The following is a 72,089-nucleotide window of genomic DNA, read 5'->3' as shown; positions in this document are numbered from 1 at the left end:
AAAGTAAGTCAGTCTCCACAGACTCCTGTGTTAAAATGTGCAGCTTTACAATAGAAATAAACATATTCACAGCCTGTGACAAAAACTATTTAAACTTTTGTTTCTTTTGATTTAACCTTTCATGACATCTATACAAGGTACAATATTATTATTTTAGTCTGCATTATTAGACCTAGAGCTGTTAGATGTCTCCCATGCTTCACCTCAGCTAATTAGTCATTCAACAAGAAATCTGAACCATATTTATGCAGTTGGAGCTTTTTAATGCAGTTATCTGACCATTAATATGGCTGCTGTTGATGCAAGAAGTTTGTGTTCCACTTTTGAGTTGTATTCTACTTTTTTTTATTTAGTTTGCATGTTAGTATTTTAATTTTATAAAAATAAAGTTTAATCAGTTCATCCAAACAAAAATATAAAACACAATATTACCTCTGCTTTGTTTGTTTGTCTATTGTGACATCTTAACATCGCTGTATATGATGTCTTCTAGGATGTCATCTCCTGCAGCTTTACCTCTTTCAAATGGTCCAAATTTAACAGCAAACTAACTCAATAGAAATTCTCTATTTGAACCTTTAATCAAAATAAATGGTGAAAGAAATTCTAAATTTGTAATGTGAAACAAAGTTACTTGCAGAGACTTGAAGTGTAAATACAAAACAAATTTAATAACTGCCTAGATCATTCCCTAAAACCAAACCACACAAATCCAGGTGTCAAAGTCTCACCTTCAGGTTTCCTGTGAACACATCGTCTCCGCAGCAGAACCAGTAACACCAGTAGAACCACAACACACACTGATCCAACACATGCCAAGGCAGGAAGAAGATAGGAACCAGGTGGAGGTGTGGATGTAGGTGGAGGTGTGGTGGTGTGTTTGTCTAAAATAAAGGCAAGGCAAGGCAAGTTTATTTATATAGCACAATTCAACAACAAGGTGATTCAAAGTGCTTTACAGAGACATTAAAAACAAAAACAAATAAAAAGCATGATTTAAATTTGATTAAGACAAGCAAACAAACAAACAAACAAACAAACAAAACAGTATATAAAATCAAATATCAGAACAGTAGATAAAATCAGTAGTTAAAAAGTAGGTTTTGAGCAAACACAGTCATTAAGTTGTTGTCACATTGTGAATGTTGAAAGCTGCAGAAACACAGACAGGTGAGTGTGTCACCTGTGACAGTGATCCAGCTGGATGGAGACTCTCCATGACCGCTGATGTCACACTTGTAGAGGCCTTCATCAGACCTGGAAACATGCTGGATGGTCATGTGACCTGTAGGCTGCTTCCTGATGAGGGAGCCATCTTTATAGAAAGCAGCTGGGAGGTTGGAGGGAGTGGTCTTTGTTTTACAGAGCAGAGTGACGTCATCTCCCTCCATCACAGGGAGGACAGGACTCTGCAGGATCACTGATCCACCTCAACACAGAGACAAACTACAGCATTTCATCCATTTACACACAGCTTCATCAACACTAACTCCACACACTCAGCTTACCAGTGACTGTCAGGTTAACCTTGTTACTGATGGGACCCTCTCTGGACTCACACCAGTAAACTCCACTGTCATGAGGTGCTGTTATACCAATCTTACATGAAGAACCAGCTGGTTTCCCCCACCCATCTGTTCCACACTGAGTCCTCTGTTGTTTGCTTGTGTTTCTCCTCAGAGTCCATCCAGCAGAGCTGTCGTCCTCCTCACAGCTCAGAGACACAAAGTCTCCTTTAAAGATCTGAGAGCTGCTGGGACTCACAGTCAGACGAGCTGTGAGGGTTACAATGAAAAACTGATGATCTGTTAGACTTGACAGGATGATGAAAAGTGTGTTTATTCTTCATCATTTATTTCATCAGTTTATATCAGGTTTAAACTGTGACAGAAGAAGGTTACTGACCTTGGTTTGTTGTGCAGCTCAGCAGTGAGATCAGAACTAAAGAGAAATGACACTCAGGTTGATTTGAGGTGAACATAAAGAACAACTCCAACAGCCAGCACTACCAACTGGACCTCTATGATGCCTCTAACACACCACAGTTGCTGAACACCAACTATTGGAAAATCTAATGAATATTCAGTTTCCTCTACCTCTAGTTTGGCATGCACATTTAAAAGCAGCTCTGAAAATGAGCGACATTATTTTAAGAGTAATAATTATTTATATTATTATTTATATAATAGTTTTATGTGCACTGACTATACTGTGGGTGTTACGACCCCCTCTTATATACAAAATATTCAGTGAATTTAAATGACACAGTAAAGTCATGTGTCCACTGTGCAGCTGTGTTGATATAATGAGTGAATGATTTGATCTTTTCACTGCCTGCTGTGTTTCCTCGACTCCTGAGCAAAGATAAAGAGTCAGTTCAGACCTGCAGTTGGTCCTCGTGGTGTTTTGAACTTGAATTCAGCCTGATTTGTTTTTCATGTCTTCTCCTCCATCATCAGTTATCAGGAGAGCAGACAGTCAAAGTACAAGAATTCAAACAAACACAGAGATTCTACTTACAGAGCAGACACAGCACAGATGTTTCCTTCATCGTCCTTCTCACTCATTTGAGCTTTTTTTCATTTCTCTCACTGACAGCAAGTAAAGCCCGCCTTCTTCCTCTGAGCACCAGCTTTTCTATTGGTTCAAACACAGTCATGGGTAACTAAATTCTTAAAAAAAAAAAAAAAATCAAGTTATAAACTACAAACATGTCAATTTTAACGGGATGGGCTGCCTCAGACATTCGGCACCGTAATTGTGTTATTTTTGTCAAATATTTAATTTGATGATCTGAAACATTTAAGTGTGCCAAACGGTACAAAAAAATAGGTAATCGGGGCGGGGGCAAACACACACCACTCTATAAGATCAAAGGTCACACCTAAGAAAGAAAACCATCCGTTCAACAAACAATTGTCTTGTTTTGTTTCCACCATGTTGAAGAAGTGTGAACTCACATCTAGTTCAGAGTGAAATTTTACAAGAGGAGTGTCATCACTTCAATTTATTCACAGCTTCTAAGCAGATTTCCACTCTGTCATCAGTTTTCGTCATCTCCTATTCCTGTCAGATAGTGTGTGTGTGTGTGTGTGTGTGTGTGTGTGTGTGTGTGTGTGTGTGTGTGTGTGTGTGTGTGTGTGTGTGTGTGTGTGTGTGTTTTCCTGGACTAATTCCATCTCATAAAATGTGCAAACATGTGTTCAATAGGTCAGGACATATTTCACAGCAACATAAACATTTAATAAACAAAACTAGTACCAATGTTTGCAACATTTTATTAACAATAAACAAATAAACAGAAATTTAAAAAATACACAAACAGCAATATATGAACAAGTCTTGCAATGTTTAAACTGAAGTAACAGACGTAAGAGTTTCCTAAATGGAAGGAAAAGTCAAAGCTTCACAGATCAGAGAAAGGACAGATTTCTCTTTGGTTTCATAATATCTACCACAAAGCTTACTCAGTAATAGCTGCTAAACGGATCCTGAACATTATTAGGCAGATTATTAATAGTCAGATTATGACACAGTGTTTCTGTACTTGGTTGAGTGTCTGTAACAATCTGTAACTGTGGATCTCTGCATAAATATCGGTTTGTTTGTTATGAAAGGTTTCCAATAACTTTCAGTCCAGTTTACACAGGGAATCTTGAGTGTGATCTTTAGGACACTTAACATTGACTGATGAATTATTCAACCATAAAAAAAAATAAAAAAGATCCTTACTCAAGGGATGAACCAGTTCTGTGCCTATGGATAACAGACAACTTAGGCACTTTGTTACCAGCAGCCAGTCACAAAATTGCATATTTAATTAATTTGTTTAATTAAATATATAATAATCATCAAAAAATACACACTTTGTCAGTGCATAAAATACTATTTATGCAACAACAAAGTGATTGTAAATAAGGTATTAGCTAAAAACATATCTCGTTAAGGGCTGCAGTGTGGTCGAGGTTTTGTTATGATTTGAAGTTTCATTGTAGTTAGTAGTGTTAGAGAACTTGTTAGAGGTGATGTAATTATGAAGACAGAAAAGTATCATTAGACTTTGATCCCCTGTGTAATACCATCTAGAAAGAGTCTGATTGGCAGCAGTTACATTTTTCAGCATGACAGTGATCCCAATAACATTGCTGGGGCAGTAAAATCATACCAGGACAAGAAAACATGCAGTTGGCAAGTATTAGTCATGGATTTGCTTTGATAACACCAAATATAGACTCAGCTTGTTAGAACGTTTTGGCCTAAATCCTCTATATTCACGCGTTTGCACGTTTTAATAAACATCTGCAACTAACTCCAAATTTCCAAGCAAAATATAAAAACAGTGGTGCAGATGCTGTGCAGTACCTTTCTACTACTATTGCTGCTAAGTATTATTATTTACAAAATGCCATAAGCCAATTATATTCACACACTTAGTAAAAGAGTGTAGGCTTTAACACTTTCAACATATAATATATATCATCTTGTGTTATTAACCTACTGAATTAAAAAAACAAAGCTAGAAGTTCAGTCTCAGTGATATTAAAGAATATGTTTGTTTTTATAAATCCCTGCCAGTCTCAGGCTGACAGATCAGCTGCTCCTGGTTCTCAACCTGCTTGTTTTGTGTGTGTGTTTGTTTTTTTGTTTTTTGTTTTAAATTTGGATATTGGGCAACTGAATTCCATTTTGCATTTACCGTAGCGATGCAGGCTTCTCTTACCAAACATCATTATCATCAAAAACACTAAAGACATTTCAAATATGCTGCAATTACTCAGGAGGCTACAATAAATCCTGACTCTGCGGTTTATGTTTTCTGTAGATCAAAAAACCAACAACAGCAGCAACAAGAACCACAGCAGAAACTGACAAACCGACTGCCAGTCCAACAGATCCATCCTCCTTCCCTCCATCCTCTGTTTCTCCTCCTTGTTGACCTGCAGGTGAGAAACAGGTGTGAGGTGTCAGCTGTCAGGTAGGTGATGAGTGAAGAACAGAACAGAATCCATTTCCTCTTCAAACTGCTGTCAGACATTATCTACTGCACTCTGATCACATCACTCAGACCAGCTGCTTTCTACAAAGTCTCATCAACAACATCTTTAGAAACAAACATCAACAACCAGGAAGCAGCTTCACCTCTGATCACACACACACTCAACTCTACTCACTCACCTGGAGGATCAACAACACTCAGTGTGATGATGCTGATGGGGTTATCATTTAAAATTGCTCTCTTTCTATGTTTTGTTCCTGTCTTGACACGACACTCATATGTTCCATTGTCATTAGTCGTCACATCCTTCAGAATCAAAGACACGTCTCCATCCTTCATCTGTTTGTCCTGCAGATCCACTCGGTTCTTAAAAGATGGATGCTGGTTGACTGGATCAAACTGGTCATCTCTGTAAAAAAGCACATATTCTGTCTCCAGGTCAGCTCTGCTCCACTCTACACCTAAGATGAATTTGTTGTTTGGAGCTCGACATGTTAGAGTGACGTTCTGTCCAGACTCAGCTGTGATGCTTTTCTTGTCTGAAAGAGGAAACAAGACAGAGCAGAGAGGTTAAAGTTCAAAGTGCAACTGATCCCTTCTTCAGCAGCCAGATGGAGTGAGGAGTGTATGCACATATATTAAGTTATAGTACATAATAATGGATTGCATTTATATGGTGCTTTTCAAGGCACCCAAAGCGCTTTACAATGCCACTATTCATTCACTCTCACATTCTCACACTGGTGGAGACAAGCTACAGTTGTAGCCACAGCTGCCCTGGCGCAGACTGACAGAAGCGAGGCTGCCATATCGCGCCATCGGCCCCTCTGGGGGTTACCAACCCAGCAGGCGGTACGGTAAAGTGTCTTGCCCAAGGACACAATGACCAGGACAGAGATCGAACCGGCGACCTTCTGGTTACAGATGTGCTTCCCAACCCCCTGAGCCACGGTCGCCAATAACTGCCATAAGTGCATGATATCCATAAAAAAGGAATAAAAAAATATTTTATTGATGCTAAGGTACACACGTGATCATTATGACAGTAAATGCTGTTAATATCAAACAGTACCACTGCACCCTGCCCCTAAAGAGATCTGACCTTAATCTATTATTGACACAGAAGTCAGTTACTACCATCATTACTCTATATTAACAAGATGTCTTCATACAATAAATTGTTCTGTTATTTTATTTTTATTTACCTACTTATTTTCACTGTCTAGAACTTGAGTTGTGCTTTTTTTGTTAAAGCTCCCAAATCTCATATTTTGACAACACAGGATCAAAGTTAGTTTAAATTTAAGTCAGGAACTCAGAGGGATGAAGGGATGCAATAAATGAGGAGATTACTGTGAATGACAGTAGCTGTGTTTTATATAAACACTTATACAGTGAAACGTGCTGATAATAAGTGAACATAATGTGTGAGAGAAAGCAGCCTCTCATTATAAGACACTGTGAGTCTCTGCATGCTGCCTTTATGGAGCTACAGCTGTTTGTATACACTGAACAAAAAGCTTTGTAGCTGTATACTGACTCCTGACACTACAACACATCACACTGACACACACATTTACTTCTTTGTCTCAGTGCTGGAAACAGCACTGCTGAGCAAGCGGGTAAATCCACAGACACCACCAGACCTCGTGATGCCGTCACAAACAAACAAACTGATTAAATATGAAACTAATTGTTTGGGAAGTAACATGTAAACCAGACTGATGTTTATTCCTCTTTATCTCAGAGGGAAACACCCTTTGGTTTATAAACCTCACCTGCAGAGACAAACACGACGAAAAGGACAATCAGCAAAATTGAGCAGAGCGACGCAGTTCCAGGAAACATTTCCGTGTTTTTGTTTCTGCTGATCTGACTCTTAGATTATTGTAAATGTCTGAGTTTGTTGGTATTTTCAGTGAATACCAGATCTTCAAATTAACACTTGACTACATGAGGTTACATTTAAGGTTTATACAGTGCTAAAAGTTTTGGTTTTCAGTCACTCGTTCAAATTCCACACTTCCGATGTGTCTTCAGGAAGTCGCATTAAAGTGACATTGGGTAGGTTGGACTGTCGGACGATCATAAAGTGCGTCATAAGAAAAGTGCTGAAATTTAATGTAACGATTTCTTTGAGACATAATAACTTGATGCTCTTTCACAGAGAATCAAGTTATTATGTCACTGTTTGGTTTTTAACAGTTAAATCTCTCCTGCAAACACAAAAACTGATCAGAGTAAATCAGACATTCGTCTCTTATCTACCTGTGATGATCTACTTTGTTCTAAATCTCTGAGTCTGTTGGTTATTTCAGTCAATAACAGAACATGACTTGACTGACGCTTGACTATGTGAGATTAACCCTTTCACACATACTGGTCTGATGATGTTTTAAATTAATGACATACTTTAGTTAAAACTTCACTACATGAGATTAAATTTAAGGTTTAAATAAAGCTCAAACATTTGTTTTTCAGCCACTTGTCTCGATTCCACACTTCCGATATCTCTTAAGGAAGTCGCGTTAGAGTGACGTCTGTTACGCTGCGTTGTAGGATGACCATGAATAAGTGCGTCATAACCAAAGCAGTGAAATTTAAAGCAGGTCTGAGTGTTCAACAGGTTCAGTTCTTGAATGATCTCCACAGAACAACACAAATATAACCTCTCTCATCATCAATCATCAGCTACATTTTAAAGACCATCATCAGCCAAAGGACTTCAAAATGACGTCACTGTATAAAATGTATATTGTACTATGGAGGAGGCAGCATTTAGCTGGAGCCTCCATAAAACAACAGCTGATCTGGAGAACTTTGTCCACCACCTGCAGCTGATGCAGCACTTCAGGTAGATCACATGACTGTAATCAGATTACAGTGGAGTAACTGAGTAAACTTCCTCTTTTTTCTTTTTTATATTGTGTCAGATATAGTCTGACAGCTTTTGGTTCTTCAGATGATAAAACACATTGAATTCATTTGATATGATGTGTTTTCACAGATGAAACCAGCCAACAGTAAATCAGATGCTTCACACTAACTCCACATGACATTCATCTGTAACCAGTAAAGTGAAGCTTTAATCCTGGTTCAGATTAACATTAACAGTCTGTTAATCGACTGAAGCTCACAGACTTCAGTCAAACTGTCAGATTATCTAAAAGACTGAAAGACGTCATTTTAAACACTTACTGTTGTTCTGAAGGATCTCTGAAACCCTCAAACACTCTTCTGATCATCAGGATGAAAAATTAAAATTATCCACTGAAAGATAAAAAAACAAAAAGTCTGAGTTCAGCATCAGCTTTTTCAGTATGTAAAAAGTGACACACTGAAGATTTATTCCACTTAATATAAAAAAAAAGTTTTTAAAAAAGTTAAGAAATCAAACAATAAAATGTAACAAGTTTAAAGTCTGTGTATAAAGTGACCTCTCTACCACAGAGTCACAGATCAAACTAACCCACACATCCGTGTGTCATCCTGTTTGGTACAACACACCCTTCACCTGTGTGACATCAGTGCACATAGCAACAGCTTAGCAACCACATTCCTATCTTCTCCAAATCTAAGTACACACATGTGACAAACAGCTACCACATATACAAAGAAACAGAGAAGTAATAAAGAAGTGAAGTGTTGCAATAAATCAGGTAGATGTGCAGAGACAACTTCCCACTCCACTCAGTTCATGACATTCGATCAGCTCAGTCTAATGAATAAAAGTAAAAGGTCGTGATTTCCTCTGCAAGATGTTTAGGAGCAAAACAAATGAGGACAAATTATTGTTAATATTACACAAACTAAATACAAACAAATGTTACGACATATAATTTCAGGTAATTCCTTAAATGAAAAGATAGAAAGCAGAAGTCAAAAATCAAGCTGATTGTTTACTCAAACTACAAAACAAGAAATACTTTATAAATGAATCTCTAACAAAAGCTTCTTAAAACACACAGTGTTTATATCTGATACTGTTTTTACCTTCATCTGTACAACGTTTCTGTCAGAGTCATTAATTACTGACATTCTCCCGCCTGACTAACTCAGAATCATCTTAGTTCTTGTACAAAAATGTAACCAATCCATGCATTTCTTTAAAAAAAGAAAAGAAAATAGAAGATTTTGTGGCTGTGGTTATTAATTTAATCATTTAATTAATCCTCTGATCTTCTCTGCATTAGAGAAAGAAAGGTGTGTGTGTGTGTGTGTGTGTGTGTGTGTGTGTGTGTGTGTGTCAGTGTCAGCATCCTGGTCAAACTTGTTGAGCAGTGTGTGTTTGTAGTTGGTACAGATTGACCCTGTGAATCAATGACATGACCTGTGGTGTGTACAGTAAAGTACATTTATTAACACTAAAAACAAACCTGACTTTTGTCTCCTTGTTGTTATGTGTTTATGAAATCTCTGACTGTGAAGTGATTTCATATCAAAGCTTCTTATTAGAGCTAACATAGCTGTGGTCAGCTCAGCCTGTTTAACTAATCCAAACAGTTTGAAACATTATAAAACAATTGCATGAGCACGGTACTTGTATTATTGTCATGTGATTTAGGACTGAGATCCAGCATCAATCATTTACCAGTATGTGTGTCATTAAAAGCACAAGTAACACTCATCAGTAACTAACTACATTTAATCTAGTGAAATTCACTAAAGTTCAACTGGTTTTTTTACTTTTTTTTTTTCATGTTAATTTATATTGTGGTGTGTTGGGGGAGCAGCTAGTTCTCTCCCATCATGTGCTGCTGTTTAGATGTTCTTGTTTGATTGTTTATGGTTACATTACTTTTAACTGTTATCTTGAATGTTGTGTTTACTGCGGTTCAAAGTCACTGACAGTTATTGTTTTATAGAATGAATGCAGTACCATAAGTGAGTTCTGTTATGCTGTTATTGACGCTCGAAGCACAGTGTAACATCAGCAGGTACGTAATAAAAAATCTCTTTCTGTTTGTGTTGAATCAGCAAACTCAAACTTTTTGTGGAGCGTTTTTGTTAAAATTTCCTTCAATGCTGCAATATTTTGTTAACTATAAAAACTTCACACTGTGGAAACTAAAAACGCGAAGACCTCAAATATGGGGATTTTATGATTTACAGGATGAAACTAAATGATTAAATGATGGACCTTAAATAACATCAGCAGCTACAGTCAACTTTATGTCAGATTTTTTTTAGGAAAAATCAAGACAAACAGATTTCATACCTCCAACCCCTCGGAGTGTAGCGGTCGCTTCTTTCCCTGTTTATTCCACTAAGTCGCTTACAGAGACAGAAATACGACTTTAAAGACAACAGGACACATGATGAAAAAACAAAAGATAAATGGGGAGGAACAAAGTTTGACCGAGAGGAACAATTGAATATTCGCTTCCTTTGTCTGGCCTGGTCGTGAGTGAAAAAAAAGAACAGAAACTGTTTGTGGTCATCAAACAATCAATGAACAGGGAAACAGGAACAGTGTTGGATTTTAACACTTGTACTGACGGCTGTGAGACGCTGTGACGCTGCAGGTTCAGCAGCACCCTCTGGTGGACGATCGGCGCTGCATGTGACCATAGAGACTAATTAAATAATGAATACATGAACATTTGTCCAGCAGTTTTCATAATTCCAGTGACTTTAGAAATAATCTTATATTTCTTTCTTTTTTCCCCTTACCAATCTGTGGTGACCACCATTGTTGCAAGTGTAATTGTTGTTTTCCATCCACCCATTATCTACAGTTACCCTTATCACAGTCGCTGCTGAGTGACAGCTTTCCTTTTCTTGTGAATATAACTGATGTCTATCATCACCATCTTAAATATTTCTGATCAGTCAGTGCAAATCTGCTGTGTAGTTTTTGTGTACTCGTGTTTCTGTCATCAGTCAATCAGCCTATTTCTGTTGCTTTTTTAGGATTATTTTGATTAGAGATGGCACGATACCACTTTTTTATGTCCGATACCGATACCGATATCATAAATTTGGATATCTGCCGATACCGATATTAATCCGATATAGTGCGTTTTTTAATCAATAAAACTGTTTTTTAATATCTTGCTGCATTTTGTATAAGTTCATACTCAAGTTTAAATAAACAACAACACTAAAGCTATTCTGTTATACCTGTATGTAAAAAATACACTGCACCCAAAATATTTCATAGTTCAGCAACACTGATCAATCTAATAAACTTAAACCTACTCCATCCTTCCTATTCTGGTATTTTAAAGAGTATTTAGCAGAAATATTAAGCAACCTAACTAATAGGGTTGCAAACTCCCAGCAAAGAAAAAAAAAGGGAACCACCCCCCACCCTCCACCTCATGATGCTTAATCAACGTAATCAACTTTAATTTGATGCAGTGTGAAAAAAAATGCACAGAAATAAATTATTTTTCAAGAATAATTAAATAGATTCAACATCTTTCTTCTACAGAATTGCAGACTGCACAGATGGTATCTTCCCAAAGGAAAAAGTACTATAGCTTACTAGGGTATATTAGACTTAACAGTTACTATATACAGTAATGGACTTCTATACATTTTACATCAGATTAAAACTTTGGGTGTAAGATTCAGGTAATTATTTATTAAAAGCTGGACATTTTAAATGAGAATAAGAAAGAAAAGTATGTCTTTGTGCCCCCCTTTTCCCTGTTAATGCCCTATCGGCCCCCCTGGCTAAACTTTGCTAGATCCGCCCCTGCACAGTTACCAGCCGTCAGCTACATAGAAAAGGATCCTGGTGTAGAAAGTAATATTAAATAAATTCTAACGACAGCTTATCAAGGTTAAACGTGCTGCTGTTGTTCAGCCGCTGGTTTCCTCTTTCTGGTGCAAAGTGGGCCAAAAACAAAGAAGAGAGACGGACTCCTGACAGAAAAGCCGATCAGCTGATCATTAAGCAGTTTCATGAAGTAGCGGCAGGAGAGGGAGAGAGAGAGAGAGGCAGATGCTCCATATATCGGTTGTTAAGCTTAACGTAGGGACGCTTTACAAACATTCAGAGATGAACTTACACACTTGCTTTACTTCTCTCTGGGATAACTTCCTCGGAGATGAAATGCTGGATTGCTAGCCAGGCTACAAATACACACAGCCGCTATATCACGTGAGCACACTGCTCCGACCTGCTACGGTTATGAGCCGAGTTACGCGGTGTCGCAAGTTTTGTGAGGTGCTTTTTTGATATTTAATGGATCGGATTACATTTTTTATTTCTCACCGATATCCGATCCAGCAATTTACGTCAGTATCGGACCGATACCGATACCTAATATCGGATCGGTCCATCTCTAATTTTGATTATTGTTTTTGTATCATTGTTATGATTGGATAAATATTAGAGTTTTCAATTTAATTTACCACAGATAAAAACACCCATAACAACTTTATATCTAACGGAAGATATCATTTATTTAGATTTTTTTTTAAACTTGAATGCAGCTTTAAGAAACTATTACAAGTAATAAGAAACTATAGACCTAACAATGAGACAACACTGTCATCATGAGGTTAAACTGGAACATTGCTCTCAATAATTAAACCGTCAATGGCAATCCAACCACCAAAAAGCCAGTTGAGGGAATTTGAAGTCATTTCCAGCTTGTTGTGATGAACACACTCTGGTCCACCATGGCCAGTACTTTTAACACTTTATTTATTATCTATATCTTAAAAACAGCAACAAAAACAGAGTGAAAAAACACATGACATGACCATCAGAACCAACAACCACACAGTTGTAAAACTGTGTAGCTTCCTCTAATAACCTACATCTCTGCCCCTAATGCCACACATCCCTTGTGTGGATGTAGAAGTTAAAGAATTGTAGGAGGAAGTGTTTTTTTTCCCTCAGGGAATACATATCTGATTTGTGACCTCGAATTGCAAAGTATTCCAACACACTGGAGTCACAAACACTGTCTTCCACATATCTTTTCAAATCAGCTGTTATTCATCAGGAGAGATGGGCAGTACGCTGCCACGGTAAAGTGAGATTCACAGAGAAACTCCCAGATTCTTCCACTGACGTGACCAGTGGCGGTCCTAGCCTGTTTGCCGCCCTGGGCGAACACTCCCTCTGACATGTGCTCTATTTGGAAGCAGCAGGCCCCCCTGCCCCTTTCGACGGGTTATGTGTGAGACTTTAAATCATCAGACTGTAAATTATAAATTTTAAATTGTTAGTGATCCCTTTACCCCGAGTCCTAAAGTGTATATTTATTTTCTTACTCTTCTTATATTTGTTGTTTGTTTTCTTGCACTGCTGTAACTGGAGCCTCGTCGTCTCGAGTCTCTATATACTGGACTGTATGTAGCAGAGATGACAATAAAGTTTACTTTGACTTCAGCAGCGAGCAGGCGCACCGAGGGCTCTCCGCTCACTTTTCGCGTATAGAATTTTGAAAAAACATCGGTGCAACTTATAAGTCTGTATCATAATGTCTGGTGTTTTCGTGTTTGTTGTTTTGTTTTTATATTGTTTTATTTTGCAAGTTGGTTATTAGACGCTGCTCCAGCCAGCCAGAGAATCCCCCACTGCCCCGCCCTTTCCTCCCTGTGCCGCAAGCAGCAGGCGCACCTCACAAACAGAGGGCGCCCTTACTCCCAGCAAATGGGCGATAGAAAACTAACCGGTGCCTATGCCATTCCCAATATGGGCTGGCATTTATTTATTTATTTTTTTCCAATGCCCGTGATGCCGCCAGGCACCACGATGCCGCCCCGGGCAACCGCCCGTGTTGTCCGTATCAAAAAACGCTACTGGACGTGACCTCTGCGGCACACCTGCACCAGAGCAAACCTCCGCCTGCCCCACTCCTGCTAAACACTTGAAAATAGAGCAACAGGACCACCGAGTCTTTGATTTTATTTATTTTCTGCTGTGTTTTACTTGCATCTAATTGAAAGAGTGAGTTTAAACACAAAAAAACCTATTTTATTTTATGTGCAGGAATGTGCAGAAAATAGGTTTAAATGTTCTTCCAGTCAGAGAATGTTGCAATAATTTAATTTTTGCTTGATACATAAAGTTAAAAGATTAAAACTAATAAAAATAGTTTTAAATAGAGACTTTTCCATTTGATTACATTTAATATGATGGATTACACAGAAACAGAATTGGGCTGAAAGATCTATCGCTTTATTACCTATTCAGGTTGGAAATCATGTTTTAAAAAGTAACTAAGAAACTAAATACTTTTGAAAATAAGTAATCAGTAAAGTAACAGGATTACTTTTGGGGGGAAGTAATCAGTAATTAGTTACTGATTACTTTTTTTAAGTCACTTGACCAACACTGTTCATCAGCCATGTTTTCTGTTACACATTGCTGATGTTATGGGAAATTTTAGTTAACCTTCACATTTTGGATTTAGGTGGTTAGAACCTCACTATATGATTTTATTTTATTTTATTTTTTTTTGTATAACCTTTGCATGCTTAGATGAAATATGTGAATATGTCAGAATGACCTTGTGAAAAACTCCTTAGCTAGGCCTAACAATGTTTCACTGTTATCTGCTGTTTTGCTCAGAAGCATGAAACATAGGAGGGCCGGTGTTGACCTGGGAAAAGATAGTGGGAGTCTTCTTTGTCCAGCAACAGCCCAGGTTGGACAAAGAACTGTTGAGTTTGTACGATGATATAAAAGGGGCGCTGTGACACCCCAAGGTTAGAACACTCATTACTACGAACCTGGGGTGTTTTGATGTGTGTGTGTGTCCGTTCTCCTGCATGCAGTAATAAATAACTTGACCACCACTCTTTCCGTGTTGCAGACTTTATTATATAAAATTTCCAAGACACTGATATACATCTCTGTGCCATTAGTCAGTAGACTGGTTTTAAATCAGCTCTAAAGAATTTCACTTTCATCCTTGTTGATCCAGGATAGCAACACTACCACCATGAGTTCAAACTGGAAAATTACAATTAGAACTGTGCAGAGACACCCTGATGACTGACTGGATCATTATTATTCAAATTTTATATAATATTAACCTCATCCTAAAAGATGTTTTTATGCATGTTGTTGTTGCTTTTTCATTTATTTGATTCAGTGTCTAAAATGTAACTATCAGACAACACTGCACCATGAGATGCCAGTGTTGTCTCAGACTGCAACATTACAACTGAAGCTGTGCAGACACACTGATGACCAACTGGAACACTATGATTCTCATATTAAATTAAATCCATCCCCTCGCATGGTTTATATATGGCCACTAGAGGGAGATGGTTTACTTTATATATTAACATGGATACAAGCAAATAATCAGTGCTTCCATAGTGTATTAAAAAAAATGTAATAATATAACTTTTTTGTTGTGTTATACTGAATTTAGAAATCATAAATCATTTAGTTTCTGCTGATGCCAATAAACTGCACCCAACTCTTACCAAAAACTGCTTTGTTTTTGGTAAGAGTTGGGTGCATTTGATCAATGATTTGGCTGCAAAATGCAAAACAATAAAAAATTCTAAGAGGTTAAGAAAAAACATAAAAGATACAAAAATATATATTTTTTATCCTTTTGTGGATGTCCTCTGGTCTGAGATGCTGGGGGGACCAGTTAGAGACCAGCAGATGTACGTCAGTGGTTGGACTGGTGGACTACTTCAGTGAAGAGTAGACGATGTCTGGCTGTGGTTTAAAGTCTGAACACAAACACACAGTTCAAACAACAGGAAACATGATTACAAGCTTTGTAGTTCAGTCAAGACCTCCAATCTCCACCTCTCTGCATCACACACAGTCCCAGTTCAGACTGACAAACTGTTGGATGTCAGAGGTTTGAGGACACTCAACAAAACCACAAATGAGTGAGTTACACCAGTAAAGTTAGTGAATTGAAGAAAAACATGATTTGTTTTACTTATCAGCAAAGTAGAGCTAGAAAAATGACCAATATATGTTTTTAAGCTTAAAAGCTGTTGCATGTGCTGTATATGCATTCCAGATTTGACATAAAAATTCAAACTGGAAAATTGAAAATTCTGACTTCACCTGGAATACACTGATGTGGTTTGGTTAGCTTAACTTGATGTTGATTGTTGGAAACAGGGTGAGTAGCTAACTTGTCTGTGTCCAACAGTAAAGATCCAACCCAATATCATGGCAAATAGTGTAATAGACACGCCGACCCACTGTGTCTATTTCACGCTTTGCCTCTACAAAACATAAAATGGGCACACAAGCAGACGTTGCATTAACAGCAAGGGGGAGATAAAACATTTAAAGGCCAAGGAGCTTGGAAAGAAAAGCGTCTGGACTTCTTTAGGTTGCTTGCAGATGTTTCACCTCTCATACGAGAAGCTTCTTCAGTTCTTTACAAGCTCCTTAGACTACGATGACCTGGATGACTGAGAACCTTCACAAACATTTAAAGGCCAGAAATCAGTAGTGAAGAAATAATGTATAAAGTACATTTCAGGGTACATAATCATCCCTCTGCTGTTACTGCATAGTTGTCTTTTTTGAAATGGACACAGGGGACCAGCATGTCTATTACATATTTTGCTTTAATACTGGGCTGAAGAGCAGCTGTACCTGGGCCTCCTTGTTCTGATGGTTGTTTGTCCATAACTGACGTCTTCAGTTCTCACTGCTGAGTAGACCACAGCTGAATAAATGTCTGCAGAGTAAACTATAGAAATCACTGCAGGTACAACAGTTCAGATGTTATTACACAGGAGCTAAAGAAGGCTAAAACATATTTATAATTTGAAATGTTGCATCAAAAAGACAGAAAATAATGATTTTTAGCTCATAAGGACCAGAAAATTTGTCCTGCACATGAGCCTCTGTGAGTTCTCAGTGGATCTCAGTTCTTATTAGTTTGCACAAAAATGCATTACTTTACAATAATCACAACTTTAATGATGTTCTGTGTTTTCGAGTTTTTTCATCTTAACACCTCTGCTGAGAAACACTGAGTGACCACAAAGAACTAGAGGCTGTTTCTGAGAAAGATGCAGGTGGACGACCACAAAGCTGACACTTTTTCCACTGCAGACTGACACTCTTCACCACAGAGCACAAAGCAAAGCAACACGTTCTCACAACATGAACACTGTTATTAGACTAACCAGTAAACATCTCGGTGAGAACATTCACAGAGACAATAAACTATAAACTAACGTATATTAAAACTCAGACAGCAAACACATGTGTGTCCAGTCAGAGCTGCTTTGAACACCTACAGCTCAGTTACAACACTGATAATGTTTTGTGGGCCTGAAAGTCACAACACACACGAGTCTGAGCCGACACCATCAGTTAAAGTCAAACTGGGCCTAAAGGAAAACTGCAGATGTGTCACATTTGAACCAAATATACATTTCATATATGAAGCAATCATAACTGTTGCATATGTAAGTGATACTTCTGCGACATAGAGGTGAAATATGTCACATGTTCATCAGAACATTAAACAAACCTCATATTCAGTGGTGATGACCCCACCATAATGAAAAAAATCTACCTGTTCTTCGTGTGACTGGCTGTTGTGAGTGATTTGATATTTTGATGGCATTGTGTACTGTGATGTCATCGTCTCCAGCTTCTTCTTGATCTGCTGAACGATAATATAAATTTAGTGACTAAAACAGAGATTATATTTAAGAAATTTGTTACTGTGATCATAATCAATTTGAACTTGAGTCTACTAAACAAACTCAGACATGAAAGATCAGGAAGTCTGAGTCTCACCTTCAGGTTTCCTGTGAACACATCGTCTCACCAGCAGAACCAGTAACACCAGTAGAACCACAACACAGACTGATCCAACACATGACAATACAGAGAGAACAGCAGGAGAGAGTGATGGAGGAGGTGTGGATGTAGGTGGAGGTGTGGTGGTGTGTTTGTCTAAAATAAAGCAAACACAGTCATTAAGTTGTCGTCACATTGTGAATGTTGAAAGCTGCAGAAACACAGACAGGTGAGTGTGTCACCTGTGACAGTGATCCAGCTGGATGGAGACTCTCCATGACCGCTGATGTCACACTTGTAGAGGCCTTCATCAGACCTGGAAACATGCTGGATGGTCATGTGACCTGTAGGCTGCTTCCTGATGAGGGAGCCATCTTTATAGAAAGCAGCTGGGAGGTTGGAGGGAGTGGTCTTTGTTTTACAGAGCAGAGTGACGTCATCTCCCTCCATCACAGGGAGGACAGGACTCTGCAGGATCACTGATCCACCTCAACACAGAGACAAACTACAGCATTTCATCCATTTACACACAGCTTCATCAACACTAACTCCACACACTCAGCTTACCAGTGACTGTCAGGTTAACCATGTTACTGATGGGACCCTCTCTGGACTCACACCAGTAAACTCCACTGTCATGAGGTGCTGTTATACCAATCTTACATGAAGAACCAGCTGGTTTTCCCCACCCATCTCTTCCACATTGAGTCCTCTGTTGTTTGCTTGTGTTTCTCCTCAGAGTCCATCCAGCAGAGCTGTCGTCCTCCTCACAGCTCAGAGACACAAAGTCTCCTTTAAAGATCTGAGAGCTGCTGGGACTCACAGTCAGACGAGCTGTGAGGGTTAAAATGAAAAACTGATGATCTGCAAGACTTGACACAATTATGAAAAGTGTGTTTGTTCTTCATCAGTTTATATGAGATTTAACCTCCTAGGACCTGTGATGTCCACATATGTGGACATCACATTTTGGGATGTCTAGACCAAAATACAAAATTTTACTCTACAAGGACCTGATATTCACTTACGAGAACATTAAACTGACACTGTTCTATCAAAATTTGAAACAAATGTCCTTATATGTGGATCTTATTTTTGTCAGAGACAAAAATCAGGTTAAAAAAAAAATCTGGAAATTCTTTGTTTTTACATTCATCAGGTCCCGAACAATCCAAATAGCAAAGAGAATTTAAAAATGCATGCCATATAAGAGTTGGGTCTGTGACAGAAGAAGGTTACTGACCTTGGTTTGTTGTGCAGCTCAGCAGTGAGATCAGAACTAAAGAGAAATGACACTCAGGTTGATTTGAGGTGAACATAAAGAACAACTCCAACAGCCAGCACTACCAACTGGACCTCTATGATGCCTCTAACACACCACAGTTGCTGAACAGCAACTATTGGAAAATCTAATGAATATTCAGTTTTCTCTATCTCTGGTTTGGCATGCACATTTAAAAAGCAGCTCTGAAAATGAGCGACATTATTTTAAGAGTAATAATTATTTATATTATTATTTATATAATAGTTTTATGTGCACTGACTATACTGTGGGTGTTACGACCCCCTCTTATATACAAAATAATCTGTGAATTTAAATGACACAGTAAAGTCATGTGTCCACTGTGCAGCTGTGTTGATATAATGAGTGAATGATTTGATCTTTTCACTGCCTGCTGTGTTTCCTCGACTCCTGAGCAAAGATAAAGAGTCAGTTCAGACCTGCAGTTGGTCCTCGTGGTGTTTTGAACTTGAATTCAGCCTGATTTGTTTTTCATGTCTTCTCCTCCATCATCAGTTATCAGGAGAGCAGACAGTCAAAGTACAAGAATTCAAACAAACACAGAGATTCTACTTACAGAGCAGACACAGCACAGATGTTTCCTTCATCGTCCTTCTCACTCATTTCAGCTTTTTTTCATTTCTCTCACTGACACCAAGTAAAGCCCGCCCTCTTCCTCTGAGCACCAGCTTTTAAATCAGCATAACGACAGAGGTGAGAACTGCTTCCTTTCCATGTAGTGGACGTCCCCCTCAGTGAGAGAGGCAGATATGAGCTGAAACACAGGAATCAAACCAGGGACGCTGCTGTTATGGAGCTGAACTGGAACCATTCAGACACTGAGGCCCTCTGAACACATTTTAATTACAGCTGTGCAGAGACACACTGATGACTGACTGGAACACTATGATTCACATTTTACATTAACACCATCCTCACACATGTTTATATATGGCCACTAGAGGGAGATGTTGGACTTTAAACACTAACATGGATACAAGTAGATCATCAGTGATGATTCCACAGCTTTTTAGAGAATTAATATGTTGGGCATTTGCATTTAATTTAACTGTGGATAAAAATTCTCTTCACTTACATATGTTCTTAAGACGATGATAAAACTGTGTAGAGTGACAAAGAGTGTGTTGACATACTCAGTTATTCCAGAGTACTGTGAATATATTTAATAATCACATTCAGCAGAAAAAGTTCTTTCAGCTTACAGTCTGTACTCTGCTGATCAACACAACACCTGCAAAGTAACCTGTGATCACAATATATTTGTCAGTAACACATTACTTTACTAAATCTAATAATCACATTACAGTTACAATTCTGTTATAATTTGTGTTACAAAGGTTGCTTAGGTTTCTCTACGCAAGTCAGAAACATCAGACAAACAAACACACTTGTGTCTTTATGTGCTTTGGTTGCAATCAGCTGATTTCAGTTGTTGTGCTGAATAAGCAACATAGTGCAGCAGTCTGGACGTCACTTTTATTTTTATTCCATAAAAGTATCCGATGGTGAGGTAAAAAATGCTTCTAGGACTGAAACAACTGCATTATGCTGCAAACACAACTTCAGCTCTTTGCAAGCACCTTCACAGACAGCATGCTAACGCTGGAGCAGGCAGGGATCAAACCACCAACCTTGTGATTAGTAGATGACCTGTTCTAGTAGATGATCGGGGCGGGGGGCTGGGTGGAAAAGTTGGCTGTCGTGGTCTGGGATGCTTGGCCTCTCTGCTGCTGCAGGACCAAGGGCAGTCTGCTTGACTCCACCCCAGGGAAAAACTGTAACATCTCCCAGGTCTAGGGGCGGATTGCTCCTCTGGGGACGAAGGTACCTGGACCTGGGCTATAGAGGATGTTTGGGGAGTTTGAGTGTGTGCACAGTGTCCAGTTCTGTTTGTCTCCACGTTGCGTGAGTGCCGAGTATTCGTATATGTGTGCATGAGGGTGGGAATGCATGTTTGTGTCTTTGTGTGCCTGTTTGTCTATGTGTCAGGTCGGGTCTTAGACTCCACCTGTCTGGGAACATCTCAGGGCCCCCCGTGTGTGCGGGCCTATGTCCCCTGACCACACTCACTGCCGGTGGCTGGTGCCCTCAATCGTTGGTGCATTGGTGGTTCTTGGTGTCCGGGGGATGTGCGCACAGGTATGTACCTGTGAGTGAGGGTTTTGTGTTTTCCATAATTTGTAAAATTATTTTTAAGCAGCTAAAAGTGTCAACTTTTAGTATGTTCTGTTCTTTTCTAATCAGACAAATAAGGCCACGATTCTCTGAAAACAGTATTTCTTATACCTCAGCAGTATAATGCATCATCAACAATGTCATACATTCACAATAATCAGCAGTCTAATGTAATAAAAATCAGTTTAATAAATGTAATAGTTATCACCTTTTCCTAAGTCAGGAGAATAATGCAAACTAAAACTACATAATGATTTCACAATCTTTAATTAGAGGTATAACGTGGCATAAGATAATATAATAATCTCACACAACAAACTACATTTTTACATAAACTAATCACCCTGTCTTTGACACCCGCTTAATCTCTGAGTTTACAGTATACTATAATTTGATCCACGATGCAATATACCATTTAGAAAGAATTTGACTGATGTTAAATTCATTACTCAGGATAACAATGATGCAAAACAAACTGCATTTGCAGTAAATCTAAACCATATCCATCGGCCTCCCCAGAGCCCAGAGCGCAACATTAATTAAGGAGTGTGGGATCATCTTAACAGAGAACAGAACAAAAGGCAGAAAAATCGAAAGAAGAGCTTTGAATATCCTGGAGAACTATTCCTGTAGACTATGGCTACGTTCACACTGCAGGCGAAAGCGCATCAAATCTGATTTTTCTGACCCTATGCGACCCATATCCGATCTTGGTATGACAGTGTGAACGGCACAAATCCGATATTTTCAAATCTGATCTGGGTCACTTTCATATGTGGTACTGAATCCGATACATATCCGATGTTTTAGAAAGCGACTGCTGTGTGAACGGTCAAGTCGCATTAAATCCGTCTTTTACGTCACTGACACAAGACATCACTAACGCTTCCTGGCCATCCAGTGTAGATGTTAGTGAAACTGTTGGGAAGACAACGTTGGAGAAATGTAAACATTTTATTTGTACTGTATAATCTGCAGATTCTGACAGAAATCTGCAACTATCCTTTGAAGCACCGCTCCTCTAAAACAGCAATAAGGATCATTATTAGGTTATCTACATTATTATGTAAATAACAAAATAACTTAAAGCAAAAATTGGGAAACGTAAAGTCCAAAGTCTTTATATTAAGGGCCATCAGTCAAACAAACAGAGCTTATTAGAACTGTACAAACTCTGGTTTCACCTTATCTGCTGTATTTCCATGTATGCTTGTTTCAATATATTGCTGCAACTTCTAATTTCCACAGCAAAATCTAAAGAAATAAAACTTGGTTTAAGATGTAAGAGTGTAATCTTACTACTAACAATTATTATTATTATCATGTATAGTTTTACAAAAACCTGCTCAAAGGTAAAAAACTTACATGTAAAAATGTTGTAAAATGTTGAACTTAATCTAATAGGCATTTTATCATTTATCATCATTTTATCTCATTAAACTAGAGAATACAATGAATGTTTATCCTTGCAGGATGTCATCAGAGTCTAAACCCACAGATTTTAAAGTGTGTTATTTTTTTAAATGTTGCAAGTCTCAGGCTGAAAGATCAGCAGCTCCTGGTTCTCAACCTCTTTGGTTTTTAAATTGGATATTTGGCAGTTGAACTCCATTTTGCATTTTACCGTAGTGATACTTCTCTTACATCATCACCGAAAACACTCAAAGACATTTCAAATATGCTGCAATTACTCAGGAGGCTCGTATGGATCCTGATTCTGCTGTTTATGTTTTCTGTACATCAAAAATCCAACAACAGTAGCAACAAGAACCACAGCAGAAACTGACAGACCAACGATCAGGCCAACAGATCCTCTTGTGTGACCTGCAGGTGAGAAACAGGTGTGAGGTGTCAGCTGTCAGGTAGGTGATGAGTGAAGAACAGAACAGAATCCATTTCCTCTTCAAACTGCTGTCAGACATTATCTACTGCACTCTGATCACATCACTCAGACCAGCTGCTTTCTACAAAGTCTCATCAACAACATCTTTAGAAACAAACATCAACAACCAGGAAGCAGCTTCACCTCTGATCACACACACACTCAACTCTACTCACTCACCTGGAGGATCAACATGAAGGTAGATGATGCTGATCAGCTTCATAGGTTGTCTGACTCCCTCAACAATACGACATCTGTAAATTCCAGCGTCATTAATCGTCACATTCTTCAGAATCAAAGACACGTCTCCATCCTTCATCTGTCTGTCCTGCAGATCCACCCGGTTCTTAAAAGATGGATGCTGGTCATCTGGAACAAACTGATCATCCCGGTACAAAAGAACATATTCATCTTTCAGGTCAGCTCTGCTCCACTTTACAACTCTGATTGTTTTGTTGTTTGGAGCTTGACATGTCAGTGTGACGTTCTGTCCAGACTCAGCTGTGATGTTTTTCTGATCTGAAAGTGGAAACAACACAGAGCAGAGAGGTTAAAGGTCAAAGTACAACTGTTCACTTCTACAGCAGCCAATCAGAGTGATGATGTAAACAAGACTGAAAGCACTAAGCTCTCATGTACCTTATTACTGTGTTGTCAGTGTGGCCTGTTACAGCAGTAAATGTGCAGTTTTATTTACTCTTTTGTCTCACTAATCATTTACTTAATTAATTAACATTTTTAATAATGCTTGTTTTTACTAAACTGCATTGTTTATACGCTACATCTGATGGCAGTAACTGGATCAGTGAGTGTGACCTGTTACCCATGGGAGGATAAACAGGAGACACATGAGCTCAGTGAAAAAACAGGAGAAAATAAAAGTTTGTGGAAAATATTTTAAAAGACTTCAGACGGTTAAAGCAATGCTGTCTGTAACATTATCTACAGTAAATAATGAGCTCGTTATGAATAGAATGATCTGTCTTGTTAAAACATTTATACAGTGAAACGTGCTGATAATAAGTGACCATAATGTGTGAGAGAAAGCAGCCTCTCATTATAAGACACTGAGTCTCTGCATGCTGCCTTTATGGAGCTACAGCTGTTTGTATACACTGAACAAAAAGCTTTGTATTTGTATACAGGGCTGGGTGTAATGAAATGTTCTTAGGGTGGCAAAATCAAAGCCATTTCTTTGCACATGCAGCTTTTATAATGTGTAACATGCCTTAAAATGTAGCCAAGGATTCTGATTTTTTATACAACTATTTAAAACTCAGGGGCTGATCTACAGAGGTGGCATGGAGTGGTCTCTTGCTCCCCCTTAATTGACAACACTGTCATATACAAAACTATGGTGGCACTCGGGGTGGCAAGAGATCATTTTACTGTGGCACATGCCACCTCAGTAGAGCTGTCCCTGGCTGTATACTGACTCCTGACACTACAACACATCACACTGACACACACATTACACTTCTTTGTCTCAGTGCTGGAAACTACACCGCTGACCAACCGGGTAAATCCACAGAGATCACAAGACCTCGTGATGCCATCACACAAACAGACAATATGATTGTCTGATTCAATATAAAACATGTAAACCAGACTGAAGTTTATTCCTCTTTATCTCAGAGGGAAACACTGTTTGGTTTATAAACCTCACCTGCAGAGACAAACACGAAGACACCGACAAACAGCAAAGTCGAGCAGAGTGACGCAGTTACAGCAGACATTTCCGTGTTTTTGTTTCTGCTGATCTGACTCTTAGATTGTTCTAAAGGTCTGAGTCTGTTGGTATTTTCAGTTAATAACAAAACTAGAGTTTTAAAACTGACCACATGAGGTTAACTTTGAGGTTCAAATAAAGCTGAAACCTTAGTTTTTCAGCCACAGGTTCAAACGCCACACTTTCGATGTCTCTCTTAAGGAAGTCGCATTAGAGTGACGTCTGTTACGCTGCGCTGTACGATGACCATGAATGAGTGCGTCATAACTAAAGCGGTGAAATCGAAAGCAGGTCTGAGTGTTTACAGCTACATACTAAAGACCATCATCAGCCAAAGGACTTCAAAATGAATAAAAATGTATATTGTACTATGGAGGAGGCAGCATTTAGTTGTAGCCTCCATAAAACCACAGCTGATCTGGAGAACTTTGTCCACCACCTGCAGCTGCTGCAGCACTTCCTGCAAATCACATTAATGTAATCAGAGTAGAGGAGAGTAACTGAGTACATTTGCTCTTCATGATTGTGGTAATTTTCTTCTTTATATCTTTTGGTTCTTCAGATGATAAAACACATTGAATATGATGTGTTTTCACAGATGAAACCAGCCAACAGTAAATCAGATGCTTCACACTAACTCCACATGACATTCATCTGTAACCAGTAAAGTGAAGCTTTAATCCTGGTTCAGATGGATTAACATGAACAGTCTGTTAATGTTAATCCACTGAAGCTCACATACTTCAGTCAACCCATCAGATTATTATTATTATCTAAAAGACTGAAAGACGCCATTTTAAACACTTACTGTTGTTCTGATGAATCTCTGAAACCCTCAAACAAAAAATCTAATCAAAATTTAAAATGTAACAATTTAACAGTCTGCACATAAACTGACGTCAGCCACAGATCAACTCACACATCCATGTGATACAGCACACCCTTCACCTGTGTGTCACATCTCCACCTCTAAGTACACACACTTGACAGTTACCACACATACAAAGTAATAAAGAAGTGACAGTAACAGGTAGTAAACTTGTTTCAATTAAACAGGTAGATGTGCAAAGACAACTTCCCACTCCACTCAGTTTATGAAATTAGATCAGCTCAGTCTTGGTCGTTGTGTCCTTGGGCAAGACACGTCACACTTCAATGGCACAATATGGCAGCCTCGCTTCTGTCAGTCTGCCCCCCAGCTGTGGCTACAACTGTGTGAATGTGAGAGTTAATGAATAGTGGAATTGTGAAGCGCTATATAAATGCAATCCATTATTATAAACCTGATCTAAGGTATTATTCCAAATTATACCTCAAATTTAAGGATAAATCAGGCTGATCTTGTACTCAAGACACAAAAAAGAAAATAGTAATGAATAGAAATGAATCTCTATATAAAGCTTCTTAAAACACACTCGCACAGAGCTGCTCTACAGAAAGTCTCTGAGCTCCTCCCACCTGAACCCTTCAAAATCAGCTGATTTTTTTTGTATAATCACTTATTTATTAGCTGGGACCACATCCTCATTTAAGGTTTGACAGCATTTCTAGTAGATAATGACAGATGGACTGAATATGAACTGAGGCTGGAGTTTAGGGAAGGCCTCAGAGGAGACTGGCTGCAGCTCCCAAGTCTGGTAGAAGTAAAGTGAAGCTTTAATCCTGGTTCAGATGGATCTGTGAATCCACTGAAGGTCACAGACTTCATTCAACCTGTTGGTTTTACCTAAAGACTGAAAGATGTCATTTTAAACACTTACTGTTGTTCTGAAGGATCTCTGAAACCCTCAAACACTCTTCTGATCATCAGGATGGAAAAATTGAAATTATCCATGGAAAGATTTATTTTTTGAAAAGGTAAAGTTAAAGGAAAATAGCAAAATAAACAATAATAACAATTACTATTATTTAAAAATTAAAAATATAAAATACAGCAAGTTGAAAGCTCAAAGTCTGTGGTTAAAGTGACCTCCTTAGCAAACAGCCACAGATCAAACTAACCCGTACATCCGTGTGTCATCCTGTTTGACACAATACACCCATCACCTGTGTGACACCAACATCTCCACCTCTAAGTAAACATATGTGAGGAAATGTTGCCACATATACAAAGTAACAGGAAGAGAACTTGTTTCAGTTAAACAGGTAAATGTGCAGAGACGACTTCCCAACACTCTGTTTATGAATTTAGATCAGCTCAGTCTAATGAATACAAGTAAAAGGTTTTGATTTTCTCTGTAACATGTTTGGACACAAATAAAACAAGAACTTGAAATTGCAGGTAAAACTACACAAACTATATATAAATGGTAAATAGCCTGTATTTATATAGCGCTTTTCTAGTCCCTAAGGACCCCGAAGCACTTTACATATCCAGTCATCCACCCATTCACACACTGGTGATGGCAAGCTACAAACCTGGTTTGCCTCTTACTTGTAGTTATTTTTATTTAATTTAATAACTGTACAGTACTCTCTGTATATAGTAACCATTGTCCTTAATGTAAATATGTAAGAAAAATTGTGTATGTTTCTGTTCTGTGTCCTGTGTACTGTTTGTTTGTTTTTGGCTGCTGTTACAACCAAATTTCCCCTTGTGGGACAATTAAAGGATTCTTCTATTCTATTGTAGCCACAGCCACCCTGGGGCGCACTGACAGAGGCGACGCTGCCGGACACTGGCGCCACCGGGCCCTCTGACCACCACCAGTAGGCAACGGGTGAAGTGTCTTGCCCAAGGACACAACGACCGAGACTGTCCAAGCCGGGGCTCGAACCGGCAATCTTCCGATTACAAGGCAAACTCCCCAGTATGTAATGTAGCTCTGAGATGCAACAGACACTGTTAAGCAGTTTGACTTTTCTTTGTTTTTAAATGAAACACAATCTCACCAGTAACGAAAATATTTACTCAAGTAAAAAAGTAAAACTGAACAAACTGTGTACAAACTAAATATGGAAAATAAATGATTAACTAATGGACAGAAAATTAATTAGCAGCTACCTTCGTATTTAAGTCCATTATTTTTTAGAAAAAACAAAGCAATAGATTTCATACCTCGAGCTTCTTTGAATGTGAACGTTTACTTCTCTCCCTGTGTATTCGTCCACTAAGATCCTATCAGGGAAAGAGACATGATGTGAAAGACACACATGATGAATCAGCAGCAGACAGAGATGTTCCTCTCGGTTTGACTGAGAGGAACCATTACATGTTCACTTCCCTTCTTTGTGCTGGAAGTGAGCTATCATATCATGTTTGTGGTCATCAAACAGTCAGTAAACAATAAAACAGAATGTTTGTGGGATTCAGTGGATTTTCACACACTTGTAGTGAAGACTGTAGAAAGAAGTCACTATGAGGATGTTGCAGCACCCCCTCCTGGATGCTAGAAGTTGCGCATGACTGTTCGTAATCATACATGTAAACATCGATAACCATTTAACAGCAAATATCATTCACACAGATCTTTTATTCAGGTTGGTGTTGAGATTTAAACTTCTCAAACACATGTTGTTTCTAAGATGCGATCATTAAAGGACACAGGCATAGTGAGATGTTACTGCCACTATGAGGTGAAACTGGGGAATTTCAGTGGAGAATTCTCATGCAAACTAAGTAGGGAACAAATCTTGACATTGAAACACAAAACACAATTTAAATAACAATTGAAAGCTGAGAGAAAAAATATTTCCTGTAACACCACACAGCTGACTGATATTATGACAAATTATTCAATCTCAATTTGTTTTAGTGATGTTGAGCAGCTTTTAAAAACATGCTACAGCTCATCTTTTTTCTTTTTCTTGTCTGTCCCATTTGGTTCTTTAGCCGTCAGAATTGTTGTCTGAAGACCAACAAGGATACCAAATGGATTTATTTTGCCAAATGGATCATCATGGCATTGCCGTATTGGTCCATTTGAACTACCTTTGTTGTTATTATTTATTTTATTTTATTTTCAGTTGTTACAGACAGGACAGACATGACTGGGGGATAGGAAAGGGAGAAAGAAAGATGAAGGAAAAGAAAAACAGAAGGGAAAAGGGACAGTGAGAAAGGGCACTTAAAAGAGAAAGAAGAGAGAAAAAATCTCCTGGATCATCTGTTGAGAGAAAAAGAAGGGAAAACAAGCAAAAAAAAAGAAAACAGAGCAACATACTAAACACAACACCATCACGTTAATCTAGCTAAGTGTATACAGCAGTAAATACGAAATGTTGAATGTTGTTGTGTAGCAAGCAGGACCAACAGCGCATAATGTGCTTGGAAATAGCAGCCAATAAAGGTGTAGTTTATGTCTATGAACAGTGAACACCCGTGTGCACACCTGTGTGGATCAGCGCGCTTGTATTCAAAAGGTTTCCCCATGTAACGGTCTGCTAGAGGGTGTGGAGGGCCATAGCCCCGTCCCCCAGGACATGAAGCAGGCATGGAGGAGATCCAGGCTCCAGACATCCAGAGGCCCCAGAGTGCGAGAGCCCAAGGAGTACCACCGGAGGAGCATCCGTGCCACCTTCCTGGGAAGAGCTGAGGAGAGCCCCAGATGAGGGGTCACCCAGTAGCCACAGAGCAGAAGCCAGAGGGGGCTGCACTGGCGTGCCCGCCGGCTCTGCCGGCAGCCAGCTGTGCCAGAGTGAACCAAGCCGCAGGCCCAGAGGCCGGAGGATGATCAACACGAAGCTTGAAGCTCACAGCTTGTTTTTTCCATCTTGCACACTCAGTCTTTTCTACAAGAAAGGAAAAAATATTTCCTGTAACACCACACAGCTGACTGATATTATGACAAATTATTCAATCTCAATTTGTTTTAGTGATGTTGAGCAGCTTTTAAAAACATGCTACAGCTCATCTTAACTGCCGTGTGAATCTCTACATGACTTTTCAAACCTGCTGGCAAAAAGCACACACATCTCCAAAATGGGCCGCGTGCTTTCTGTCATACACGTAGCTGATATACTTTGTGTACCATTAGTCAGCTGGTTTTGTATCAGCTCCACAGAATTACACTTTTTGGCTAAAAACGGTGAAACTGTAATATGTTGGAAAAATTCATTGCATTTATTTATTTTTTAACTGTGTGGTGTGGAGAGAAAAACAGATGTTTGACTTTAAATATGGGCCACCTTAAATAATCTCTTTTTACCTCCCCAACAGCACCTTTTGCATTGACAGGCCATGTAAAACCAGAGTTATTATTAAAAAAAAATAGATCATGTTTAGGGTGGAGGTAATGGTGGAAACTGGCTGTTTCTAAGAACAGTAAAAAAAACAAAAAAACAAAAACCTCCAAGCCATGATGTCCATTTGTGACACTCAAATGAACGTCTTCTAACTTCTAGTTTCTGAAGACAACATGTGAGCAAAATGCACCCTGAATTCTACCCCGTGTTGGTTTGATGTTTAACTAGAGTATTTTTAGAAGTTAAACTGGTGTCATTTATAAAGCAGCTGCTGGGCTGGAACACCCAGTTTTACCAGTAGGTGGAAGCAGATTTGACATGTGTTAAATTGTCGTTTCAAGCTTGAAAGCAGCTTAACTCAAAAGGTGGGACTCTGTGCTGGTTCACAAGATATGAATCTGTCATATGTTCATGTGTTTGTAGTTTATCAGACACTGACACTCAGCTCTCTGTTTTCATTTCAAACTACTGGATTTGACACATTGAATGAAAGATAATAAATAAAATATAACAATTTTACATGAATGTTGCTGGTCTGTTTCTAGGTGAGCTCACCCTACACACACTCAGCACAAAAACAGTTCTGCGCCATTTATATTCACTGAATTTTGCTTCTGTTGTGGTTTGATGCTCATTCTTTGTTTTCTGCAGTATTAGGTATGTTTCAGTTAGCCACCACCAAACCAGAAGAAGTCAGGTTTTCCATCTGCACCTCAGTGAAACCAACAGAACCACACGAGAAAAAGAAATGAAAACAAAACTGTATTAATCTGGCATAACCATGGCAGGAAAAGTCAGTAAGATTTGTGTTTTTAATTTATTTATTTTTCAAATCAATTTTATTTATACAGCACTTTTAAAAACAACAACTGTACAACAGAATAATCAGATAAAATTTTAAAGAAAAGTAAAACCAAGGATAAGAAAATAATAAGAATGAAATAATGACAGACTAAAACCGACTTAAAAGCCAAGGAGTAAAAATGGGTCTTTAGACGAGTTTTAAAAGTATCCAGTGTTGGAGCGGTCCTGATATGTAAAGGCGGTTTATTCCACAGTTTCAGAGCAGTCACAGCAAAAGCCCGATCTCCTCTGTGTTTTAACCTGGACCTGGGGACAGCTAGAAGCATTTGGTCCGCAAACCTCAAAGATCTCACCAGAGTATCCCAGTTTAGAAGATCAGAAAGATATATAGGGGCTAGTCCATGCAATGTTTTAAAAACCAGCGTCAAGATCTTAAAATCAATTCAGAAATGTAGCCAGTGTAGCGAGGCGAGTATAGGGGATATGTGCTCTCGTTTGCACGTCAGTCAGAAGACTTGCCATAGCGTTTGCTTTTTTTAAATAATATGAGTCTAAATAAGTGAGAAAAACAATCAAAGTATGTTAAAAAATATTTTGAACATGTGGATGTCCTCTGGTCTGAGGTGTTGGGATGACCAGTTAGAGACCAGCAGCTGGACGTCAGTGGTTGGACTGGTGGACTACTTCAGTGAAGAGTAGACGACGTCTGGCTCTGGTTTAAAGTCTGAACACAAACACACACAGTTCAAACAACAGGAAACATGATTACAAGCTTTGTAGTTCAATCAAGGCTTTAATCTCCACCTCTCTGTGTCACACAGTTCAGGCTTTACTGGGAACCAGCTCAGATACAACTTACAGAGCTTCTGTGTCGCCCACACTGTAGCTGCATCTTAAAATATACAAAATGTCAAACCTGGAACCCACAGAGCTGAAACATTTGCATCAACTATATTCAGCGACACTAAAAGTCAAATATTTTGCTGTTTTCTAGCTTCTCACAGAAAAAACATAAAACCAGGAACTGTAAAATATTGATTCTGTTCATTACTGGGTGGAGATTTCATAAACTAGGATTTGTTTGCTGGATACATATTTAGATGCTGTCGTGTGATTTTGCTGCAAGATTTAGCCACATTTCATACTCAGAAAAAACAGCCTGTGACAGGCGATATCTTTCAAAGGTATACCTCACCTCTTCAACTGACAACTGGGAGAAGATCCCACGTGACAAAACTAAATAAGCAGCTAAGAAAATGGACATGTTCATGAGTCTAGCAAAACATTTACGAAAAACATTTTACTAATTAGTAAGAATGTTTTCCTCTGCTGGCAAATAAGCAGTACTCTCTCTCTCTCTCTCTCTCTCTCTGTGTGTCTATGTGACACGGTCACTGGGTGAGAGAGCAGTGAGGTTTCAGAGAGTAAAGGTGAGCAGTAGTGCACAGTGGTTGCGTAGCAGTGAACTGAGGCGTGGGTGTGTAAATTTTGACCCAGTAAATTGTAAACAGAAAAAAAAACTCTTTTAAAATTGAACTTTGTGGTACACCACAGGTACTGTGAGCTGCATATGATAGACAGTATCTATGGTGACCAAAAGAGCTTCTACTGAGTCAAAAGCTGCAGATAGATTTAAAAGAACATGCAGACACAGCAGCATCAGCAGATTTATTGCAGCCAGTTAGTGTGTGCTAAATTGTCATAATGTGGAACTGCAGTAGTTAGTATTGCATAGTGCATGGGGCTTGCTGCAGCCAATGCTCTGAAGGAAGCATATGGATTGAGAACCATTGTTATTGGTTTGTTTGGCTATAATTTATGCCACAACTGAATGGGAAACTGTCTGCTTCCACTCTACAGGACAGGATAATAGATACACAATCTCCATATTTAACATGAAACACTTCTGCTTATTTTCAGAGAAGCTTTGCAAAACTCAAAGTTAAATATAAGGAACATCAATCTCCCTCTGTTTGGAGGTCCATGCACAATCTTGCTTCATGGGGTAAATATGATCATGAGAAAAGATGGTGGATCAGATTCACACCTATGGGCAATTTAGATAGACCAATTAACCTATCCCCACAACTGCATGTCTTGGGAGGAAGCCGGAGTACCCCGGGAGAACCCACGCAAACACGGGGAGAACATGCAAACTCCACACAGAAAGACCCCGGCCTGATGGTGGAATTGAACTCTTGCTGTGCGGCAACAGTGCTAACCACTGTGCCACCGTGCTGCCCGGCTGAATTACCTCCTCAACATTTCTTGAAGTTCTCCAGAGGCCTGGTAATGATATCTAAAACCTGCAGGACACCGGCCCTAGAGGCCTGGAGTTGGCCACCCCTTTAGTACTAAATCAAGTTTTAATTGGGGTCTAATACTTATTCCCTCAATGATATCAATTTATAACTTTAATTAATGTGTCTTTTATTTATTTATTTGGTTAATATTCTGTCTTTCTCCATTAAAATTAAAACATAAAAACATTTCTTTGAAAATAAGCAAAATTACAAATTTAACAGAGAATGAAATAAATATTTAGAATGTTATTGACCCTTCACCTCTAAGTGTATAAACTCCCCTTACCCCAGTCTTTATACTTATTTATTTTCTTGCTCTAGCTGTATCTTTTGTTGTTGTTCTTTTGCACTGAATGTAACTGGAACCTTGTTGTCTCGTCTCTCTATATACTGTACTGTGAATAGCAGAGATGACAATAAAGTTTGACTTTATGTACGTTCTTTTTTATACTTTAAATCAATATTGCATTTTGATGATAAAAGTGTTTGATGTCCTAAGCTTGAGAAACGATGTGGTTAGCTTAGCTTAGCATGCGGACCAGTAACACTTGTCTCTGTCCAAAGTTGAACATAAAGAGCAGCTGTACCTCTTTTCCTCTTTGGTGTAACAGCTATTTGTCCATAACTGATTTCTTCAGTTCTCACTGCTGAGTAGATTACAGCTGGATCACGCTCTGAAGGAAAAACACACACAAATTATACTTTAATTCCAACATTATTTTTTTATTTTAATTATGAAGAGATTAAGTTATATCTTCTGCAACTAGCAGCAGGTTTTCACAGTTTTTTTCTTCTTTACACCTCTGCTGAGAAACAAGAATTAATTGCATTGGACTTGTAGGTGTTTGAGTAAAGACGAAGGTGAACGACCACAGAGATTACACCTTCGTATCAGTGCAGTCTGACACACTTCACCACAGAGCACCAAACAAACAAGTTCTCACAGCATGAACACTCACATGGACAAACCAGAACACACAGTGGTGAGAAGACCCTTCAGCATTACGCTACAATCAACAACAGGAAATAACAGCTGTGGTTAAAGATGCAGAACTTGTTTCATTGCATTAAAGGACATTTGGTCTCTTTAGTCTCTTTCTTCAGACATTTTATTAATATAATTCCAACAACATTTTCACCCTGCTAACAACTTATGTTTGTGCCTAAGCAAGACAGCAGACACATCTGGGCATTTTGCTCACATGTTGAGTTATGGCACGGCCAAAAGTTACAACCAACCTCACTTCTGATTGAGTTAAGGTGGACCAGCGTGAACGCCATTAAGTTAAAACCAAATGCGGCACTAAGAAAACAGTCTTATATAATCTTATGGCATTGGCATATATGAAATGAAAGCTGCAGAGAGCCATGTCAGCTGTGCTTCCTAGTCTTGACTTTGGATAGAGATGGGTTGGGTGCTTTAGTCAAGTTTTTTTTGTTTGCTGTATTGTATAAACTCTGTTTCTTTACTTTTGTCAGACCAGCACAGCAATAAAAACACAACATTTTAAAGTGTTTCTGACAAGAAAAACATAATACTGAATGACTTGTTTACATGTGAAAACTAGCTTTCCTGCCCATGAATCCTGTCAATGGAAAATTGAACTTTTTCATGTGAATGAAGTCTTCTTTTGCAGTGTACATATATTCTTATTCCCCATTCATTCATCAGGGTGTGAATACCCAAAATACATTGTTTACATTTTAGTTTGAAATCACAGGGTGCTTTAAATTCCATGAAGTAACTGGAATTAATTGGAAATGTTAACTTGTACAATGATGAATCACATCAGCTGCCCAGACACATATTTTCGCAATATCACTGATTTATTTAAAGCTTCCTCATACTTTGATGGTAACAACACTCGACTTTGTTTTTTGTTTGTTTGTTTATTAGAGCTACTGGCCATTACTGCATTAGCATTTTCGTGTTAGCCTACAGCTTAACTTAAAGCCTCAACTTCTGTCCAAGAAGAGAATCATGATGGAGACAAAGAAGAGCAGCTTACCTCTCGGCTTTGATCTGTTTTTCTTCTCTTTGATGATGATTTGTTCATAACTGACGTCTTCAGTTCTCACTGCTGAGTAGACACATTAGTTGGATCAGTCTCTACACAGTAAAACACACACAGGACATCAGTGCAGGCAGAAAAAAGCTTTCAAGCAACACAAATTAAAAATCAAAATTACGTTTACAACCTCACTGCTCATCGATAGAATGGCTGTATGTGGCCTTAATGTGAGGCCATAAAAACTAAAACAATTAACAATTTAAGTAATTTAACTTCCAATTATTAATAGCTTCTTGTTCTGTTTTTAAATTCAACACCTAAATATCACACCATCTAAGGTGACGTGACACCTTTTTGTTCAACTTGTTTTTTTAATCTCATACAGGATGCTGGACTGCAGAGCTGTTAGCTTCAGTTAACCACAGACCACAAGTACACAATCCACCACACAGAACAGCAGTAGCACATATTTTTTTACACTTCTGACCACCTCTCACATGCGTCATGAAGTTCTCATTCCTTATATAATTTAATAATTATTTTCATGTTATTTATTGCCCTTGATTGGCTGTACCCCCTAGATGTTTTGTGGAGATGTTTTTTGGGATGCTGCATCTCTGCAGTTCACCTCATAGACCCCTGCTGTTTGAGTGTTTCACTGCATGTGTACCTGTCTCATTCTTAATTTTTGTGTGGTTTTTTTTTTTTTTATCATGCTGTTAGATGCCTCCTAAAGGCTTCTGCCAAAGAGCTTAAGCATGATAACAAGGTTTTTAAATCATTTAAATAGGCAGTTATAAGAGAATTTAGGGTCATGGATTTCAGCTGTTCACAGGTAGTTGACTATAGTTCCCTTTTCTGTCCACTCTCTCCAAGTCCATATTTGTTTACCATTGGTTTGTGTCTAGTGTGTAGGTTTGTGTCCAGTTCATAGGTTTTAGTATCAGTTTCCAGTTTTATTTGATAATCTTTTGTCTCATGTGTGCCGTTAGATTCTGTTCACCTGTGTCTCAATTTGTTCCCAGGTGCTTCCTCTGTGTCCTGATTTTCCTGCCTTCTATTTATTTTATGTTATGGTGATTCTTTTGTATCTCCCAGTGTCTCCTAGGCACATTGAGTTTTAATTACTTTGTTCTTTTGACTTTCCCATTTGCGTTTTGCCAACTCAGCAGTTCAACAAAAGGCTCGCCTGTTGCTCAACTCCCCTTGACTTTCTGTGTTTGCATTTTTGGTCCTTGTTCACCATACTCTAACACAAGCAGGTTGAACCACTCAGCAGAAATGTGTTACATTAAGTTATTTTGAATTTGCTTTCTAAATGAATACAGGGAGACATAACTTTACTGCATGTACAAAATCTCCATTTCAGGACTTAAAAATAGGTCTATTTTGTAAATATACTATACTAAAGTGGAGTCAAATTACATGATATCACACCCTCAATTCCAGAAGAATAAAAAGCAGAAATGCCAAGACTGTAATCCATCAAATGTCCCCTTGAGACTGGCTGCAAAAGTAAGTCAGTCTCCACAGAGTACGCAGACTTTATTTCTATTGTAGTCTCTGCAGACTACAATAGAAATAAATATTTTTTGTCACAGCTTGTGACAAAAAATATTTTAACTTTTTGTTTCTTTTGATTTACCCTTTCAAGACATCTATAGAAGGTATAATATTATTATTTTAGTCTGAATCATTAGAACTATAGCTGTTAGATGTCTCCTGTGCTTTACCTTAGATAATTAGTCATTCAACAAGAAATCTGAACCATATTCATACAGTTGGAGCTTTTTAATGCAGTTAGCTGACCTTTAATATGGCTGCTGTTGATATCAGGAGTTTGTGTTCCAGTTTTAAGTGGAATTCTACTTTTTAAAATTTTGTTTGCAGGCTAGTATTTAATTTTATAAAGACACAGTTTGATCAGTTCATCTAAACAAAAAACAAACAAACAAACACTATATTGCCTCTGCTTTGTTTATCTGTTGCTGTTTATCTGTTGTTGTGACATCTTAACATTGCTGTATATGATGTCATCTATTATGTTATCTCCTGCAGCTTTACCTCTTTCAAATGATCCAAATTTAACAGCAAAACAACTCAATACTAATTCTCTATTTGAACCTCTAATCAAAATAAACGGTGAAAGAAATTCTAAATTTGTAATGTGCAGAGACTTGAAGTGTAAATAAAAAACAAATTTAATAACTGCCTAGATCACTCCCTACAGCCAAACCACACATGCAAAATCCAGATGTCAAAGTCTCACCTTCAGGTTTCCTGTGAACACATCGTCTCACCAGCAGAACCAGTAACACCAGTAGAACCACAACACAGACTGATCCAACACATGACAACGCAGGAAGAAGATAGGAACCAGGAGGAGGTGTGGATGTAGGTGGAGGTGTGGTGGTGTGTTTGTCTAAAATAAAGCAAACACAGTCATTAAGTTGTCGTCACATTGTGAATGTTGAAAGCTGCAGAAACACAGACAGGTGAGTGTGTCACCTGTGACAGTGATCCAGCTGGATGGAGACTCTCCATGACCGCTGATGTCACACTTGTAGAGGCCTTCATCAGACCTGGAAACATGCTGGATGGTCATGTGACCTGTAGGCTGCTTCCTGATGAGGGAGCCATCTTTATAGAAAGCAGCTGGGAGGTTGGAGGGAGTGGTCTTTGTTTTACAGAGCAGAGTGACGTCATCTCCCTCCATCACAGGGAGGACAGGACTCTGCAGGATCACTGATCCACCTCAACACAGAGACAAACTACAGCATTTCATCCATTTACACACAGCTTCATCAACACTAACTCCACACACTCAGCTTACCAGTGACTGTCAGGTTAACCATGTTACTGATGGGACCCTCTCTGGACTCACACCAGTAAACTCCACTGTCATGAGTTGCCATTACAGTGATGTTACAGGAAGAACCAGCTATTCTTCCCCAACCGTCTGTTCCACACTGAGTCCTCTGTTGTTTGCTTGTGTTTCTCCTCAGAGTCCATCCAGCAGAGCTGTCGTCCTCCTCACAGCTCAGAGACACAAAGTCTCCTTCAAAGAACTGAGAGCTGCTGGGACTCACAGTCAGACGAGCTGTGAGGGTTACAATGAAAAAACTGATGATCTGTTAAACCATGAACCCAATCAGGTCATATCATTGAGCGTTTATCAGGTTTAAACTGTGACAGAAGAAGGTTACTGACCTTGGTTTGTTGTGCAGCTCAGCAGTGAGATCAGAACTAAAGAGAAATGACACTCAGGTTGATTTGAGGTGAACATGAAGAACAACTCCACATGAACAGCACTCTTTTATACTTCTGCACATTTTCAGTTAGATGCCAGCACCGTGTTTCAATAAAGTTTGAATAAAAGCTTGAACAATGTGTAAACCTTAAAAGCTGCAATTTATCAATTCCAGGGTGTGTACAGCTCGTCAGTCTAGTGAAGACTATCATTCACACCCATTTTAGCCATTTTAGAATCACCAGTTAACCAAACATGTCGAGGAAACCTACACAGTATTGTGGTTCCTGTGTCATTGACAAGGTATTTTGAGTTTTGTGTTTGTCGTGTTATATTATTTTGTTTTAATTTGCACTGACTATACTGTGATTTTATGGAAAATATCCACTGCATTTAAATAACACAGTAAATTCATTTGTCCAGCTGTGTTGATATAATGAGTGAATGATTTGATCTTTTCACTGCCTGCTGTGTTTCCTCGACTCCTGAGCAAAGATAAAGAGTCAGTTCAGACCTGCAGTTGGTCCTCGTGGTGTTTGAACTTGAATTCAGCCTGATTTGTTTTTCATGTCTTCTCCTCCATCATCAGTTATCAGGAGAGCAGACAGTCAAAGTACAAGAATTCAAACAAACACAGAGATTCTACTTACAGAGCAGACACAGCACAGATGTTTCCTTCATCGTCCTTCTCACTCATTTCAGCTTTTTTTCATTTCTGTCGCTGACACCAAGTAAAGCCCGCCCTCTTCCTCTGAGCACCAGCTTTCTATTGGTTCAAACACAGAGGTGGGGGACTAAATTCTTTAAAAAAATCAAGTTATAAACTACAAACATGTTAATTTTAACGCGATGAGCTGCCTCAGACATTCGGCACCGTAATTGTGTTATTTTTGTCAAATATTTAATTTGATGATCTGAAACATTTAAGTATGAAAACTGGTACAAAAAAATAGGTTATTAGGAAAGGGGGGCAAACACTCACACCACTCTATAAGATCAAAGGTCACACCTAAGAAAAGAAAACCATCCGTTCAACAAACAATTGTCTTGTTTTGTTTCCACCATGTTGAAGTGTGAACTCACATCTAGTTCAGAGTGAAATTTTACAAGAGCAGTGTCATCACTTCAATTTATTCACAGCTTCTAAGCACTCTGTCATCATCTCGTATTCCTGTCAGATCGTGTGTGTTCCTGTCTAGCTATCTTTGTGAGGACCGAAATCTGCATTCTACTATACTTGTGAGAACCAACAATCACTTGTGAGGACACACTCGCGATCCTCGCAAATTTGAAGGCCTTTTTGAGGCTCAAAATTGAGGTTTTTTTAGTCAGTGTTTCAATTATGTTATGGTTAGGTATAAAGAAAGTTTGATTTAGTTCTCTTTTGTTAAAGAGTTTGGTGCAGAGTCTGCTGGATCATCCATACTCTCTTTTAAAGCTCCCGATCAACTTTTTTCTGCTCCTCTTCTCCTTCCCTCAACGGTCCTCTTTGGTATATACTGTAGACGTCCCCTCAAATTGACTGGTCCTTGTATTAAATTACACTGTAGATATTCAGCTTATGAGTTAACGGGAAGAGTGGTGTGTATATATAAAAAATATAATAAAAAAATTCCTAATGGTTATGGTTAGGCATTCGTTTTGAATGGTTAGGGTTAGGGTAAGGGACTAGGGAAACCATTATGTCATTGAAGGTCCTCACTAAGATAGCTGAACGGGCGTGTGTGTGTGAGTTCAACAGGTCAGAACATATTTCACAGCAGGATAAACAATCAATAAACAATAAAACTAGCACCAATGTTTGCAACGTTTTATTAAAAATAAACAAATAAACAGATATAAAAATAAATAAATAAACAGCAATAGATGAACAAGTCTTGCAATATTTAAACAGAAGTTACAGACTTCAAAGTCTCCTAAATGGAAGGAAACGTCAAAGCTTCACAGATCAGAGAGGACAGATCTCCCTCTGTAGCTACTTGGAAAAAAAAGCTTACCCACTAATAGCTGCTAAACGGATCCTGAACATTTTTAGGCAGATTATTAATAGTCAGATTATGACACAGTGTTTCTGTACTTGGTTGAGTGTCTGTAATTATCTGTAACTGTGGATCTCTGCAAAAATATTGTTTGTTTGTTATGAAAGGTTTCCAATAACTTTCAGTCCAGTCCAGTTTACACAGGGAATCGTGTTTGTGTTCATTAGGACACTTAACATTGACTGATGAAATATTCAACTATAAAAAAATAATATAAAAAAAACAATCCTTACTCAAGGGATGAACCAGTTCTGTGCCTACAGGCAAATTAGGCACTTTGTTACCAGCAGCCAGTCCCAAAATTGCATATGTAACCAATTTCTTTAATTAAATATATAATAATTATCAATAATGACACACTTTGTCAACGCATAAAATACTATTTATGCAACAACAATGTGATTGTGAATAAGGTGTCAGCTAAAAACATATCTCGTTAAGGGCTGCAGTCGAGGCTTTGTCATGGTTTGAAGTTGCATTTCAGTGGTGTTGGAGAACTTGTTAGAGCTGATGTAGATATGAACACAGAAAAGTATCAATGGATTTTGATCCCCTGTGTAATAGCATCTAGAAAGAGTCTGATGGGCAGCAGATACATTTTTCAGCATGACAGTGATCCCAAAACATTGCCAGTGCAGTCAAATCATACCAGGACAAGAAAACATGCAGTTGAAAAGTATTAGTCAAGGATTTGCTTTGATGACACCAAATATAGACTCTCAGCTTGTTAGAACGTTTTGGCCTAAACCCTCTATATTATATAACCAAATGTTTGTACGTTTTAATAAAAGTCTACAACTAACTCCAAATTTCCAAGCAAAATATAAAAACAGTGGTGGAGATGCTGTGCAGTACTTTTCTACTACTATTACTGCTAAGTATTATTATTTACAAAATACCGAAGGCCAAATATATTCACACACTTAGTTAAACAGTGTAGGCTTTGACACTTTAAACATATGATATATATCATCTTATGTTATTGACCTACTGAATAAAAAAACAAAACAAACAAAGTCATCACTTACAGTTCAGTCTAAGTGATATTAAAGAATATGTTTGTTTTTTAAAATCCCTACCAGGGACCCTACCTCTCAGGCTGACAGATCAGCAGGTCCTGGTTCTCAACCTGCAATTTTTTATAAAAAAAATTGGATATTGGGCAGTTTTACTCCATTTTACCATAGTGATGCTTCTCTTACCAAACATCATCATAAAAACTAAGGACATTTCAAATTTCTGCAATTACTCAGGAGGCTGGTATAAATCCTGAGTCTGCTGTTGTTTCTGTTTTCTGTAGATCAAAAGACTAACAGCAGCAACAAGAAGCACAGCAGAAACTGACAGACCAATGATCAGTCCAACAGATCCAGCCTCCTTCCCTCCATCCTCCTTCCCTCCTGCCTCTGTGTCTCCTCCTGTCTGACCTGCAGGTGAGAAACAGGTGTGAGGTGTCAGCTGTCAGGTAGGTGATGAGTGAAGAACAGAACAGAATCCATTTCCTCTTCAAACTGCTGTCAGACATTATCTACTGCACTCTGATCACATCACTCAGACCAGCTGCTTTCTACAAAGTCTCATCAACAACATCTTTAGAAACAAACATCAACAAGCAGGAAGCAGCTTCACCTCTGATCACACACACACTCAACTCTACTCACTCACCTGGAGGATCAACAACACTCAGGTAGATGATGCTGATGGGGTCACCATCCTGATTTGCTCTTTTCCTTATGTTTGTTCCTCTCATGAAGACACGACACTCATATGTTCCATTATCATTAGTCGTCACATTTTTCAGAATCAAAGACACGTCTCCATCCTTCATCTGTCTGTCCTGCAGATCCACCCGGTTCTTAAAAGATGGATGCTGGTTGACTGGATCAAATTGTTCATCTCTATAAAAAAGCACATATTCATCTTCCAGGTCAGCTCTGTTCCACTCTACACCTAAAATGATGTTGTTACTTGGAGCTCGACATGGCAGAGTGACATTCTGTCCAGACTCAGCTGTGATGATTTTTTGTTCTGAAAGAGGAAAAAAAACAGAGCAGAGAGGTTAAAGGTCAAAGTGCAACTGCTCACTTCTTCAGCAGCCAGGTGGAGTGATGAGTGTATGCACATATATTAAATTATAGTACATCCATGCACAATATACATAAAAAAAATCTTTTGTTGATGCTAAAGTACACACATGATCATTATGACAGTAAATGCTGTTAATATCACACAGTACCACTGCACCCCTAAAGAGATCTGACCTTAATGTATTCCTACTGACACAAAAGTCAGTTACAACCTTCATCACTCTATATTAACAAGATTTCGTCATACAATTAATTGTTCTGTTATTTTATTTACAGAATAAATAAAATATTTACACCACCTGCAGCACTTCCTGTAAATAACATGACTGTAATCAGAGTACAGTGGAGTAACTGAGTACACTTCCTCTTTTTTCTTTTTTATATTGTGTCAGATAAAGTCTGACAGCTTTTGGTTCTTCAGATGATAAAACACATTGAAATAATTTCATATGATGTGATTTCACAGATGAAACCAGCCAACAGTAAATCAGATGCTTCACACTAACTCCACATGACATTCATCTGTAACCAGTAAAGTGAAGCTTTAATCCTGGTTCAGATGGATTAACATGAACAATCTGTTAATCCACTGAAGCTCACAGACTTCAGTCAACCTGTCAGATTACGTAAAAGACTGAAAGACGTCATTTTAAACACTTACTGTTGTTCTGAAGGATCTCTGAAACCCTCAAACATTCTTCTGATCATCAGGATGTAAAAATTAAAATTACACTAATCCCTCTATATTAACAAGATTTCATCATACAATTAATTGTTCTGTTATTTTATTTCTCACTGCCTAGAATTTGAGTTGTGCTTTTTTTTTTTTTTTGCTGAAGCTCCCAAATCTCATATTTTGACAAAACAGGGTCAAAGTTAGTTTAATTTTAGGTCGGAAACTCAGAGGGTTGAAGGGATGCAATAAATGAGGAGATTACTGTGGATGACAGTAGCTGTGTTATATAAACATTTATACAGTGAAACATGTGCTGATAATAAGTGACCATAATGTGAGAGAAAGCAGCCTCTCATTATAAGACACTGAGTCTCTGCATGCTGCCTTTATGGAGCTACAGCTGTTTGTATACACTGAACAAAAAGCTTTGTAGCTGTATACTGACTCCTGACACTACAACACATCACACTGACACACACATTACACTTCTTTGTCTCTGTGCTGGAAACAGCACCGCTGACCAAGCGGCTAAATCCACAGACACCACCAGACCTCGTGATGCCGTCATAAACAAACAGACAATATGATTGTCTGATTCAATATGAAACTACATGTTTGGGAAGTAACATGTAAACCAGACTGATGTTTATTCCTCTTTATCTCAGAGGGAAACACCGTTTGGTTTATAAACCTCACCTGCAGAGACAAACACGAAGACACCGACAATCAGCAAAGTCGAGCAGAGCGACGCAGTTACAGCAGACATTTCCGTGTTTTTGTTTCTGCTGATCTGACTCTTCGTTTGTTCTAAAAGTCTGAGTCTGTTGATATTTTCAGTTAATAACAAAACTAGAGTTTTAAAACTGCTTACATGAGGTTAACTTTGAGGTTCAAATAAAGCTGAAACATTAGCTTTTCAGCCACTCGTTCAAACGCCACACTTTCGATCTCTCGTAAGGAAGTCGCGTTAGAGTGTCGTCTGTTGGACGCGCTGTAGGATGACCATGAATAAGTGCGTCATGACTAAAGCAGTGAAATTTAAAGCAGGTCTGAGTGTTTAACAGGTTCAGTTCTTGAATGATCTCCACAGAACAACACAATCATAACCTCATCATCAATCATCAGCTACATACTAAAGACCATCACCAGCCAAAGGACTTCAAAATGACGTCACTGTATAAAAATGTATATTGTACTATGGAGGAGGCAGCATTTAGCTGTAGCCTCCATAAAACCACAGCTGATCTGGAGAACTTTGTCCACCACCTGCAGCTGATGCAGCACTTCATCTAAATCACATGACTGTAATCAGAGTACAGTGGAGTAACTGAGTACACTTCCTCTTTTTTCTTTTTTATTTTGTGTCAGATAAAGTCTGACATCTTTTGGTTCCTCAAATGATAAAACTCATGAAATTCATTTCATATGATGTGTTTTCACAGATGAAACCAGCCAACAGTAAATCAGATGCTTCACACTAACTCCACATGACATTCATCTGTAACCAGTAAAGTGAAGCTTTAATCCTGGTTCAGATGGATTAACATGAACAATCTGTTAATCCACTGAAGCTCACAGACTTCAGTCAACCTGTCAGATTATCTAAAAGACTGAAAGACGTCATTTTAAACACTTACTGTTGTTCTGAAGGATCTCTGTAACCCTCAAACACTCTTCTCATCATCAGGATGGAAAAATTAAAATTATCCACTGAAAGATAAAAAACCCCAAAAAGTCCGGGTTCAGTATCAGCTTTTTCAGTATGTAAAAAGGGACACACTGAAGATTTATTCCACTTAATTAAAAAAAACAAGTTAAAAAAAAAAGTTAAGAAATCAAACAATAAAATGTAACAAGTTTAAAGTCTGTGTATAAAGTGACCTCTCTACCACAGAGTCACAGATCAAACTAACCCACACATCCGTGTGTCATCCTGTTTGGTACAACACACCCTTCACCTGTGTGACATCAGTGCACATAGCAACACCTTAGCAACCACATTCCTATCTTCTCCAAATCTAAGTACACACATGTGACAAACAGCTACCACGTATACAAGAAACAGTGAAGTAATAAAGAAGTGAAGTGTTGCAATAAATCAGGTAGATGTGCAGAGACAACTTCCCACTCCACTCAGTTCATGACATTAGATCAGCTCAGTCTAATGTATAAAAGTAAAAGGTTGTGATTTCCTCTAAAAGGTGTTTAGGAGCAAAACAAATGATATTACTCAAACTAAATATAAACAAATGTTACAACATATAATTTCAGATGATTCCTTAAATGAAAAGATAAAAAGCAGAAGTCAAAAATCAAGCTGATTGTTTACTCAAACTACAAAACTAGAAATACTTTATAGATGAATCTCTAACAAAGCTTCTTAAAACACACAGTGTCTATATCTGTATATACTGTTCTACCTTCATCTGTACAACGTTTCTGTCTGAGTCATTAATCACTGACATTGTCCCGCCTGACTTCCTCAGAATCATCTTAGTGTTTGTACAAAAATGTAACCAATCCATGCATTTCTTTAAAAAAGAAAAGAAAAGAGAAGATTTTGTAGCTGGGGTGATTAATTTAATTATTTAATCAATGCTCCGATTTTATCTACATCAGAGAAAGAAAGCGGTGTGTGTGTGTGTGTGTGTGTGTGTGTGTGTGTGTGTGTGTGTGTGTGTGTGTCAGTGTCAACATCCTGGTCAAACTGGTTGAGTAGTGTGTGTTTGTCATTGGCACAGACTGACCCTGTGAATCAATGACATGACCTGTGGTGTGTACAGTAAAGTACATTTATTAACACTAGAAACAAACCTGACTTTTGTCTCCTTGTTGTTTGGTGTTCATGAAATGTGTGACTATGAAGTGATTTCATGTCAAAGTGTTTTATTAGAGCTAACATAGCTGTGGTCAGCTCAGCCTGTTTAACTAATCCAAACAGTTTGAAACATTATAAAACAATTGCATGAGCACGGTACTTGTATTATTGTCATGTGATTTAGGACTGAGATCCAGCATCAATCATTTACCAGTATGCGTTTCATTAAAAGCAAAAGTAACACTCATCAGTAACTAACTACATTTACTCTAGTGAAATTCAGTAAAGTTCAACTGTTTTTTTTTTACTGTTTTTTTTTACTGTTTTTTTTTCACGTTAATTTATATTGTGGTGTGTTGGGGGAGCAGCTAGTTCTCTCCCATCATGTGCTGCTGTTTAAATGTTCTTGTTTGATTGTTTATGGTTACATTACTTTTAACTGTTATCTTGAATGTTGTGTTTATACTGCGGTTCAAAGTCACTGACAGTTATTGTTTTATAGAATGAATGCAGTACCATAAGTGAGTTCTGTTGTGCTGTTATTGACGCTCGAAGCACAGTTGAGCATCAGCAGGTACGTAATAAAAAAATCTCTTCCTGTTTGTGTTGAATCAGCAAGCTTAATCTTTCTGTGGAGCTTCTTTGTTAAGATTTCTCTCCATGCTGCAATGTTTGTTAACTATAAAAATTTCAAACTGTGGAAACTAAAAACACAAAGACCTGAAATATGGGGATCTTATGCTTTATAGGATAAAACTAAATGATTAAATCTTGAACCCTAAATAACATCAGCAACTACCGTCAACTTTATGTCAGATTTATAGAGAAAAAACAGATTTCATACCTCCAACCCCTCAGAGTGTAGCGGTCGCTTCTTTTCCTGTTTATTCCACTAAGTCGATTACAGAGACAGAAATACGATTTTAAAGACAACAGGACACATGATGAAAAAACAAAAGATTAATGGGGAGGAACAAAGTCTGACTGAGAGGAACAATTAAATATTCACTTCCTTTGTCTGGCCTGGTGGTGAGTGAATAAAAGAAAAGAAACTGTTCGTGGTCATCAAACTATCGATAAACAGGGAAACAGGAACAGTTTTGGTTTTTAACACTTGACGGCTGACGGCTGTGAGAAGCTGTGACGCTGCAGGTTCAGCAGCACCCTCTGGTGGACGATCGGCGCTGCATGTGACCATAGAGACAAATTAAATAATGAATACATGAACATTTGTCCAGCAGTTTTCATAATTCCAGTGACTTTAGAAATAATCTTTTATTTCCTTCTTTTTTTCCTGACCAATCTGTGGTGACATCATTGTTGCAAGTGTAATTGTTGTTTTCCGTCCATCCATTCTCTATGGTTACACTTATCACAGTCGCTGCTGTGCTGAGTGATAGCTTTCCTTTTCAAACCACTGGGTTTAAATCTGGGACTCTCCACCATCCATCCATCCATTCGCTTCCGCTTATCCTTTTCAGGGTCGCGGGGGGCGCTGGAGCCTATCCCAGCAGTCATTGGGCGAGAGGCAGGGTACACCCTGGACAGGTCGCCAGTCTGTCGCAGGGCCAACACACAGGGACAGACAACCATTCGCACTCACATTCACTCGCACATTTACACCTAGTGGCAATTTGGAATATCCAATTAACCTATCCCCACAAACTGCATGTCTTTGGACGGTGGGAGGAAGCCAGAGTTCCCGGAGGGAACCCACGCAAACACGGGGACAACATGCCTTCATTACTTCCAGGCTGGACTACTGTAATTCATTATTATCAGGATGTCCTAAAAACTCGCTGAAAACCCTTCAGCTAATCCAAAATGCTGCAGCAAGAGTCCTGACAGGGACTAGGAAGAGAGAGCATATTTCTCCTGTTTTGGCTTCCCTTCATTGGCTTCCTGTTAAATCCAGAATTGAATTCAAAATCCTGCTCCTCACATACAAGGTCTTAAATAATCAGGCGCCATCTTATCTTAATCTCCAAAAGTTGAATCTGTTCATCTGGACGTAGCGTTTTGTGGGAGAAACGTTTCGTCACTCATCCAAGTGACTTCTTCAGTCTCAGCTGACTGCAGGTTTCCCCAAACCTTATAAACAGTACATTTGCATAATGACTGAAACCAGCCCACTGAAGATCTTATCTTAATGACCTTGTAGTACCATATCACCCTATTAGAGCACTTCGCTCTCGCTCTGCAGGCCTACTTGCTGTCCCTAGAGTATTTAAAAGTAGAATGGGAGGGAGAGCCTTCAGTTTTCAGGCCCCTCTTCTGTGGAACCAGCTTCCAGTTTGGATTCGGGAGACAGACACTATCTCTACTTTCAAGATTAGGCTTAAAACTTTCCTTTTTGCTAAAGCATATAGTTAGGGCTGGACCAGGTGACCCTGAATCCTCCCTTAGTTATGCTGCAATAGACGTAGGCTGCCGGGGATTCCCATGATGCATTGAGTTTTTCCTTTCCAGTCACCTTTCTCACTCACTATGTGTTAATAGACCTCTCTGCATCGAATCATATCTGTTATTAATCTCTGTCTCTCTTCCACAACATGTCTTTATCCTGTTTTCCTTCTCTCACCCCAACCGGTCGCAGCAGATGGCCGCCCCTCCCTGAGCCTGGTTCTGCCAGAGGTTTCTTCCTGTTAAAAGGGAGTTTTTCCTTCCCACTGTCGCCAAAGTGCTTGCTCATAGGGGGTCATATGATATGATTGTTGGGTTTTTCTCTGTATTTATTATTGTGCGATCTACTGTACAATATAAAGCGCCTTGAGGCGGTTTTTGTTGTGATTTGGCGCTATATAAATAAAATTGAATTGAATGCAAACTCCACACAGAAAGACCCTGGCCTGATGGTGGAATTGAACTCATGACCTTCTTGCTGTGCGGCAACAGTGCTAACCACCATGCCACCGTGCTGCCGACTCTCTGCCATTTGACCTTAAAACTGAAGAAGCTTCTCGGATGAGAGGTGAAACGTCTTCAAGCAACTTAAAGAAGTCCAGACGCTTTTCTTTCCAAACTCTTAAGACAACGATGATCTGGATGACTGAGAACCTTCACAGACATCTTTTCTTTTCTTGTGAATATAACTTATGTCTATCATCACCATATTAAATATTTCTGTTCAGTCAGTGCAAATCTACTGTGTTATTTTTGTGCACTCATTGTGTTTCTGTCATCAGTCAATCAGCCTATTTCTGTTGCTTTTTTAGGATTATTTAGATTATTTAAATTACTGTTTTTGTATCATTGTTATGATTGGATAGATATTAGAGTTTTCAATTTCATTTACCACAGATAAAAACATCCATAATAACTTTATATCTAACTCTATCTAAGAAACGATAGACCTAACAATAAGACAACACTGTCATCATGAGGGTAAACTGGAACATTGCTCTCAATAATTAAACCATCAGTGGCAATCCAACCACCAAAAAGCCAATTGAGGGAATTTGAAGTCATTTCCAACTCTGGTCCGCCATGGCCAGAACTTTTAACACTTTATTTATTATCTATATCTTAAAAGCAGCAACAAAAACAGAGTGAAAAAAACACATGACATGACCATCAGAACAACCCCCCCCAAGGAATATCTGATCTCTGACCTCGAATTGCAAAGTATTCCAAAACACTGGAGTCACAAACACTGTCTTCCACATATATTTTCAAATCAGCTGTTATTCATCAGGAGAGATGGGCAGTACACAGCCACTGTAAAGAGAAATTCACAGAGAAACTCGCGGATTCTTCCACTGAAATGACCTCTGCGGCACACCTGCTGGATTGACACACCTGACACACCAGGGCAAACCTCCGCCTGCCCCACACCTGCTAAACACGTGAAAATAGAGCAACAGGACCACCGAGTCTTTGATTTTATTTATTTTCTGCTGTGTTTTATTTGCATCTATTTGAAAGAGAGAGTGTAAACTAAAAATAAAATAAAATATTTTATTTTATGTGCTGGAATGTGCAAAAATAAGTTTAAATGTTCTTTTGTCATGATCCTGGGTCATTTTGACCCAGTGTTCTTAGTTTTCCTGTGGTTTTATATTTTGTTCTTTGTGTTCATAGGATTGTTTGGTTTGGTATTTGGATTCCCCCCGTGTCCGTGCTTGTATTGTGGTGTTTGTTCTGGTACCATGTTCCATCCTTTGTGTTCTGTACTCTCCTCATCCCCTCGTGTATTCCTTCTTGTTCTCTGCCTCTCTCTGTGCTCCTCTCTGTGTACTCTGTGTTGTGTTTAAGGTCCACATCTTAGTGTCTGTATTTTCAGTTTCGTGTCCTCCCCGCTCTGTCATAGGTGATTGTCCTCAGCTGTGTTCTCCGTGTGTTCCCACTTCCCTCATTAAACCTCTGTGTATTTATGTGCCTGTCTTCTCAATTCAGTGTCGCTTCGTCAATGTCTCCTCCCGAACCTGTGTGCCTCCCTGTGTTCCCTCGGTCCTCAGTTTAGTTCTCCCAGTTTAGTTTTGTTACTTTGTCAGTCCTGCAATAAAGCAGCATTTTTGAGTTCCACTTCAGTCTCTGTGAGTTTTGCATTTGTGTCTCACTACAGCTGAGGTGAGGAAAACTCTACGCAGAGTCAACCCACGTAAAGCTGCTGGTCCAGACAACATCCCAGGCAGAGTGCTCAGAGAATGTGCTGAACAGCTGGCAGATGTTCTCACCGACATCTTCAACATCTCTCTGAGCAGTGCCGTCGTTCCCACGTGCTTCAAGGCCACCACCATCGTCCCCGTGCCCAAGAAGTCTTCTGTGTCCTGTCTCAATGACTACCGTCCTGTTGCACTTACACCCACCATCATGAAGTGCTTCGAGCGGCTCATCATGAGACACATCAAGACCCTGCTGCCCCCCTCACTGGACCCACTGCAATTTGCATACCGCCATAACCGCTCAACGGATGACGCCATCTCCACTGCACTCCATCTTGCCCTCACACACTTGGACAAGAAGGACACACATGTTCGAATGCTGTACATAGATTTCAGCTCAGCATTCAACACGATCATCCCCCAACAACTGATCGGAAAGCTGAGCCTGTTAGGCCTGAACACCTCCCTCTGCAACTGGATCCTGGACTTTCTGACCGGAAGGCCTCAGTCAGTACGGATCGGAAACTGCACCTCCAGCACCACCACACTGAGCACTGGGGCCCCACAAGGCTGTGTGCTCAGTCCTCTGCTGTTCACACTGCTGACTCATGACTGTGTAGCAACACACAGTTCAAATCACATCATTAAGTTCGCTGATGACACGACCGTGGTGGGTCTCATTAGCAAGAACGACGAGTCAGCGTACAGAGAGGAAGTGCAGAGGCTAACGGACTGGTGTAAAGACAACAACCTGTCTCTGAATGTTGACAAGACAAAAGAGATGGTTGTTGACTTTAGGAGGACACGAGGCGACCCCTCACCGCTGAGCATCAACGGCTCCTCTGTGGAGATCGTCGACAGCACCAAATTCCTGGGCGTTCACCTGGAGAAAGACCTCGGATGGTCCCTCAACACCAGCTTCCTGCACAAGAAAGCCCAACAGCGTCTCTTCTTCCTGAGAAGACTGAGAAAGGCCCAACTTCCACCACCGATCCTGACCACCTTCTATAGAGGCACTATTGAGAGCATTCTGAGCAGCTGTATCACTGCCTGGTTTGGGAACTGTGCCATATCGGACCGCAAGACCCTACAGCGGATAGTGGGAACAGCAGAGAAGATCATCGGAGTCTCTCTCCCCTCTATTAAGGACATCTACACCACACGCTGCATCCGCAAAGCCACCAGCATTGTGGTTGATTGAACACACCCCTCTCACACACTCTTCACACTCCTGCCATCTGGAAAAAGGTACCAAAGCATTAGGGCACACACATCCAGACTGTGCAACAGCTTCTTCCCACAAGCCATCCGTCTCCTCAACAAAAAGGAACTGGACTGATAAACACACACACACACACACACACACACACACACACACACACACACACACACACACTCTATCACTCAGCTCAACTCAACTACCTCAAAGCATTGAGACTGGACTTGCACATCAATCTGAAAATGCTCTTTTTTGCACAATAATTTTTATGTTTACTGTTCCTGCACTACCTACATACCAAGTATGTTTACGGTTTCTAAAAACATCTTTGCACTACTTACCTAGTTAGAATAGTTAGTTTTAGTTAGATAGTTAGTTTTTGTTAATTTATGTTGTAATTTATGCTAGGTCAGTCTGCCCTGTCTCGAGCTAGCTAGTTTAGTAATTTTCTGTTAATTTATGTTGTAAATTTATGTTGCATGTAGCACCTTGGCCCTGGAGGAACGCTGTTTCACCTCACTGTGTACAACTGTATATAGCTGAAGTGACAATAAAAGCCAACTTGAACTTGAACTTGAACTTGAACTTGATTTGGGTCCTCATCTGCCTCCACACAGCGTGTTCCTGATATCTTCCAGTCAGAGAATTTTGCATATAATTTAATTTTTGCTTGATGCATGAAGTTAAAAGATTAAAACTAATAAAAATAGTTTTAAATAGATACTTTTCCATTTGATTACATTTTGTATGATGGATTATGCAGAAACAGTAGAATTGGGCTGAAAGATCTATCACTTTATTACCTATTCAGGTTGTAAATCGTGTTTTAAAAAGTAACTAAGTAACTAAATACTTTTGAAAATAAGTTATCGGTAAAGTAACAGTATTACTTTTGGGGGGAAGTAATCAGTAATTAGTTACTGATTACTTTTTTTAAGTCACTTGACCAACACTGTTCATCAGCCATCTTTTCTGTTACACATAGCTGATGTTATGGGACATTTTAGTTAACCCTCACATTTTGGATGTAGGTGGTTAGAACCTCAATATATGATTTTTTTTGTATTACCTTTGCATGCTTAGATGAAATATGTGTATATGTCAGAATGACCTTGTGAAAAACTCCTTAGCTAGGCCTAACGACGTTATCTGCTGTTTTGCTCAGAAAGATGAAACATAGTGTTTAGCCTAATTGTTGAATGTTGTCATTGTGTTCCTTAAATCTGTAAGGTCTTAGTAAGGTCTATAGCAGGGGTGCCCAATCCCGGTCCTCGAGAGCTACCGTCCTGCAGCTTTTAGATGCATCCTTGTTCCCACACACCTGAATCAAATGAATGGCTTGTTATCAGGCCTTTGCCAAACATGATGGCATGCTGAAGAGGTCATCAAACCATTTGATTCAGCTGTGTTGGAGTAGGGATGCATCTAAAAGCTGCAGGACGGTAGCTCTCGAGGACCGGGATTGGGCACCCCTGGTCTATAGGATCAAGACATTGCTTTGTCTCTGACCACCTCTCCATCCACTGTGTGCTGGGGGTGGTTTTCAATCAATAAATCAATCAATCAATCAAAATGTATTTATATAACACACTTTAAAGACCGAAGTACACCAACGTGCTTTCCAGTAAAACCATGATACAAATAAAATCAAATATAAATTACAGATATAAAATATAAAATAATTACGTCATCTAAATGCAAAACCAGATATAAATTACCCTAATTAGCCTTGAATGCCAGGTTAAACAAGTACGTTTTTAGACGTGATTTAAAAGATTGAATAGAATCTGATGCACAAATGTGAAAAGGAAGAATATTCCATACCCTGGATGCAGCAACAGCAAAGGTGTGGCCTCCTCTGGTCTTCAGCCGGGACCTAGGTTGCACTAAGAGCAGTTGGCCCAATGATGTAAGAGCTCTCTTAGGCCTATATAGACAGAGGAGATCGGCTAAGTAATCAGGTGCCATATTATTTAGGATTTTATAAGTAAACAATAAAATTTTAAAATCAATTCGATATTTAATAGGAAGCCAATGTAAGTTGGCCAGAACAGGGGTGATAGAATCATACTTAGTGCCAGTTAAGAGACGTGCTGCAGCATTTTGGACCAACTGCAATCGCTAAAGGAGGGAAGATTGGAGGCCCAAGTAGAGAAAATTACAATAATCTAGTCTTGAAGTGATGAAAGCAGGAAAGAGTTTCTCCAGGTCTTTGCGCAGTATATAATAGTTTAGCCTTAGAAATTAGGCATTGTTGGTGAAAGCTGGTTTTTACCACAGAAGAAACCTGTTTATCTAGTTTGAATGAACTATCCATGAAAACTATCCTAGCAGCATGAGTGAGGTGATTAGCAACAGGCCCGAGTGTACCAGTCAGTTGTCTCAGAGGCATATTTCTATCAAAAACAATAATTTCTGTCTTCTTTTCATTTAAAGTAAGAGAATTAACCAGTCTTTGACATCCCTCAGACAATCAAACAGAGGATGTAGGGAAGCTGAAACACCCCCATTTAAGTAGAGGTAGATTTGAATATCATCAGCATAGCAGTGAAAAGAGACATTATGTTTTTTTCAAAAATGGAGCCCAAGGGCAGCATGTACAGAGACACACAGGACCCATACCGAGCCCTACTGAGCATTGTATTTAGTGCATCCTTAATGATACGAGAAGGAATAATGTCATGCAAAGAATTTGAGCTTTTCAGGTTATTAATTATTTCCTTTAAAGTCGAGAACGACACAGGTTCAAACTGTTGAAAAACAGTTGAACATTCGGGAACTGGAGCTTGATTTACTACAAGAGAATGTGGGGCCCTTAACACTGAGAATTTATCTATTAAATGATTTAGAAGTTTTTTGCAGAGGGCCGGGGAGGCATCCATCGAAACATCAGAGCAAGGATTAACCACTGAGTTAAAGATTTTAAACAGAACTCGAGGATTGTGACTATTAGTTGCAATGATGTTCGACAAAAAAGAAGTTTTTGCCATTTTGGCAGCCTTCTGAAATTTAGACTGGCTCATATGCAGAATGTCAAGGGACACCTGAAGTTGATGTTTTTTCATCTCCTCTCAGCTCAACGACATTCACGCCTAAGAGCGAGGGTGGATTCATTTAGCCAGAGTTGGCGAGAGGTTTACGGCGTTTAGTCTTTACTGGAGCCACAGTTTCCAAAATAGAAGAGCATGTAGAAATAAAAGAGTTGACTACGCCATCAACCGAGAGAGGTGCATTACTAATGTCATCATAACAGACAGAGTTAGCAAAGGCCGCAGAGAAATGGGCAACAGTCTCAGAATTAATCAGACGTGATAGGCACAGTGGACCCTCAGAGTTCAGTTCCTTGTTGCATAACTGAACATCAGTTATCACAGACACATCCCTTGTGAAGATTCTGTTTGATGTTGCTTCCTGCTTTTATGACCCTTTTGGTGAGCACACACACACACACACACACACACATTCTCACAGGCATGCACAACAAGTTCAACACACAAGTTCTTGCACATGTATACAGGTGCTTACACACACACCAATAGTGCCTTGTCTTTGTAACCAAGAGGGGTCTTACGAGAGGAGGTGCTTTTGCTGTGATGTGTATTGTAACAGTTTGTCAATAGAAAGGCTAAGAGGACTGCTGCTCTTTGAAGGATTTCAGTTTGGAGTCAGGTGTTCTGTTATGTCTTGTGTTTTTCATGATGAATAAGTCTCTAAACTAGCGGGGTATGTGGAAACACAGACCCAACATTTATTAAGGGCCGGTGCTGACCTGGGAAAAGATAGTGGGATTCTTCTTTGTTCAGCAACAGCCCAGGTTGGACAAAGAACTGTTGAGTTTGTACGATGTTATAAAAGGGGCGCTGTGATGCCCCAAGGTTAGAACGCTCATTACTGCGAACCTGGGATGTTTTGTTATGTTTGTCCGTTCTCCTGCATGCAGCAATAATTAAATTGACCACAACTTTTTCTGTGTTGCAGACTTTATTACAGAAAACTTCCATTACACTGATAGACATCTCTGTGTCATTAGTCAGTTGACTGGTTTTAAATCAGCTCTAAAGAATTTTACTTTCAATCGTGTTGATCCAGGATAACAACACTGCCATCATGAGTTCAAACTGGAAAATTACAATTAGAACTGTGCAGAGACACCCTGATGACTGACTGGATCATTATTATTCAATTTTTATATCCTATTAACATCATTCTAAAAGGTGTTTTTATGCATTTTGTTGTTGCTTTTTCATTTATTTGATTCAGTGTCTAAAATTTAACTATCAGACAACACTGCACCATGAGATGCCAGTGTTGTCTCAGACTGCAACATTACAACTGAAGCTGTGCAGACACACTGATGACCAACTGGAACACTATGATTCACATATTAAATTAAATCCATCCCCTCGCATGGTTTATATATGGCCACTAGAGGGAGATGGTTTACTTTATATATTAACATGGATACAAGCAGATAATCAGTACTTCCATGGTGTATTAAAAAAATAATAAAACTTTTTTGTTGCGTTATACTGAATTTGAAGTGATGGCAATAAACTGCACTCTTACCACAAACAAAGCAGTTTTTGGTAAGAGTTGGATGCATTGATTGATTTTGATGATTTTGCTGCAAAATGCAAAACAATAAAAAAATGTTTTATCATTTTGTGGATCTCCTTTGGTCTGAGGTGCTGGGGGATCAGTTAGAGACCAGCAGCTGGACGTCAGTGGTTGGACTGGTGGACTACTTCAGTGAAGAGTAGACGACGTCTGGCTCTGGTTTAAAGTCTGAACACAAACACACACAGTTCAAACAACAGGAAACATGATTACACAAGTTTTGGACGTCTTGATTGAACTCAAATCTCCACCTCTTTGCGACTGACAAACTGTTGGATGTCAGAGGTTTGAGGAAAAAAAAAAAAGCCTCAACAACAAATGAGTTAGTGAATTAAAGGAAAACATAATTTGTTTTCCTTATTAGCAAAGTAGAGCTAGAAAAATAATCAATACATGTTTTTAAAAGCTGCTGCATGTGCTGTATACATGTTCAAAATTTGATATAAAAATTTAAACTGGAAACTTGCAACTTCTGACTTCAGCTGGAATACACTGATGTGGTTTGGTTGATGATGACGGTTGGAAACAGGGTGAGTAGCTAACTTGTCTGTGTCCAACATTAAAGATCCAACCTGATATCATGGCAAAGTGTGTAATAGACACTGCGACCCACTGTGTCTATTTCACGCTTTGCCTCTCCAAAACATAAAATGGGCACGCAAGCAGACGTTGCATTACCAGCGAGGGCGAGATAAAATATTTAAAGGCCAGAAATCAGTAGCGAACAAATAATGTATAAACTACATTTCAGGGTATTTAGTTGCATAGTTGTCTATTTGAAAAGGACAAGCATGTCTATTACATATTTTGCCGTAATACTGGGCTGAAGAGCAGCTGTACCTGGGCCTCCTTGTTCTGATGGTTGTTTGTCCATAACTGACGTCTTCAGTTCTCACTGCTGAGTAGACCACAGCTGAATAAATGTCTGCAGAGTAAACTATTGAAATCACTGCAGGTACAACAGTTTAGATGTTATTATACAGGAGCTAAAGATGGCTGAAATTTTTTTTATAATTTGTAATCTTGCATCAAAAAGACAGAAAATAATGATTTTTAGCTCATGAAGACCAGAAAATTTGTCCTGCACATGAGCCTCTGTGAGTTCTCAGTGGATTTTAGTTCTTATTAGTTTGCACAAAAATGCATTACTTTACAATAATGACAACTTTAATGATGTTCTGTGTTTTCGAGTTTTTTCATCTTAACACCTCTGCTGAGAAACACTGAGTGACCACAAAGAACTGGAGGCTGTTTCTGAGAAAGATGCAGGTGGACGACCACAAAGCTGACACTTGTTCCACTGCAGACTGACACTCTTCACCACAGAGCACAAAGCAACATGTTCTCACAACATGAACACTGTTGTAAGACTAACCATTAATGCCTCGGTGAGAACATTCACAGAGGCAATAAACTATAAACAAATGTGTATTAAAACTCAGACAGCAAACACAGTCAGAGCTGCTTTGAACACCTAAAGCTCACTTACAACACTGATAATGTTTTGTAGGCCAGAAAGTCAGAACACACACGAGTCTGAGCCGACACCATCAGTTAAAGTCAAACTGGGCCTAAAGGAAAACTGCAGTTGTGTCACATTTGAACCAAATATACATTTCATATATGAAGCAATCATAACTGTTGCATATGTAAGTGATAATTCTGCGACATAGAGGTGAAATATGTCACATGTTCATCAGAAGATTAAACAAACCAACTCTCCCATTGGTTTATATGATGAACACAGTAATGCAACATGAACAGCACTGACCTCTAGGTTCACTATGACACTATGACAACAGTGAGATGACGCTTATGAAGAGCCAGAGTCACATGTTTCCTGTTTCAGCTGTTGACTGGCTGTTTGGGAGCAGAGTTTATTTGCTTACTAGGTGCATTTTACTAACAGACCTTTGACCTCACATTCAGTGGTGATGACGCCAGGCAACCAGAAAAAGAAAACAACATTACCTCTTCTTGGTTTGATTGGCTGTTGTGGATGATTTGATATTTTGATGGTACTGTGTATGATCTCATCTTCTCCATCTTCTTCTTGCAAAAGATAGAAAATGGAGAATAACATATATTAAATATCTAAACAGATAGATGTTTAAGAACGTTGTTACTGAGATCATGATGAATGTGAACTTTATTCTACTAAACAAACTCAGACATGAAAGATCAGGAAGTCTGAGTCTCACCTTCAGGTTTCCTGTGAACACATCGTCTCCCCAGCAGGACCAGTAACACCAGTAGAACCACAACACAGACTGATCCAACACATGACAACACAGAGAGAACAGGTGGAGGTGTGGATGTAGGTGGAGGTGTGGTGGTGTGTTTGTCTAAAATAAAGCAAACACAGTCATTAAGTTGTCGTCACATTGTGAATGTTGAAAGCTGCAGAAACACAGACAGGTGAGTGTGTCACCTGTGACAGTGATCCAGCTGGATGGAGACTCTCCATGACCGCTGATGTCACACTTGTAGAGGCCTTCATCAGACCTGGAAACATGCTGGATGGTCATGTGACCTGTAGGCTGCTTCCTGATGAGGGAGCCATCTTTATAGAAAGCAGCTGGGAGGTTGGAGGGAGTGGTCTTTGTTTTACAGAGCAGAGTGACGTCATCTCCCTCCATCACAGGGAGGACAGGACTCTGCAGGATCACTGATCCACCTCAACACAGAGACAAACTACAGCATTTCATCCATTTACACACAGCTTCATCAACACTAACTCCACACACTCAGCTTACCAGTGAGGACGGTCAGGTTAACCATGTTACTGATGGGACCCTCTCTGGACTCACACCAGTAAACTCCACTGTCATGAGGTTTTGTTATACTGATGTTACAGGAAGAACCAACTACCTCTCCCCACCCATCTCCACACTGAGTCCTCTGTCGTTTGCTTGTGTTTCTCCTCAGAGTCCATCCAGCAGAGCTGTCGTCCTCCTCACAGCTCAGAGACACAAAGTCTCCTTTAAAGAACTGCGAGCTGCTGGGACTCACAGTCAGACCAGCTGTGAGGGTTAAATGAAAAACTGATGATCTGTTAGACTTTTGTCAGAACAATGGCATAATTATTACCTCATTTTTTCAGTTTTATATGAGATGAGATAGCCTTTATTTGTCAGTTGCAGTTGCCTGCAACCGAGATGACAGACCTTGCCGACCGTACATACAATACACAAACATCACATTGGGGAGACAGGTCAGGCCAGGTAGCAAGGGGAAAAAACATTGAAATGTGTAACACAAAATGATAATACAGGAATGCACAGATATTAACACACCATAGCACAATAAATACAGACAAGCAACATGGGAGAATATTCAAGTGTGTACAGCTGATCTGGGACCGCTGCAATCTTCGATTGCGCCTCCAACTCCGGTGTCCACATCGGATGGGAGGTAAGCATTGGAGGAGGCGTTGGATCTGGGTAGGGAGGGTGATGGATGAGTGAATGCTTAACAGTTTATATGTATGTGTGTGCGTGTCCATAGTTCAGCTGAGACAGTGTCCTTCGCCCTGCCAGGCTTAGTAAAAAGTCTTCCAGCCAACCCAGGTGGCCTTGCATAGAATGGGAAGAACAGTTTAATCACAGTCGTTATCAGGGTGTTGTTGTTCAGCTCCAGCCTTTAGCCCACACCTGGCACCAAAGGGATATCCGTATTATGATTTTTCTTTTGCAAACAACTCATGAGAATTTCAAAGCTGTTCTTTAACACTCCGACACTGGTCTCTCAATCTCCCGTTCGAGAGCCGTGAGCTTCTCCATGATGTTATCAAACTTGCGCTCTGTGATGTTGTCATTCTTGTGCTCAAAGAGCCGATTCTGAGACTTCACGACCGCAGTGAGCTGCTCCAAGATGTGATCCAACTTTTGCTCAGAGGTGTTATCCTGAGTATTCACAGCAGCCATAAGCTTCTCCAAGATCTTAACCATGCTGCACTCAATGAGCCCATTTTGAGAAACTCACGCCTCGTCCCATCGTTTCAATTCCAGCGGGCAGCCTTGGGGGGGTTTGAACAGCTGGTTCCGCTCTCTTAATTCTCCAATAAGCCAGGGCCAAGCCAGCTCCGATCAGCAAGAACCCTGTTATGATGGTTCAGAATAGGTAGATATCTTCAGCGTCCTCGATCAACATTCCCGCCAGGCACACAATCCTCCAGTTCTGCCACCCGTCCATCCTTTGGCCCAAGCAAATCTCTTCTCCTTGTTGCTTTTCCTTCACAGTAGTTTGAGCAGCTATTTTGCCATAAAAGGCTTGATTCCAAAAGTCTCCTCTGAACAGTTCAGATGAGATGATGAGATGTGATAGCCTTTAGCCTTCAGTTACCATGATTCCAAATAGGTAGATGTCTTCAATAGTCCTCAATAGACTGCTAGACACACGACATGCCACTTCTGCCACCCATCCATCGTGTATCCGGCAGAGAAAGTCCCTCCAGGGCACTCGGGCTATCCCGAGCCCAGACTTCTCGTTGAGAAAAGGGTGTCAATAGCATTCAGAGACCAGTTGATCAAATCCACAATTCTCTTTTAGGTTTTAGAAAACAGACTGTGAGAGAGTGTTCGAGGGAAAACTAATACAAAAAACACGAGACTAGACAAGGACATAAGAGATAAGCAGGGAAGATAAGGGAGAAGAGAGGAGAAAAAGTGTGACCACCTCCTCCGAGAGCCAAAGAAGAAAATATGTGTGTGAAAATATGTGAGATCCATTGTGAAACATGAACCCAATCAGGTCATATCAGTGAGCATTAATCAGGTTTAAACTGTGACAGAAGAAGGTTACTGACCTTGGTTTGTTGTGCAGCTCAGCAGTGAGATCAGAACTAAAGAGAAATGAGACTCAGGTTGATTTGAGGTGAACATAAAGAACAACTCCACACAAACACCTGACAACAATAACAGTGTTTATTGAAATCTTTTGGTTAACTAAACATGTCCCGTTTCGAACAGACCAATGAACATCATTGTTGTACCTGACATATGAACATAATGGTGGTTTATAATATTTTAAGTGCACTGCTTATACTGTGACTATGTACAAACACTCAGTAAAGTCATGTGTCTGCTGTCGAGCTGTGTTCATATAAGGAGTGAATTACAAGTGAATTTAAGTGAAGTACAAGAATTCAAACAAACACAGAGATTCTACTTACAGAGCAGACACAGCACAGATGTTTCCTTCATCCTCATCGTCACTCATTTGAGCTTTTTTTCATTTCTCTCACTGACACCAAATAAAGCCCGCCCTCTTCCTCTGAGCACCAGCTTTTAAATCAGTATAATGACAGAGGTGAGAACTGCTTCCTTTCCATGTAGTTACGTCCCCCTCAGTGAGAGAGGCAGATATGAGCTGAAACACAGGAATCAAACCAGGGACGCTGCTGTTATGGAGCTGAACTGGAACCATTCAGACACTGAGGCCCTCTGAACACATTTTAATTACAGCTGTGCAGAGACACACTGATGACTGACTGGAACACTATGATTCACATTTTACATTAACACCATCCTCACACATGGTTCATATATGACCACTAGAGGGAGATGTTGGACTTTAAACACTAACATAGATACAAGCCGATCATCAGTGATGCTTCCACAGCTTTTTAGAGAATTAATATGTTGGGCATTTGCATTTAATTTAACTGTGGATAAAAAATTCTCTTCACTTACATATGTTCTTAAGACGATGATAAATTTGTGTAGAGTGACAAAGAGTGTGCTGACATACTCAGTTATTCCAGAGTACTGTGAATATATTTAATAATCACATTCAGCAGAAAAAGTACTTTCAGCTTACAGTCTGTACTCTGCTGATCAACACAACACCTGCAAAGTAACCTGTGATCACAATATATTTGTCAATAACATATTACTAAATCTAATAATCACATTACAGTTACAATTCTGTCATAATTTGTGTTACAAAGGTTCCTTAGGTTTCTCTAAGCAAGTCAGAAACACCAAACAAACAAGCACGCTTGTGTCTTTATGTGCTTTGGTTGCAATCAGCTGATTTCAGTTGCTGTGCTGAATAAGCAACATAGTGCAGCAGTCTGGACGTCACTTTTATTTTTATTCCATAAAAGTATCCGATGGTGAGGTAAAAAATGCTTCCAGGACTGAAACAACTGCATTGTGCTGCAAACGCAACTTCAGCTCTTTGCAAGAACCTGCACAGACAACATGCTAACGCTAAGCTAGCCAAGAACCCAGAGTGACATTAAAGCTAAGTGAATGATGACCCCAGCCCAGCAGCCAGACCCTGAACTTCAGCAGGTAACAGAAGCAGTGATGAGCAGTCAGGCTGTAACCTGACTTCTACCTGTTTATATGTTTCTGCTTTAAGTTCTGCATTAATGTTGAACTTCTGAGTAATGACCAACTCTAGTAAATGGTTCTTATATAGTGTTTTCTACTTAGCATTCCAGACTGCTTTATACAACTTTGTCGTGTCCAAATTCATGGCCTGCATCCTCCTGAGGCCGCATTTGTAGACCGATTACGTCACAGCGACGTGCCGAAACCTGTCCAAATTCGTAGACTCCTCCGAATGCAGCCGACAAATGCGTCCTCCTTTTCCCCGAATTTGAAGGATGGGTCGGGTGTGTCCTTCGTGGCCCACCATATCCCAGAATTCATAGCCCGGCCAAACTCCAGTTTCCAACAATGGCGGCCGCTACTAAGTTTTAAAATTACTCATACTAATCTTTCTGGGTCACAAAATAAACTTTCAACATATTTTCAGGTGAGAAAGTAGCTGTGTAAACATCAAATATCTGCTCGGTTTATCAAGATATCGCATATTTGGAAAAGTGCTTCGACGTTTTTGGAGACGTCTGCTACCCACCAGCTTGATAGCGAGCCGGGGGCTCGAGGGTCACTGAAGCCGCTGAGAACAGCACAACTCCCGGGACATAATTTTCAGATGACTGCGGACTTTCGCTACTCAGGTTAAACGTAGTATATAAGCCACTTAGACAACCTAAAAATTATATTGTTGGTCTTTTTTCAGTATTTTGTTTGTTCGTGAGTAACTCTGTTTGGCTGAGATTAAAGTTATTAGATTAGATAAAATAAAACTTTATTAATCCATCGGGTGGGTTCCTCCTTGGTTTTTACACAGCTGACTAAACGTCAAACAGAAAACTGATTAAACAGAAGTGTGAGACGGTCGAGAATTTACGCCAGTGTACTGTTATATTTTACATAGCAAGGAGCTGACGGCCGAGTTTATTAAAGTCCACCGAGACAGTGGTGACGTTAATCAGAAGGCTAGACCGTCCAATTTCACAGCCGACCTTCTGAGGACCCGGCCCACTTAGACCGCAAAGGCCGGGTCCTAAGGAGGATGCAGCCCATGAATTTGAACACGACCCTTGTGTCATCAACATACATTTAGGTCCTTTTTTTCTGCAGTGGTTTCTATTTAAGTCTGATGGACACACTGGAGAACTTGGGGGGAACTGAACTTGGGGTTGGTATCTTACCTGAGGATACAGGCACACAGCCTGGAGCAGGCAGGGATCAAACCACCAACCTTGTGATTAGTAGATGACCTGCTCTAGTAGATGATCGGGGCGGGGGGCTGGGTGGGAGGAAAAGTTGGCTGTGTGGTCATAGTCTGGGATGCTTGGCCTCTCTGCTACTGCAGGACCAGGGGCGGTCTGCTTGACTCCACCCCAGGTAAAAACTGCAACATCTTGTGGGTCTAGGGGCGGATTGCTCCTCTGGGGAATGTGTGAGTGTGTGCACAGTGTCCATTTCTGTTTGTCTCCACATTGCGTTAGTGCCGAGTATTCGTATTTGTGTGCATGAGGGTGGGAATGCATGTTTGTGTCTGTCTGTGCCTGTTTGTCTATGTGTCAGGTTGGGTCTTAGACTCCACCTGTCTGGGAACATCTCATGGCCCCCCGTGTGTGGTGGCCTATGTCTCCCAACACACTCCCTGCCGGTGGTTGGTGCATTGGTGGTTCTTGGTGTCCGGGGGATGGGCGCACAGGTATGTACCTGTGAGTGAGGGGTTTGTGTTTTCCATAAAGTTTCTTTTATCTCTTTTTAATCCTTTTTAATTTGTAAAATTGTTTTTAAGCAGCTAAAAGTGTCAACTTCCAGCCAACTAACACTCATAAGGGCAGGGATGGTCTGATGAACCTAAAGCAGTGGGATGGACTTTCAATGTTGTCTTTTCACAACGTCAAAGGTCAAACCTAACACTGAAAATCCTCTTTCACTGTTTGGGTGGTTTTTGTTTCCCCAGTTAAAAAATTTATGTTGTTTCTTTTTTTAAATCACAGAATCAATCATAGAGTAAAGCATTAGGGGAGGAACATCACTTAACTTCAAAGCAGATTTTGACTCAGCCAGCTTGTTTTCTTAATACAGTACAACTTAGGTGAAGTTGAAATGCAGACCTTCAGCTTTAATTCACTGGTCTTAGCAGAAAGGTTGCATAAAAATGTGAGGAAATCAAGCACCTTTGAACACAATCTTTGATTTTAGGATCTCAAAAGTAATTGTATGAATTAAATAACTGAAAATAAAATGTTAATTTCTAATACCTAGTTGAAAATCCTTTGCTGACAATGAAGTTTTGAATTCCTGGATGACACCAGATGCTTTGTTTCCTCCTTTTTAATGCTCTCCCAAACCTTTACTGTACAATTTCAGTTGCTGTTTGTTTGTGTGATTTTCTGTCTGAAATTTTGTCTTCAACAAGTGAAACGCTCAGTTGGGTTAAGGTGAATGACTTGACCATTCAAGAATATCCCACTTCTTCGCTTTAATAAACTATTGGGTAGCTTTGACTGTATGTTTAGGATCATTACCCATATGTATAATTAAACACCGCCCACAGATGTGACTGCATTTAGATAGATTTGAGCAGACAGCATGTGTCTGAACACCTCAGAACTCATTTAGCTCCTTCTGTCCTGTGTCACATAATCAATAAACGCTATGTAGGCCCAAACCATCACACTGCCTCAGCCGTGTCTTACAGATGATGTGGTGTGCTTTGGATCATGAGCTGTTTCAGATCTTCCCCATACTTTTTTCTTGCCATCAAAGAGGTTGATCTTGGTTTCATTTGTTCAAAGAATGCTTTTCCAGAACTTTGCTTTTTTCATGTTTGTTTGGTTTTTGGGTTTTTTTTTTAGCAACGTCCAATTTAGCCATTCTGTTCTTGAGGCTTGTGAGTGGCTTGCACCTTTCAGTGAACCCTTTTTATTTACTTGCATGCAGTCTTCTCTTTATGGTAGATTTGGATATCAACAAACCTTCCTCCTCACCAGAGCTTTCTTTCCTTCTTAGGATGTACGTGCAGCTGTTTTTGTGTTGCCAAGTTTACCAGTACTTTGTTTCCTTCTCAGGATGCACCAAACTGTAGATTTTGCCATTCCTAATATTGTAGCAATTTCTCAGATGGTTTTTTTTCTGTGTTCGAATCTTAAGGATGGCTTGTTTCAGCATCATTGAGAGCTCATTTGAATGCATGTCAAAAAAACTAAATGTCAATGTCCAAATATTCAAACTTTACTAGTCTACTGCATTACTCAGGATTATTTGAGTGTTATTCTTGGTTTGTACTTCCTGGGAAATCTTTTTTTTTCTTTATTGTCTGATTCCAGCTCAGATAAAATCTGCATCCACAGGTTCAACAGCCTGGAAAAAGCAACATAAACAATTAATGGAGACTAAAATATTTAGCAACGATGTTTGCAAAGCTTTATTAACAATAAACAAGGAAACTCACATAAAAATAAAATAAACAATATGTAAACGACTTTTGACATATTTAAAGTAACTAACAGACTCAAAAGTTAAAGCTTCAGAGATAAGAGAGGCAATATCTGACTCTGCAGCTACTTGGAAAATATTTCTTTCTTTGGTTTTATAACTCTATTTCATAATGGCTTAATTACAGGTAGCAAATTGATCCTGAACATTATACAACAAATGGTCCATCGTCTATAATCCACAGAGCTTCACAGTGTTTGTGTTCTGTGCCTGTAATTACTCTGTAACAGCTGATCTGTATATGAGAATTTGTTTGATTGTCACAGAAAAATCTTCACTCATTTTCAGTCCAGTTCTTCTTACCTGAACAATTTCAAAGATATTTTTTTCTGTGTTTGCTAAGACACTTAACAGTGACCAATGAATCACTCAAGCAGCTCCATGGCTAAACCAGAGTGTGTCTAAACACAAGAGACAACTTGAAAACTTTGTTGCTAGTACCAGTCACAAAAAACAGTTTTTCCAGAAATAGCACAGTTGCATATAGCAGGCCTGTTTCTGAAAGTCATGTCCTTAAGAAATAGAAACATACACAAATAAAACCATTTTCAGCACATAAACCAGAACAACAACTGTTAAATTCTCAATTCTTTCATCTTTGGGCTGAAGGAAGAACAACACTCGGCGTATATCTCTTTATTCCATACAATTCTCATTATTCCATACAACACTTTTGAGCATAAACCATCCGGAGGGGAGATGAGCACGGGAGGGTGTCCGCCTGATCTTGAAGTGTCTGAGCGTTTCTCACATTCTTATAGCTTCAGCTCCCTCCAAAGTCATAAAACCTAAACATCCACATTCTTTCTCTCTCTCAGTGAGCCTAAGTTATGACCTTGGCTTCCCGTGCAGTATGTTCTGTTCTTTTCTGATCAGACAAATAAGGCCACGATTCTCTGAAAACAGTATTTCTTATACCTCAGCAGTATAATGCATCATCAATAATGTCATACATTCACAATAATCAGCAGTCTAATGTAATACAAATCAGTTTAATAAATGTAATAGTTATCACCTTCTAAGTCAGGAGAATAATGCAAACTAAAACTACATAATGATTTCACAATCTTTAATTAGAGGTATAACGTGGCATAAGATAATATAACAATCTCACACAACAAACTACATTTTTACATAAACTAATCACCCTGTCTTTGACACCCGCTTAATCTCTGAGTTTACAGTATACTATAATTTGATCCACGATGCAATATACCATTTAGAAAGAATTTGACTGGAGTTAAATTCATTACTCAGGATAACAATGATGCAAAACAAACTGCATTTGCAGTAAATCTAAACCATATCCATCAGCCTCCCCAGAGCCCAGAGCGCAACATTAATTAAGGAGTGTGGGATCATCTTAACAGAGAACAGAACAAAAGGCAGAAAAATCGAAAGAAGAGCTTTGAATATCCTGGAGAACTATTCCTGTAGACTAAGGCTACGTTCACACTGCAGGCGAAAGCGCATCAAACCTGATTTTTTTTTTTACCCTATGCGACCCATATCCGATCTTGGTATGACAGTGTGAACGGCACAAATCCGATATTTTCAAATCCGATCTGGGTCACTTTCGTATGTGGTCCTGAATCCGATACGTATCCGATGTTTTAGAAAGCGACTGCTGTGTGAACGGTCAAGTCTTTTACGTCACTGACACAAGGGAGACGGCAATTATCAGCGCCGGAGAAGACATCGCAAACGCTTCCTGGCCATCCAATGTAGATGTCAGTGAAACTGTTGGGAAGACAATGTTGGAGAAACGCGAACATTTTATTTGTACTGTATAATCTGCAGATTCTGACAGAAATCTGCAACGATCCTTTGAAGCACCGCTCCTCTAAAACAGCAATACGGATAATTATTAGGTTATCTACATTATTATGTAAATAACAAAATAACATAAAGCAAAAATTGGGAAACGTAAAGTCTGAAGTGTTTATATTAAGGGCCATCAGTCAAACAAACAGAGCACGTTGTTTGTGACGTCTTCTTTTGCGCATGCGGGCTGCTTTGAGGGTTCACACTAGAGCGCGTTTGCTGTCACATTTTATTTGTAGTGTGAACAAGCAGCCAAAAAAATCAGATTTGATCAAAAAAATCGGAATTGAGCATTAAGACCTGCAGTGTGAATGTAGCCTTAATTACAGGAAAGCTGTCTGAGTGAGTTCAGGCTGTGCTGAAGAATAAAGGCAGTCATACTAAATACAGACTTTCAGCTTATTAGAACTGTACAAACTCTGGTTTCACCTTATCTGCTGTATTTCCATGTATGCTTGTTTCAATATATTGCTGCAACTTCTAATTTCCATAGCAGAATCTAAAGAAATAAAACTTGGTTTAAGATGTAAGAGTGTAATCTTACTACTAACAAGTATTATTATTATTATCATGTGTAGTTTTACAAAAACCTGCTCAAAGGAAAAAAAAACTTACATGTAAAAATGTTGTAAAATGTTGAACTTACTCTAATAGGCATTTTATCATTTATCATCATTTTATCTCATTAAACTAGAGAATACAATGAATCCTTGCAGGATCATCAGAGTCTAAACCCACAGATTTTAAAGTGTGTTATTTTTTTAAATGTTGCAAGTCTCAGGCTGAAAGATCAGCAGCTCCTGGTTCTCAACCTCTTTGGTTTTTAAATTGGATATTTGGCAGTTGAACTCCATTTTGCATTTTACTGTAGTGATACTTCTCTTACATCATCACCGAAAACACTCAAAGACATTTCAAATATGCTGCAATTACTCAGGAGGCTGATTCTGCTGTTTATGTTTTCTGTAGATCAAAAATCCAACAACAGCAGCAACAAGAAGAACAGCAGAAACTGACAGACCAACGATCAGTACAACACCTCCATCCTCCTTCCCTCCATCCTCTGTGTCTCCTCCTGTCTGACCTGCAGGTGAGAAACAGGTGTGAGGTGTCAGCTGTCAGGTAGGTGATGAGTGAAGAACAGAACAGAATCCATTTCCTCTTCAAACTGCTGTCAGACATTATCTACTGCACTCTGATCACATCACTCAGACCAGCTGCTTTCTACAAAGTCTCATCAACAACATCTTTAGAAACAAACATCAACAACCAGGAAGCAGCTTCACCTCTGATCACACACACACTCAACTCTACTCACTCACCTGGAGGATCAACAACACTCAGGTAGATGCTGCTGATGGGGTCGGTCTTCAGATGACCTCTCTTCCTGCGTTGTCTTTCTCTCATAAAGACACGACACTCGTATGTTCCAGTATCATTAGTCGTCACATTGTTCAGAATCAAAGACACGTCTCCATCCTTCATCTGTCTGTCCTGCAGATCCACCCGGTTCTGAAAAGATGGATGCTGGCCTTCAAGTACAGACCCCTCATCTCGGTACATATAGACATATTCATCTCTCTGGTCAGCTCTGCTCCACTCTACAACTATGATGTTGTTGCTGTTTGGAGCTCGACATGTCAGAGTGACGTCCTGTCTAGTTGCAGCTGTGATGTTTTTCTGATCTGAAAGTGGAAACAACACAGAGCAGAGAGGTTAAAGGTCAAAGTACAGCAGCTAGTCAGAGTGATGATGTAAACAAGACTGAAAGCACTAAGCTCTCATGTACCTTATTACTGTGTTGTCAGTGTGGCCTGTTACAGCAGCAAATGTGCAGTTTTATTTATTCTTGTTGTCTCACTAATCATTTACTTAATTAATCAACATTTTTAATAATGCTTGATTGAGCTACAGCTGTTTGTATACACTGAACAAAAAGCTTTGTATCAGTATACAGGGCTGGATGTAATAAAATGTTCTTAGGGTCGCAAAATAAAAACCATTTCTTTGCACATGCAGCTTTTACAACGTGTATATGCCTTAAAATGTAGGGTTCTGATTTTTTTATACAACTATTTAAAACTCAGGGGCTGATCTACAGAGGTGGCATGGAGTGGTCTCTTGCTCCCCCTTAATTGACGACATTGTCACATACAAAACTACGGTGGCACTCGGGGTGGCAAGAGATCATTTTACTGAGGCATATGCCACCTCTGTAGATCTGCCCCTGGCTGTGCACTGACTCCTGAAACTACAACACATCACACTGACACACACATTACACTTCTTTGTCTCTGAGCTGGAAACAGCACCGCTGACCAAGTGGGTAAACCCACAGACACCACCAGACCTCATGATGCCGTCACAAACAAACAGACAATATGATTGTCTGATTCAATATAAAACATGTAAACCAGACTGATGTTTATTCCTCTTTATCTCAGAGGGAAACACCGTTTGGTTTATAAACCTCACCTGCAGAGACAAACACGAAGACACCGACAATCAGCAAAGTCGAGCAGAGCGACGCAGTTACAGCAGACATTTCCGTGTTTTTGTTTCTGCTGATCTGACTCTTAGATTGTTCTAAATGTCTGAGTCTGTTGATATTTTCAGTTAATAACAAAACTAGAGTTTTAAAACTGACTACATGAGGTTAACTTTGAGGTTCAAATAAAGCTGAAACATTAGTTTTTCAGCCACTCATTCAAACGCCACACTTTCGATATCTTAAGGAAGTCGCGTTAGAGTGACGTCTTTTACGCTGCGCTGTAGGATGACCATGAATAAGTGCGTCATAACTAAAGCGGTGAAATCTAAAGCAGGTCTGAGTGTTTAACAGGTTCAGTTCTTGAACGAGCTCCACAGAACAACACAAACATAACCTCATCATCAATCATCAGCTACATACTAAAGACCATCATCAGCCAAAGGACTTCAAAATGACGCCACTGTATAAAAATGTATATTGTACTATGGAGGAGGCAGCATTTAGCTGTAGCCTCCATAAAACCACAGCTGATCTGGAGAAGTTTGTCCACCTCCTGCAGCTGATGCAGCACTTCCTGTAAATCACATGACTGTAATCAGAGTACAGTGGAGTAACTGAGTACATTTGCTCTTCATGATTGTGGTAATTTTCTTCTTTATATTGTGTCAGATAAAGTCTGACATCTTTTGGTTCTTCAGATGATAAAAAACATTGAATTCATTTAATATGATGTGTTTCCACAGATGAAACCAGATGTAAATCAAATGCTTCACACTAACTCCACATGAAATTCATCTGTAACCAGTAAAGTGAAGTTTTAATCCTGGTTTAGATGAATTAACATTAACAGTCTGTTAATGTTAATCCACTGAAGCTCATATACTTCAGTCAACCCATCAGATTATCTAAAAGACTGAAATACGCCATTTTAAACACTTACTGTTGTTCTGAAGGATCTCTGAAACCCTCAAACAAAAAATCTAATCAAAATTTAAAATGTAACAATTTAACAGTCTGCACATAAACTGACGTCAGCCACAGATCAACTCACACATCCATGTGATACAACACAACCTTCACCTGTGTGTCACATCTCCACCTCTAAGTACAGACACTTGACAGTTACCACACATACAAAGTAATAAAGAAGTGGCAGTAACAGGTAGTAAACTTGTTTCAATTAAACAGATAGATGTGCAAAGACAACATCCCACTCCACTCAGTTTATGAAATTAGATCAGCTCAGTCTCGGTCGTTGTGTCCTTTGGCCAGACACTTCACCTACCACCTACTGGTGTTGGCCAGAGGGGCTGATGGTGCGATATGGCAGCCTCACTTCTGTCAGTCTGTCCCAGGGCAGCTGTGGCTACAACTGTAGCCTCCACCAGTGTGTGAATGAATAGTGGAATTGTAAAGCGCTATATAAATACAATCCATTTTTATAAACCTGATCTAAGGTATTATTCCAAATTATACCTCAAACTAAAGGATAAATCAGGCTGATCTGGTACTCATGACACAAAAACTAAAATAGTAATGA

General features: G+C 39.3%; 2 protein-coding genes and 5 long non-coding RNA genes across 8 annotated transcripts in view; all 7 read right to left on the bottom strand.

Moving 5' to 3' along the window:
• LOC120437498 overlaps positions 1-1,236 on the bottom strand; it is a 10,500-nt gene extending 9,264 nt beyond the window's left edge. The window contains exons 1-2 of the long non-coding RNA XR_005611176.1: positions 1,184-1,236; positions 732-884 (exon numbers count right to left, since the gene is read on the bottom strand). This is a non-coding gene — a long non-coding RNA (uncharacterized LOC120437498). The remainder of the gene's footprint in view (positions 1-731; positions 885-1,183) is intronic.
• Positions 1,237-3,261: 2,025 nt separating this feature from the next.
• Positions 3,262-10,689, bottom strand: LOC120434260 (programmed cell death 1 ligand 1-like). The gene is made up of 5 exons (XM_039602036.1): positions 10,670-10,689; positions 10,492-10,553; positions 10,215-10,250; positions 5,176-5,535; positions 3,262-4,937 (listed from the first exon to the last, which is right to left on the bottom strand). Exons 1-5 carry the CDS (start codon positions 10,687-10,689, stop codon positions 4,783-4,785), a joined length of 633 nt encoding a protein of 210 aa, XP_039457970.1. The 3' UTR covers positions 3,262-4,782.
• A 4,075-nt stretch (positions 10,690-14,764) lies between these two features.
• Positions 14,765-17,773, bottom strand: LOC120437491. Of its 2 annotated transcripts, none has more exons than XR_005611168.1 (4): positions 17,712-17,773; positions 17,485-17,577; positions 16,551-16,635; positions 14,765-15,658 (listed from the first exon to the last, which is right to left on the bottom strand). It is a non-coding gene; the product is annotated as an uncharacterized LOC120437491 (long non-coding RNA). The 2 variants fall into 2 exon arrangements; XR_005611167.1 differs by having other exon boundaries at positions 17,485-17,574; positions 17,712-17,772.
• Positions 17,774-22,221: 4,448 nt separating this feature from the next.
• LOC120437496 lies at positions 22,222-27,950 on the bottom strand. The gene is made up of 3 exons (XR_005611174.1): positions 27,862-27,950; positions 23,255-23,593; positions 22,222-23,016 (listed from the first exon to the last, which is right to left on the bottom strand). It is a non-coding gene; the product is annotated as an uncharacterized LOC120437496 (long non-coding RNA).
• Positions 27,951-30,852: 2,902 nt separating this feature from the next.
• LOC120437502 lies at positions 30,853-37,670 on the bottom strand. The gene is made up of 5 exons (XR_005611182.1): positions 37,615-37,670; positions 37,376-37,528; positions 35,104-35,175; positions 33,682-33,768; positions 30,853-31,515 (listed from the first exon to the last, which is right to left on the bottom strand). It is a non-coding gene; the product is annotated as an uncharacterized LOC120437502 (long non-coding RNA).
• A 2,490-nt stretch (positions 37,671-40,160) lies between these two features.
• Positions 40,161-44,243, bottom strand: LOC120437484 (programmed cell death 1 ligand 1-like). Its single transcript, XM_039608074.1, has 3 exons — positions 43,855-44,243; positions 42,061-42,423; positions 40,161-41,822 (listed from the first exon to the last, which is right to left on the bottom strand). Exons 1-3 carry the CDS (start codon positions 43,922-43,924, stop codon positions 41,641-41,643), a joined length of 615 nt encoding a protein of 204 aa, XP_039464008.1. The 5' UTR covers positions 43,925-44,243; the 3' UTR covers positions 40,161-41,640.
• An 11,556-nt stretch (positions 44,244-55,799) lies between these two features.
• Positions 55,800-58,651, bottom strand: LOC120437490. The gene is made up of 4 exons (XR_005611166.1): positions 58,618-58,651; positions 58,388-58,465; positions 57,257-57,341; positions 55,800-56,584 (listed from the first exon to the last, which is right to left on the bottom strand). It is a non-coding gene; the product is annotated as an uncharacterized LOC120437490 (long non-coding RNA).
• Positions 58,652-72,089: the final 13,438 nt, after the last annotated feature.

The sequence above is a fragment of the Oreochromis aureus genome, linkage group 3, assembly GCF_013358895.1.
Source record: "Oreochromis aureus strain Israel breed Guangdong linkage group 3, ZZ_aureus, whole genome shotgun sequence".
Lineage (NCBI taxonomy): Eukaryota > Metazoa > Chordata > Actinopteri > Cichliformes > Cichlidae > Oreochromis > Oreochromis aureus.
Note: the sequence above shows the minus strand (reverse complement) of the source record. Positions and strands in the feature narration are given on the sequence as shown.

Excerpts from the sequence above, each read along its gene's own strand:
- LOC120434260 (XM_039602036.1), bottom strand. The coding sequence starts at position 10,689 with ATGGTGGTCACCACAGATTG. Across the intron at positions 10,554-10,669 it reads ATGGTGGTCACCACAGATTG|CGCCGATCGTCCACCAGAGG; the intron begins GTAAGGGGAAAA and ends GGTCACATGCAG. Across the intron at positions 5,536-10,214 it reads TACACTCCGAGGGGTTGGAG|ACAAGAAAAGCATCACAGCT; the intron begins GTATGAAATCTG and ends TTCCTCTTTCAG.
- LOC120437484 (XM_039608074.1), bottom strand. The coding sequence starts at position 43,924 with ATGTCTGCTGTAACTGCGTCGCTCTGCTCGACTTTGCTGATTGTCGGT. Across the intron at positions 42,424-43,854 it reads CTTCGTGTTTGTCTCTGCAG|AACAAAAAATCATCACAGCT; the intron begins GTGAGGTTTATA and ends TTCCTCTTTCAG. Across the intron at positions 41,823-42,060 it reads GAGTGTTGTTGATCCTCCAG|GTCAGACAGGAGGAGACACA; the intron begins GTGAGTGAGTAG and ends TCTCACCTGCAG.